The sequence below is a fragment of the Rutidosis leptorrhynchoides genome, chromosome 4 (genome assembly GCF_046630445.1).
Source record: "Rutidosis leptorrhynchoides isolate AG116_Rl617_1_P2 chromosome 4, CSIRO_AGI_Rlap_v1, whole genome shotgun sequence".
Lineage (NCBI taxonomy): Eukaryota > Viridiplantae > Streptophyta > Magnoliopsida > Asterales > Asteraceae > Rutidosis > Rutidosis leptorrhynchoides.
Window position 1 is genome coordinate 578,891,349 of NC_092336.1, and position 72,089 is coordinate 578,963,437.

The following is a 72,089-nucleotide window of genomic DNA, read 5'->3' on the forward strand; positions in this document are numbered from 1 at the left end:
CGTAGACGCAACGGAGATGATAAACACTAGATTGACCTCACGAGCATAACCATGAACCATACCCATCACCTCCATAGCTATAACCCATAATTTCCTTAGCTTCGACTCATTCAAAAAAACTATTTTGAAATCACTCGAACATCACTCCGTCGTAATATTTTATGTATACTAATAATATCTTGAAATAATACAGAGCAATATATATATATATATATATATATATATATATATATATATATATATATATATATATATATATATATATATATATATATATATATATATATATATATATATATATATGTAAATCGATTGAGAGAGTTTAGAGAAATATATTTTCAAGTTTCTATGAAATAATGAAACCTATTGAATTCTATTTATAATAGATTTTTGAATTATTAAAGTGAATTATTAAAGTATGAATTATTAAAGTGAATTATTAAAGTATGAATTATTAAAGTATGAATTATTAAAGTGAATTATTAAAGTATGAATTATTAAAGTGAATTATTAAAGTATGAATTATTAAAGTGAATTATTAAAGTTAAAGTAAAAGTAAAGTAAAGGTAAAGTTAAAGTATAGTAAAAGTATAAAAACTATGTATGTATAATACGCGTATAAATATATATAATATTAATTTAAATCATTATATATATTTAATAAAATAAAATATAAATATCATTATATTTATTATACTGGTTAAGTAATGAGTTGTCAAAAGTGATTCTAGATATTTATAAAAGTTATATATATTTTAATAATAAAGTTCTTTTTAAACTGAAAACGTTTTTGTACGTTTGAAAATAGATTAATAGAATATTATGGAAACCAATTCTCCACTAACTTTTGTCTAACTTTCGTAAATGACACTTTTTGTTTTTATTTATAAATAGCTTTACAAATTATTCCGAATATCGTTAAAAGGAATAGATTTTCTCAATCATAGTGGACCTCTCAACAGAGACTTGTAATCATAATTCAATGTTTCTGATAATTCAAGCATTTAATATATATTTTTTAATTTCGTCGATAATCATATTGAAACAAATACGTTCATGTAAAGCATTATACGTTTAAATACTTTTTTGACATTTTCAATTTATAATATATACACATATACATACATATTCATATATGTTCATTTAATGGTTCGTGAATCATTGGAATTTGGTCGAGGTTTAAATGAATGTATAAACATAGTTTAAAATCCTTGAGATTTAACTTAACAAACATTGCTTATCGTGTCAGAATAATATAAAGATAAAGTTTAAATTTAGTCGAAAATTTCTGGGTCGTCACAGTACCTACCCGTTAAAGAAATTTCGTCCCCGAAATTTGATAGAGGTCGTCATGACTAACAATGAGAATGTTATTATGACGATTATAAAGTTTTATCATGTCTAAGAAGTATGGATAAAATAATTCGATTACTCGAAGCGTATGAGGGAAGTTATCGTAAATGAAGGAAATAAGATTATAGTGATTCGTCATATCCTTTGACGTCATCACAATTGATCTCCGAATTTAAAGAAAATCTTTGTAATCTATGTTGGATTTGATGCTTCGGTGATTAAGGAGATTATGATTCTCTTCGAATTAATACGATAATCCATCTTGATTTCTCTGTCGGGTATTTCACTATAAATCCACCTCCTTCGTTTCCTTACAACTCACACCTTCTATTCTTTCTCCCTCAACTCATATTTTAAAGTATTTGTCAATATGCTTCATCCAGTACTGATTCTCGATATACTCCTCACTTTCATATCTGTCATTCTTCTTTTTCATCTGCCTCCGGAAGAATCTATTTACTTCTACTATACTCTTGGTTTTATAGTGTTTTTAGTTCTCCCGTGTCTTTATATTGCTATATGCATTGATATATACGGTTTGTGATTTCTGGGTTGTTGTTGGGTTTTATATCTTCCCTTATATTTCAAAGTCCTTGCTTCTTCTATAATCATTGTCATCCACAGTTAATGCTCTCTTCTATTTGCTATGATTTATACTCCCATTTCTTGTTCGGAGCTTTGTCCTTTCGTTTCTTCTTCTTGCGATTAAGCACCGCTTGTAATGGTCCAGAATTCGCAGATATAAATTTCAGAATGAACATTGTTAATGTTCTAGGAAGGAAATTGTAATGACACGATCTTGATTTGTTAATTTACCAAAATACCCTGAAAAGACCGAATCATCAAGAAAATATATTCTTGATATTTTTAGAGATTAAATAGAATACAAGAGTCGTGTAACATAGCACATGATGACGTTATGATCTGTGAATCATCATGTTCCATTTAGAAACTCAGCATGAACTACTGTAATATAATCACGTTGATCAAGTGTCATTATATTATACTAACTCATGCTTCAGCTCCCAACACTTCTTCAAGAATATTCCTATTTTAAACTCGAATGTTTCAGAATTTAGAAACTAAAATAGTTTCCTTTATGATATAATACAGATAGCGCGAAGAGGTAAATGATTTCAGATAAGAATAATTATAAAAATATCTTCAGAAGTATGGATGATATTTATAATGAAAGATACGATGATATCTTAGAATGTCTAATATCAGAGGATGATGAAGGATATTGTCCGCAGGGGTTTAGAGTTAGGAGCAAGGTATTCGTTAATGACTTCAGCAAGTAATGAATCATTTGGATCCTTTGAAGGCAGGTTCAGCCTTTATGATTTGTCCACAGCCTCCTTCATACTTTGCTCAATCCGTTTTCCAGTTCTAAAGCTTCTCTTTTTCTGAGCTTTGCCAATATACTATCCTTTATAATCCAACTTTTTACAGTTAAGATCGTTTACAGTTTTTGTTGCTTCATCAGCATTTTTCAAAATTTCGAGAACTGGTTCGCAGTTTAGGGTGTTTTTCAGAAATTTCTCATTCAAAGAATGTAAGTCTTGGAGGTAGACGTTGTGTGTATATGTAATTGTTGATGTAGACATGCTGCGAGGTTTCAAAATATTGATTGCTGATTCTCAATAATTGGTATGGCAATTCTTGTTATAAGGTACGAATAAATATATGATAGGGTTTCGATAATTATAATGATTTTTTTTTTTGGAAAGTCAAAGATCAGTGAAGTTGTTGGTAAGTTTATTGCTAATGTGGTGAATATAAACGATTCCCCGGTAACGTTGGCGAAAGGGCAACGTATCTATCGAGGTTATAATAAGACTAGTCCGACTGAAAAGTCGAAGTTGACTTGCTGGAGCTGTGACAAAACTGTCTACTTTGAAAAAGAATTGAAAAGTCATTTTAGCTAATAAATGCCAAAGGGTCTGACACGGATACGCGTTGAACTATAACTTTGGCTTCGAGAGCTTTTTTTTTTTGGTACATAAATGTGGGTAATATGTGGTTGGATCATCATCTCGATTGTTCATTGTTTGAAGTGTCTTCGAAAACTTCGAAGAGTTTGAACACAGTTTGTAATCGTTAATATACATATGATGTTCTAACACAGTTTTGAAGTCAAAGTATAGCTTTGAAAGACGTAGGAATCTAAGAGTGATGTCTTCTGTTAAATCATGACTTGGATTTTGATTTGTCAAAATCAGAATGCGTAATCAAATTTGGGTGAGAATGGTTGTTTTGATTACTATACAAGAATGTATATTGTTGTGAGATTTTGGGAGTATAGTTAATGATTTGCTTAATCAGATTCGAAAAATGTAACATATTAATTGTGAATTTATATATCTCTCGGGTATTACCTACCCGTTAAATTTTTTTTTTTCACAATTAATATTTTGTACAGCAGAATTTTATTACAGTCTTTATGAAAATATATATGTGCATATTTTCTTCAGATGTAACATAGATTTAATGAGTTAATATTAAATTAAACTCATTTGATTTACGGTTGAAACTAGAACTGAATAATCCCTAAAGACTTTAGAAATTACATAACTTCTACGGAGTATTTATTCAATAAAATTGAAATTATGAATTAATACTTCGTTATTTGTTGGTGTTTGTAACTCTTGCACCATATTCTCTAAAGCCACTACTCGAGCGCGAAGCGCGTTGACTTCTTCTGTTACACCGGGGTGATTGTCGGTTCGGACGAGCGGATAAATAAAATCTAGAATTTGATGTAGTATATAATCATGACGAGATACTCTGAAAATGAGAGAGCAAATGGTGTTTCAGACCAGTTCGCCGGTAAGTGCTTCAGGTTCATCGCCAAGAGGGCAATGTGGTGGATGGAAGGGATCACCTTCTTCTTGTCTCCAATTATTGAGGAGGCTACGAACCTATCCCCAATTCATCCAGAATAGATGATGGCTAATTGGTTGATCCATTCCGGTCACACTGCTTTCGGAGCTTGAGTGGGATTCCACATCGGAATTCGAGAGACTTGAACTAATGACGAATTCCATTTCGTTCGATTGAATAAAGGATTTTTCGATATGAAATGATTTTTCGGCTATCGGGTGGTATTCTAATTACATAGAATATCTATATATATAGCGCAAAAGATTTCGTAGATTACGGAGGAATTTACGGAATATGTCAGGCAAAATTTACAGTAACAGATACGTTAAGATATGAATTAGCAGATACGCTAAGATATGAATTTTGTCTATACACTATTCATGCAATCAATGCAATAAGATGTGTCTAGACTAAGAATGATAAACAAGTAATTTCTGACAAGAATGATGAGCAAAACTTTTGACATGCAGACACGGTCGAAGTCCAGACTCACTAATGCATCCTAACGACTATCAGTTAGACACACTAATGCAGACCTGGTTCGCTAAGACCACCGCTCTGATACCAACTGAAATGACCCGTTCATATACATTATAAACGATTCATAATAGTTGATTACATCGCGAGGTATTTGACCTCTATATGATACATTTTACAAACATTACATTCGTTTTTAAAAGACAAACTTTCTTTACAACGAAAGTTGACGGCATGCATACCATTTCATAATACATCCAACTATAATTGACTTAAAAATAATCTTGATGAACTCAATGACTCGAATGCAACGTCTTTCAAAATATGCCATGAATGACTCCAAGTAATATCCTTAAAATGAGCTAATGCACAGCGGAAGATTTCTTTAATACCTGAGAATAAACATGCTTTAAAGTGTCAACCAAAAGGTTGGTGAGTTCATAGGTTTATCATAACAATCATTTCAATATATTAATAGACCACAAGATTTCCGTTTATAAATATATGTACACTCGTAAGTGTATAAAACCGTTCTGCTTATGTTGAGGCCTCAGTAACCAACCTTAACAATAATATAATAAGTCATCTTCGCAAAGATGGATACGTACACTCCCAAGTGTATAAATAATCCTCGAAGTACTAAACATCCGCCCACTAGCTCTTATGTCTAGTGCAGCCTACAGGATGGGGGTGTTAAGCCCGATAGATCTATCTTTAGGATTCGCGCCTACCGTACATAGACAAGTAGTTTAATGTTACCAAGCTAAGGGTATATTTCTGGTTTTAAACCCACATAGAATTAGTTTTAGTACTTGTGCCTATTTCGTAAAACATTTATAAAACAGCGCATGTATTCTCAGCCCAAAAATATATATAAAAAGGGAGTAATGAAACTCACCATACTGTATTTCATAGTAAAAATACATATAACGTCATTTAACAAGTGCAAGGTTGGCCTCGGATTCACGAACGTATCAATATTGAGATTTAATATTGCAGGAAAGTACGTAGACGCAACGGAGATGATAAACACTAGATTGACCTCACGAGCATACCCATGAACCATACCCATCACCTCCATAGCTATAACCCATAATTTCCTTAGCTTCGACTCATTCAAAAAAACTATTTTGAAATCACTCGGACATCACTCCGTCGTAATATTTTATGTATACTAATAAGATCTTGAAATAATACAGAGCAATATATATATATATATATATATATATATATATATATATATATATATATATATATATATATATATATATATATATATATATATATATATATATGTAAATCGATTGAGAGAGTTTAGAGAAATATATTTTCAAGTTTCTATGAAATAATGAAACCTATTGAATTCTATTTATAATAGATTTTTGAATTATTAAAGTGAATTATTAAAGTATGAATTATTAAAGTGAATTATTAAAGTATGAATTATTAAAGTGAATTATTAAAGTATGAATTATTAAAGTGAATTATTAAAGTTAAAGTAAAGTAAAAGTAAAGTAAAGGTAAAGTTAAAGTATAGTAAAAGTATAAAAACTATGTATGTATAATACGCGTATAAATATATATAATATTAATTTAAATCATTATATATATTTAATGAAATAAAATATAAATATCATTATATTTATTATACTGGTTAAGTAATGAGTTGTCAAAAGTGATTCTAGATATTTATAAAAGTTATATATATTTTAATAATAAAGTTCTTTTTAAACTGAAAACGTTTTTGTACGTTTGAAAATAGATTAATAGAATATTATGGAAACCAATTCTCCACTAACTTTTGTCTAACTTTCGTAAATGACACTTTTTGTTTTTATTTATAAATAGCTTTACAAATTATTTCGAATATCGTTAAAAGGAATAGATTTTCTCAATCATAGTGGACCTCTCAACAGAGACTTGTAATCATAATTCAATGTTTCTGATAATTCAAGCATTTAATATATATTTTTTAATTTCGTCGATAATCATATTGAAACAAATACGTTCATGTAAAGCATTATACGTTTAAATACTTTTTTGACATTTTCAATTTATAATATATACACATATACATACATATTCATATATGTTCATTTAATGGTTCGTGAATCATTGGAATTTGGTCGAGGTTTAAATGAATGTATAAACATAGTTTAAAATCCTTGAGATTTAACTTAACAAACATTGCTTATCGTGTCAGAATAATATAAAGATAAAGTTTAAATTTAGTCGGAAATTTCTGGGTCGTCATAACAGGAGAGAATGAAGAAAGTCCCATATGCGTCTGCTATTGGGTCAATCATGTATGCAATGATATGCACTAGACCGGATGTGTCATGCGCTCTTAGCCTGACAAGTAGATACCAGAATAACCCAGGAAACAGTCATTGGATTGCTGTTAAAAGCATATTGAAATACCTTAGGAGGACTAAGGATATGTTTCTAATATATGGATCTGGTGAGGAGGAACTCGCTGTAAAAGGTTACGTGGACGCGAGTTTCCAAACTGATCAAGATGATTCTCGATCGCAATCCGGTTATGTCTTCACGTTAAATGGAGGTGCGGTCTCTTGGAAAAGTTCAAAACAGGACGTTGTTGCATTATCCACTACAGAGTCGGAGTACATTGCCGCCTCATTGGCAGCTCAGGAAGCTGCATGGATGAAGAAATTCATCGACGACTTAGGAGTAGTCCCTTCCATTCAGGACCCTCTTGAGATCTTTTGTGACAACGAGGGTGCGATTGCTCAAATCAAGGAACCTCGTGCTCACCAAAAGACCCGTCACATTGAGCGGAGATTCAACTACATAAGGGATGAAGTTGAAAAGGTAAAGATATGTATTCGCAAAGTTCACACAGATCTTAATATAGCGGATCCTCTCACGAAGCTCTTACATGGAGAAAAACATGCAGGACATGTTTGTGCATTAGGGCTTCGATATTCTAGTGATTGGTCATGATCTGTTTTAAGTATTGTAACGGAACGAAATTTGTTCAAACTCATCAATATAATTATGGTATTAATTTATTGAAATTGAGTCATGTTCCTATTTTGCATATTTTATCCATGAATAAAGTATTATTCTAAATTCCGTAGTCGATTACATTTGTGGGAACAAGTGTGAGGTTTAGACTATTATAAACTTGGATTGGTATACATTCAGGTTGAATGTGGAGCAAAGTTGCTACCAAGGTTCATAGATATTTGTGGGATACAAATATTAGAAGACCCGCTCTCAAGATTCACTGAATAGAGCCTTCGTGGTTGATCACATGAAATCTTGAGTAAAGGCGAATATCATTGTATCCTCTGACCTGAGATACATATTGGGTTCGGATATTTACCAAGTATTGTGCCTTGATTCTTTCCTTCGCTATTCTGAAATATGGTAGTTCACAAGGAAGAGCTCAGGCATAATGCAAGGTATATATTTAGGACGTATGTAGTCAAGATGGAATTTGTCCCTCTTATTCGTTGAGAGTCAGATGTCTAAGGCCTGATAAAGTTAAATCTAGAAGAGAGTGATCACTCTGTATCTCTTGGATTTAACATGACATCTAGGACGAAAGGAAATGATGAAAGATTCACCTAATCATATTCGAGATGGGAACTCAAAAGGGATGATGTTATTGAATGGCACAAAGTCATAACATGTTTGGGGTGATAGACGGTCGTTAGGTGGTATCCATCGCTTGCATTAATTTCTTATGTTTCTCGTGCAAGTGGGAGATTGAAGGTTTTTCGTATGCCCGAGAGACATATTTAATTAATGTGGCTAATGTGTTATGATCCAAGTCGGGTCATACCCAATAACAAGCTTACCGACACCTTATTCGTATTTGATCTTAGCGAATGGATCGTTGATTAAATACGCGACACTTGAACTTTAAGAAAAAAATGGTTTTCTTAAATATTACTTGATGTGTATATATATAAATTATGGAATAATTTATATAATATGGATTTAATTATTTATAGGTTAAATAATTAATAAATTTATGTTACATTTTATATAAATGGGTGTGACAATCACTCCAAATCCATATGGACGAACACGTCATTCATTGATTTCATTGCGAGGTATTTGACCTCTATATGATACATTTTGTAAACATTGAATTCTTTTGAAAAGGCACACCATAAATGAATATTTAAATCAAATGTTTTTGACATCTGATGATTTCTACATATAGACAATCACCATAAATAATAGTTTACAACAGTATTTCCGTTGACAATGCAGTCAAAATAAGATACATGGTGATGATTTGGTGAATGCAACGTCTCCTTGAAAAATATGTCATGTAAGACTCCATGCACATAGCTTGTTTAACATCTAAGCAAACAGCGGAAGACTTCTAGGAAACCTGAGAATAAACATGCTAACAAGTGTCAACACAAAGGTTGGTGAGTTCATAGTTTTAATGTTGCGCATAATCTGTATATAAAGGTGGATCACAAGATTTCAGTTGTTCAATCCAGAAACGTTTATCAAAATATTCTACGAAATTGAGCACCCTGGTAACTAAACTTAACATATATATAATTTGTACCCTTTGTATAATCATCTTAATAATACACGCAAACCAACGTGTACGCTTCTCAAATAGCATACGTCCGTTAAAAGGCTAGTGCTCTAGCTCGGACGGGGATATCAAGCCCTATGGATCCATATACCTCTATTCGCGCCCATCGGTTCTTATAACCGACAGTTACTAGTTACCAAAGCTAAGGGATTTTCGGTTCAAACTCGGTGTAGAATTTAGTATGTACTTGTATCCATTGCGTTTAAAATAAAGTGCATGTATTCTCAGCCCAAAAATATATATTGCAAAAGCAATTAAAAAGGGAGCAAATGAAACTCACCTTAGCAGCATATAAAGTCGTTCACCAAAATGTGATCGAAACACGGATTACCAAATAACAGTAGATCTCAACCTAGAAAACATATGTTGGTCAATAAATGTCTATCAAGCTAGGTCAGGTCATAGTGTATCACAATCCTAATGCTCGATATTGACATACAAAAGTTATCCAATGTTGTTTCAAAAAGTCAATTTTGACAATAGTTTAACAAAACGAGACGTACCTTATATAAGGATTCATTTACTCGGTTGGTAATATTCAAAAATCCAATTTATCAATCTCGTAAACAAGTTGTTTAAATCTTAATTGTAGATTCAAAAGCAATTTCAATTAACTTCAATCATAATTCAGTTGCTCATATCTTTTAATCCGTTCATCGAAATTATTCGATATCTAAATGAAAAGTTATTGATTTTTCGTCAGCTTTCCAAAAACATGTATATCATATATCTTTTACCAGTAATATATGTATTTAATTCGTGGTACATCATAAACTGTTTAACAAGGAAATTTAGCATACAAGCATGTATAAATATATATACTCGAGCACTAGACATGGATACACAATTATTATATAAAAGATAAAATATAAGTACTTACATATCAATATTGAGATTCAATATTGTAGAAAAGTACGTAGACGTAACGGAGTTGATAACACTAGGTTTGACTTGCAAATAATACCCATGAATATTACCCATAACCTCCTTGGCAATAACTGATAGTGTTCCAAATGAACATATATTTAGTAGCAATATCGTTCCAATATGTAAAGTTTTTAAATGTAATTTCCTTATTTTTAGTTGTAATAGTTAAATAAATAAGTGCGAAGACGAAAGACGCAAATCGATCGAAAATGAAGATTTAAAGACAAAAACGAAGATTTGAAAGACCAAAACGTCCAAAAAGCTCAAATGTACAAGATACAATTCAAAAGGTTCAATTTATTGATGAAGAACGTCTAAAAATGACAAGAGTACAAGTTACAAAACGCAAAGTACACGATATAAAATTGTACGAAAGGACGTTCGAAAATCCGGAACCAGGACATGAACCAACTCTCAACGCTCGACGCAACGGTGTAAAAATTACGAGTCAACTATGCACAAGAATAAAATATAATATTTAAATAAATCATAATAAGAATAATATTAAATAATAAAAAGTTGTTAATTGAGCATAGTTCAGGGGTCGTAAATGAAAATTCAATTTATAATTTGGCCTATAAAAGGAACGATCTATGTAACGATGAGGAGGAGGAAGAATTTTTTCCGATCTTTTTTTTATCAATCAAATATCTATATCAATTATCAATATCTATATTCTATATCTCTATCATAATGTTAACTTAATAAGATATAACAATAATCTTAATTTTAATTTTAAATTATGATAATAATAAGATTTATGATAGAGATCGTTTGAGTGTGTAAGTCGAAATTCTGTCCGTGTAACGCTACGCTATTTTTAATCATTGTAAGTTATGTTCAACCTTTTTACATTAATGTCTCGTAGCTAAGTCGTTATTATGCTTATTTAAAATGAAGTACTCATGATGTTGGGCTAATTACTAAAATTGGGTTATTGAACTTTGGACCATAATTAAGGTTTGGGCAAAAGACCGACACTTGTGGAAATTGGATTATTGACTATTAATAGATGGGGGTATTGTCTAATTGAGTGACAACTCATTGGAGTCTGTCGAACCTATCTTCAAATTAATTAACCTAATAATTAATAATGATTATGGTTGTCCTATTTAGTGACGTTCATATGGAATCTGTTATAATCATTTAATTAATCAATTGGGTTGGGTAATTGATTATTCATTCTGATCAAGTGGATGAATTAATATTCATAAACTAATTAAAACAGGGGTGGATTACATACATTGATAACTGGTGTAATTGTTGACAGAAGTGATAACTGCGTCACAGTTTAAATCCTTAATCAGTTGGAATATTTGACTTCGGGTATAAGGGTAATTTGACGAGGATACTCGCACTTTATATTTATGACCGATGGACTATTATGGACAAAAACCAGATAGACGTATCAAATAAACCAGGACAAAGGACAATTAACCCATGGTAATAAATTAAAATCAACACGTCAAACATCATGATTACGGAAGTTTAAATAAGCATAATTCTTTTATTATATTTCTCATCGTATCTTTATTTACTGTCATTTTATTACTCGCAATTTTATTTACTGTCATTTTATTTATTGTCATTATTTTACGCACTTTAATTATCGTCATTTATCTTTACGCTTAAAATATAGAATCGACAAACCGGTCATTAAACGGTAAAACCCCCCTTTTATAATAATATTACTACTTATATAATTATATATATTTTGTATAAATATAGTTGTTAAAAATATAGTAAGTATCACCAGCTCCCTGTGGAACGAACCGGACTTACTAAAAACTACACTACTCTACGATTAGGTACACTGCCTATAGTGTTGTAGCAAGGTTTAGGTATATCCCATCCGTAAATTAATAAAACTTGTGTCATATTTTGTAGTATTTCCTAGTAAAAATAATAGTATTTCGTACCCTCACGCTACATCATCAATAACCCATAATTTCCTTAGCTTTATCCGGCTCATAAAACTATTTTGAAAGTGACACGCTCATGACCTCGTCGTAGTATTTTATGTATAATACTAATAATAATACAAATACTTCTAATAATATTAATCTTAATAATAATATTAATCTTAATAATAATAATAATAATAATAATAATAATAATAATAATAATAATAATAATAATAATATAATTAATAAATATAATACGGAGTAATTTTTAAATTAAAACAGAGGCAGATTATATATTTTTTAATTAATTAATATAATATATTTAATTTATATAATTAATTATATATTATATTAAATTCACATGCATAGTTGACTTGTAATTTTCGTTCCGATAAGTCGTACGTCGTCACTCGACTTATGTCCCGGTTCCGGTTTTTCAAACGACCTATCGTATACTGAGAAAACTTGTACTTTACGTTTCGTGAATCGTACCTTTGTCAAAATATAGTCTTAAATCATCCATAAACTATACCACTGTAGCAAATAGTGATTTTCAAAAACACTGTAGCATTTTGGGTACTGTAGCAATTTGAAAATGTTACTATCGTTTACTAAATAACTTAAAATTATATATATGTATATATCTTTTTAATATACATAAATCAGTTTTTAAATACACATTGGAAGTTATTTATAAATAAATTTTAATAATAAATATTTCAACTTATCATATATATTCAAATAGATATTTAAACCAATAAATTTAATGTACGGTATCAAATAATTAATACATTGTTACCTTTTCAAGTTATAGTATATATGTATCTATTTACATATAATTGTTCGCGAATCATCGAAAACAACCGAAGGGTATTTAAATATATAAAAGTAGTTCAAAAATTTTGAGATTCAGTTTTACAGACTTTGCTTATCGTGTCGGAAATGTTAATCATACAAAGATTAAGTTTAAATTTGGTCAGAAATTTCCGGGTCATCACAGTACCTACCCGTTAAAGAAATTTCGTCCCGAAATTTTATTTGAGTGAGGTCGTCATGGCTAACAATAAAAATGTTTTAATGACGAATATGAGTTAATAATAGAGTTTTATCTATGTTTGAATAATATGGATAAAATAATCCAATTACTCGAAGCGTATGAGAGAAGTTATCGTAATCAAGTGAAATGGAGAATAGAGATGCGTCTTATCTCTTGATGTAGTAACGATTGATTTCCAGATTTTAAGGAATAGAAAATCTTCATAATTTAAATAAGATTTGATTTTTCAGAATTTGCGGAAATTAGGATTTTCTTTGATTAAATGCGTAATCTGCCTCTATTGCTGCGTTCGATATTTTGCTATAAATTGACCTCTTCTGTTTCATTTATTTTCAACACTCCTATAATCTTCTTTATTATTTCATACATCCCAATAGATTGTGGAAATGCTTAATCCAGTTCTGATTCTTGATATTTTCCTGGCTATCGTATCCTTCATTCTTCTTTTTCATCTGCCACCAGAGGAAGTTATTTTCTTCTACTATTACCTTGGGGTTATAGTGTTTTTCATTCTCCCGTGTCTTTATATTGCTATACGCATTGATATACATGGTTTGTAATTTCAGGGTTGTTATCGGGCTTTATATTCTCCACTTTATTTCGGAGCTTCATGCTTTCGTTTTCTCTTCCCGACCTTAAGTCAAGCGGATAATGGTCCAGAATTCGTAGGTATGAAGTTTCAGATGAACATAACTAATGTTCTAAGAAAGAAATGGTAATAGCACAATCTGACTTGTCAAATTACCAGAATACCTCGAAAAAGACTGAATCATTAAGAAAATATTTTCTTGATATTTTTAGAGATTATATAGAATGAAAGAGTTATGTAACATGGTTCATGATGAGGGTATGATATGTGAACCTTTATCACGTTCCATTAGAAACTCAGCATGACTTACTGTAATATAATCACGTTGATCAAGTGTCATTATATTATATTAACTCATGCTTCAATTCCCAACATTACTTCAAAACATTTATATTTTAAACATGAAAGTTTCAGAATTTAGAAACTAAAATAGTTTCTTTTATGGGGTAACACAGATATCGTAAAGAGAAAATTGATTTTCGATAAGAATGATTATGAAATTATCTCCAGAAATATGGAGGATATTTATAATGAAAGATACGATGATATCTTAGAATTTCTAATATCAGAGGATGATGAAGAATATTGTCCGCAAGGGTTTAGATTCGGAAGCAAGGTATTCGTTAATGGCTTCAGCAGATACTAAATCATTTGGATTCTTTGAAGATAGGTTTCGTCCTTGTGATTTATCCACAGCCTCTTTCATACTTTGCTCAATCCGTTTTCCAGTTCCAAACTTTCTCTTTTTCTCAGCTTTACCACCATACTATTCTTTAACATCAAACTTTGGACTGTTAAGGTCGTTTACAGTTTTTACTGATTCATCAACATTTTTCCAAAATTCGGAGAACTAGTTTCGTAGTTTGGGGTGTTTTTCGGAAACTTCACATTCGAAGTATGTAAGTCCAGGAGGTAGACGTTATATGTACACATATAACTGTTGGCGTAGACGTGCTACAAGATTCCAAAATACTGATTGCTAATTCCCGATAGTTGGTATGGCAATTGCCGTTACAAGATGTGGATGAGTACATGATACGGTTTCAATGAGTATAAGGATTTTTTTTTGGAAGGTCAAAGATCAATGAAGTTGTTGGTAAATTTACTGCTAATGTGGTGGAACATGAAAGGTTCCCCAGTAACGAAAACGTATATGCCAAAATTACAAGTCTGAAAGGTCGTCATTGACTGGTTGAATGGTTGATAATACTGGATACTTTGAAAAGAAATTGCAAGGTTATTTTCGGTAAAAACAATTTTAAAGGATCTTGCATAGTTTTGAAGTCAAAGTATAGCTTTGAAAGATGTAGAGATCTAAGAATGATGTCACCGGTTCAGAGTTATGGCTTGAATTCTGATCCGTCGATATCAGAATATGTGATTAAATTTGTATGAAATGATTGTGTATCATTGTGAAGATAGTGAGTATAGTTAATGATTTTTGAATCAAAATTGAAGAATGTACAGTGTAACATATTAATTGTGAACTTAAATATTTCTCGAGTAGTACCTACCCGTTAAAGATTTCACAATTAATACTTTGTACAAAAGAATTTTTTTTTATTACCGTCTTTATGAAAATATGTGTATGTATATTTTTTTTTCAAATCTAATACAGATTTAATGAGTTAATATCATATTAAGCTCATTTAATTTTCGAATTGACTTAGAAATGATTAATCTCTAAAACATTAAAGATTACATAATCTTTGCGGAGTATTTCGCTAATGTAATCGATACTCTATTATTTATTCTTATTTCTCGGTGAAGGATGTTGATGCTTGTGGAATCTTTGTGAACCTTACAAGGCACAGATGATGTTTTCTGGAAAGTTTCGAGTACATCGAAAATGAAAATGTAAAATCAATTATGTAACTGAATAATACACTTGGTTTATTATGAAATGGAATTCATTAAGTTGAAACAGAGATTGTAGTTAACAATGGTTAAGTTGTTAAGGAAGGATGTACATCATTGCATATTAGTAATATGAACTAACCGAGTAGTACCTACCAGTTAAGATTCACACGTAATAGCTTAGTACGAAAAGATTTATTTTGATTTCAAAATTCATATATATTAAATATACATAAAATTCCTTCAGGGGAAATAAGTTAATACTTCATCGGTTATTGTTGCTGGTATTTCTTGGTAACTACGATGCGTATGACGTTGATGTTCAAAGTACATATTGTGATGTTGAGGCTTGCGGTGCGGATGTTGTTGGTGGTGGTAATGGTACTGTTGGTGTTGTTGTCGGTGGTACTGTTGATGCCGGAGATTCTGCTGGTGCTTCTAACCTTTGCACCATATTCTCCAAAGCCACTACCCGAGCGCGAAGCTCGTTAACTTCTTCTACTATACCGGGATGATTGGCGGTTCGGACGAGCGGATGAATAAGATCTAGAATTTGAGAGAGTATATGATCATGACGAGATATTCTGGAGATGAGAGAGAAAATGGTATTACGAACAGGTTCGCCGGTAAGTGCTTCAAGTTCTTCGCCAAGAGGGCAATGTGGTGGATGGAAGGGATCGCCTTCTTCTTGTCTCCAATAATTAAGTAGGCTACGAACCCATCCCCAATTCATCCAGAATAGATGATGGCTAATTGGTTGATCCATTCCGGTTACACTGTCTTCGGAATTCAGGTGAATATCCATATCGGAATAGCTGTCAAAGTTTAAGGAATTTGAACTAGATACGTGATCCATCTTGTATAATTAGGGAGATGATTTTTTTTTTATATGAATTAGATTATAGAATGTAGTTTGGTATTCTTCAATACATAATTTACATATGTATATATAATACCAAATTCCATAAATCACGGAGAAATTTTCAGAAGATGTCAGGAAAAGTTTACAGTAACAGATACGCTAAGATATGAATTTTGTCTATACGCTATTCATGCAATCAATGCAGTAAAACATGTCTAGACTAGGAATGATAAGCAGGTAATTTCTGATAAAAAATGATAAGCAAAACTTTTCGACATCTGATGATTTCTACATATAGACAATCACCATAAATAATAGTTTACAACAGTATTTCCGTTGACAATGCAGTCAAAATAAGATACATGGTGATGATTTGGTGAATGCAACGTCTCCTTGAAAAATATGTCATGTAAGACTCCATGCACATAGCTTGTTTAACATCTAAGCAAACAGCGGAAGACTTCTAGGAAACCTGAGAATAAACATGCTAACAAGTGTCAATACAAAGGTTGGTGAGTTCATAGTTTTAATGTTGCACATAATCTGTATATAAAGGTGGATCACAAGATTTCAGTTGTTCAATCCAGAAACATTTATCAAAATATTCTACGAAATTGAGCACCCTGGTAACTAAACTTAACGTATATATAATTTGTACCCTTTGTATAATCATCTTAATAATACACGCAAACCAACGTGTACGCTTCTGAAATAGCATACGTCCGTTAAAAGGCTAGTGCTCTAGCTCGGACGGGGATATCAAGCCCTATGGATCCATATACCTCTATTCGCGCCCATCGGTTCTTATAATCGACAGTTACTAGTTACCAAAGCTAAGGGATTTTCGGTTCAAACTCGGTGTATAATTTAGTATGTACTTGTATCCATTGCGTTTAAAATAAAGTGCATGTATTCTCAGCCCAAAAATATATATTGCAAAAGCAATTAAAAAGGGAGCAAATGAAACTCACCTTAGCAGCATATAAAGTTGTTCACCAAAATGTGATCGAAACACGGATTACCAAATAACCGTAGATCTCAACCTAGAGAACATATGTTGGTCAATAAATGTCTATCAAGCTAGGTCAGATCATAGTGTATCACAATCCTAATGCTCGATATTGACATACAAAAGTTATCCAATGTTGTTTCAAAAAGTCAATTTTGACAATAGTTTAACAAAACGAGACGTACCTTATATAAGGATTCATTTACTCGGTTGGTAATATTCAAAAATCCAATTTATCAATCTCGTAAACAAGTTGTTTAAATCTTAATTGTAGATTCAAAAGCAATTTCAATTAACTTCAATCATAATTCAGTTGCTCATATCTTTTAATCCGTTCATCGAAATTATTCGATATCTAAATGAAAAGTTATTGATTTTTCGTCAGCTTTCCAAAAACATGTATATCATATATCTTTTACCAGTAATATAAGTATTTAATTCGTGGTACATCATAAACTGTTTAACAAGGAAATTTAGCATACAAGCATTTATAAATATATATACTCGAGCACTAGACATGGATACACAATTATTATATAAAAGATAAAATATAAGTACTTACATATCAATATTGAGATTCAATATTATAGAAAAGTACGTAGACGTAACGGAGATGATAACACTAGGTTTGACTTGCAAATAATACCCATGAATATTACTCATAACCTCCTTGGCAATAACCCATAATTTCCTTAGCTTTATCCGGCTCATAAAACTATTTTGAAAGTGACACGCTCATGACCTCGTCGTAGTATTTTATGTATAATACTAATAATAATACAAATACTACTAATAATATTAATCTTAATAATAATATTAATCTTAATAATAATAATAATAATAATAATAATAATAATAATAATAATAATAATAATAATAATAATAATAATAATAATAATAATAATAATAATAATAATAATAATAATAATAATAATAATAATATAATTAATAAATATAATACGGAGTAATTTTTAAATTAAAACAGAGGCAGATATCTTGAGCTTTATATGTGTGGCCTGTCCAGGACTGCCATGCGATCGCATGGCCTCCAAGACCATTTCCCATGCGATCGCATGGGATGGATTTCCAGCTCATGATCTTTTAACTTCTAGTTTGTCGACATATTTTTTAATTATTAATATAATATATTTAATTTATATAATTAATTATATATTATATTAAATTCACATGCATAGTTGACTTGTAATTTTCGTTCCGATAAGTCGTACGTCGTCACTCGACTTATGTCCCGATTCCGGTTTTTCAAACGACCTATCGTATACTGAGAAAACTTGTACTTTACGTTTCATGAATCGTACCTTTGTCAAAATATAGTCTTAAATCATCCATAAACTATACCACTGTAGCAAAGTTACTGTAGCAATTCACTGTAGCAAATAGTGATTTTCAAAAACACTGTAGCATTTTGGGTACTGTAGCAATTTGAAAATGTTACAATCGTTTACTAAATAACTTAAAATTATATATATGTATATATCTTTTTAATATACATAAATCAGTTTTTAAATACACATTGGAAGTTATTTATAAATAAATTTTAATAATAAATATTTCAACTTATCATATATATTCAAATAGATATTTAAACCAATAAATTTAATGTACGGTATCAAATAATTAATACATTGTTACCTTTTCAAGTTATAGTATATATGTATCTATTTACATATAATTGTTCGCGAATCGTCGAAAACAACCGAAGGGTATTTAAATATATAAAAGTAGTTCAAAAATTTTGAGATTCAGTTTTACAGACTTTGCTTATCGTGTCGGAAATGTTAATCATACAAAGATTAAGTTTAAATTTGGTCAGAAATTTCCGGGTCATCACAATGGGTTTTATATAATATAATGTACATAAATATTAATATGGAAGTTTTATAAAACAAATTTTATAAAATTTAACTTTTATAAAATTAATTTTATAAACTAATGAGAGTGGCATGGGAGTTGAAGCTCACATGCACTAGATTCCTTTCTTGGTCAAAAACATTCTCATTCTCCATATGCATAAGTACCAAGACATCTTGGAGACTTAACATACATTGAAAACACATCAAAATAACTTGAAAAAAACTGCACAATCCCTCTTCCATTTGTAGAGACCCATCCTAATCCATCCGGACGAAGTCCATATCGATTATAAACGATTCACAACAGTTGATTACATCGCGAGGTACTTGACCTCTATATGATACATTTTACAAACATTGCATTCGTTTTTGAAAAGATAAACTTTCATTACATCGGAAATTGACGGCATGCATACCATTTCATAATATATCTAACCATAATTTACTTTATAATAATCTTGATGAACTCAATGACTCGAATGCAACGTCTTTTGAAATATGCCATGAATGACTCCAAGTAATGTCCTTAAAATGAGCAAATGCACAGCGGAAGATTTATTGCATACCTGAGAATAAGCATGCTTTCAAGTGTCAACCAAAAGGTTGGTGAATTCATTAGTTTAACATAAATAATCATTTCATAATTTTAATAGACCACAAGATTTCATACTTCCACTTCTCATAATCATACGTCCCATGCATAGAGACAAAAATATCATTCATATGGATTGAACACCTGGTAATCGACATTAACAATATGCATATAAGAATATCCCCATCATTCCGGGATCCTCCTTCGGACATGATATAAATTTCGAAGTACTAAAGCATCCGGTACTTTGGATGGGGCTTGTTGGGCCCGATAGATCTATCTTTAGGATTCGCGTCAATTAGGGTGTCTGTTCCCTAATTCTTAGATTACCAGACTTAATAAAAAGGGGCATATTCAATTTCGATAATTCAACCATATAATGTAGTTTCGATTACTTGTGTCTATTTCGTAAAACATTTATAAAAAATGCGCATGTATTCTCAGCTCAAAAATATAAAGGGTAAAAAGGCAAATGAAACTCACCTAATGTATTTTGTAGTAAAAATACATAGAACAACATTGAACAAGTATAGGGTTGGCCTCGGATTCACGAACCTAAATCATTTGTATATTCATTAATACATATAATCGTATTCGAATAAAGTTGTATTTATAAGTTGTTAATTATATCATTTTTATATTAATTATATATATATGTCTCATATTTTCTTTTTGTGTATAAAAATATTAAGTTTGATTATGTTATATGTATTACATATAGTTTCATATAGCTGATAGTTATTTTAATAATAATAATGATACTTAGTACTAATAAAAATAATGATAATCATAGTACTAATTATGATATTACTAATAATTATGACAATACTAACATTAGAAACAATAGTGATACTATATATATAGTGATAAAGGTGATACGTTAATAAGGTTAATAGAAGAAATAATGATTTTTACATTATATTGTACTATATTAACAAAGATATCATTGATTCTAATAATCTTAATAATGCAATTAATATCTTTATATTCATAGTCATAATAATCAAAATCTTTGTGTTTAATTTCTAAACTAATGGCTAAAGTTCCTATGGTATTAATTCGTAATTCTAATCATAATAATAATAATAGTAATACTTATATTACTAATAACCTGATAATATTATTAATAATGATAATAATAGTAATATTATGTGATAATACTAGTAAGGATAATGATATTATTATTAGTAAATAATAACAACAATAATAATAATTTTAATTGTAATTATAATCGTGATAATAATAATAACAAATATCTAATACTTATTTTGTAACAATAATGATCATTATAATTACAATCTTAAATGTTATTACAAGTAGTAACAATAATAATAATCATAATAATAATAATAATAATAATAATAATAATAATAATAATAATAATAATAATAATAATAATAATAATAATAATAATAATAATAATAATAATAATAATAATAATAATAATAATAATAATAATGAAAAATAAAGAAAGAAAGACTACCTTATAAAAAATTCGGCCTAAAAACAATATAGTGGCCCTGGGAGGGCTCGAACTCGTGACCCTTCGCAACCCAAACACTCATTTAACCGTTGCTCCATTACTATCTTTCTTATTATTATCAGTTTTTAATTTTATTTGACCCTCATTACTTTTATTTCCTTTTCTTCCTTCTTCTTCCTACTAATCGAACGACCAGGGGATACAACCATACACAATTCGATTTTTAAATACTCCAAACTAATCTTAAACTAATAAATATCAAAGTTTGTATTAATCTAAAATGAAAATCATAAAAAAAAAAATACATCAAAAACACTGCAGCAGTGTTACGGTATAAAAAGAAAAAAAAATTTGATTTTCGACTTGGAGTACGTATTAGCCAAAGTTTATAAAACAAATTGAGTTCCAAATCACTCCTACAAACTTTATCAATCGTCAATTTAAAAAAAAACTGCAAATCAAGTTCAAATTTTTGGATGAACAAATAAGTTGACTTTTAAATTTTAAACTTTGACTCGCCAATTACAACTCGATAAGAAGAATTGGAACCTGAGATTTTGAAGAAAGTTTGAGTGACTGATTCCTAACACAATTGCATTTCTACTTTTTTAATTGAATTCATTTTCGTGATATGGTGTATTGAGTTCTAGACAGGGGACGGTTCCTGGGTTTTTAAAAAAAAAATTGTTTTCCAGCTTAATTTTGTAAGGAACGAATTATATGGTGATTAATATATGATGTAGTAGGTGTTATTGATTCAATGCTGTCTGATAGCAATGGTGATCGATATAAACCATTCAATCAAGCCGACAAGAACAAAAAAAATAAAATAAAGATATTAAAAAGTTTGATAACAATTTATAACAGCATTTGGCTATATCTGAGATGAGATTCGATTTTTAAGAGGTAGGAAACAAAATCCAGAATAGTGAGATTGTGATAGGAAATTTGTTATATCATAAAACACGTTATAAATATAGATATATTAATAATAAAGCTATTAATAATAAGAATAATAATAATAAATGATAATAATACTGATAATATTAATTATTAATAACAATATTTATAGTAATATTAATAATATCAGAGATAATAATAATACTATTAAAAATCAAAATATTATTAATAAAACAATATTAGAATTAATAATGATATTAATAAAATACAAATACTAATAATTAACAATAATAACTATTAATAATAATAATGTCTAATTAATACTAAAAACTAACATTATAATTTTTATACTAGTTATAAAAATAATTAGATTAATGACCCTAAATAATCGAGTGTAACAATTTTCAGTATTACAATTTTAATAATATTATTATTACTAATAATAATAATGAATGAAGTAAAATATAATAATTATAATTAAACTTGTAATTTTAGGTAATGTATTAACTTTTCATTTTATTACATACATAATACTTATTCTATAATATATTTAAATATTTGAATATTTATATATCTATTTTATATATATATTACAACATACATATTATACTATTTATATATGGAATTTATACATATTTATGTTTAATAACATCTTAATTATTTTGGTATATTACTTTACATATTTAATTCAAATGATTAAATGGTATTATATTAATTTAATTTAATATATACACTTATAATTATATTTACATACATATTTCTATTTACTTATTTAATTGCACACAATGGTTCGTGAATCGTCGGGCACAGTCAAAGGGTGATTGATTACATGAATATAGATTTCAAAACTTTCAAGACTCAACATTACATATTTTGCTTATCGTATCGGAATCATATAAAGGTTAAAGTTTAAATTTGGTCGGAAATTCCCGAGTCACTACAGTACCTACCCGTTAAAGAAATTTCGTCCCGAAATTTGAGTGAGGTTGTCATGGCTAACAATAAAAATGTTTTCATGGCAAATATTAGTTGATAAATAGAGTTTTATCATCATTGAGTAATATGGATAAAACAATTCGATTCGAAGAGTACGAATGAAGATATCACAAAAGAGTGAAATGAGAAACGAAGATTTGTTTTTAACTTTTGACGTAGACAGGTTTGAATTTAGAAAAAAATAAGGTGCGTCTTAACTTTCGACATTGCCTTGGTTGAATTCCGGACTTCAAGGGATTTAAAGAAAATCTTGAAGATCTATAAGATCTGATTCTTCAGGATTTATAGAAATTAAGATCTCTTTAATTAAATACGGTGATCTGCCCCAATTACTACGTCTGATATTTTCTTTATAAATTTACCTTTTCCGTTCCATTTATTTTCACCACTTCTATACTCAATTCCCAAATTCAAAGGATTTATGAAAATGCTTAACCCTGTTCTGATCCTTGTTCTTATTCTAACTATCGCAATGATCGTTCTTCTTTTCCAACTCCCACCTGAAGAATCTGTTTATTTCTATTATGCTCTAGGGATTATTGTATTTATAATCCTCCCGTATCTTTACATTGCTATACGTACTGATATTCACGGTTTGTAATTTCGGTGTTGTCATTGGGCTTTATATTTTCTCTTATATTTTGGATTTCTTTACCTTTTATTATTCTCCCGACCTCTAGTAAAGCGAGTAATGGTCCAGAATTCGTAAGTATGGAATTTCGGATAAACATCATGTTCTAAATAAGAAAGAAGGTATTAGCACGATTTGATTTGTCAAATTACCAGAATATCCGGGAAAGATAGAACTATCAAGAAAATATGTTCTTGATATGTTTATATATATCAGATAAAATGTAAGAGTCGTGTAACATGGCACATGATGACGTTATAATATGTGAATCATCATGTCCCATTTAGAAACTCAGCATGACTTAATGTAATATAATCACGTTGATCAAGTGTCATTATATTATACTAACTCATGCATCAGTTCCCAACATTACTTCAATGTCATTCATATTTTAAGCTCGAAATTTTATAGAATATAGAAACTAACAGTTTCTATATGATGTAATACTGATAGCACGAAGAGATTAATAATTTCAGATAAGAATAGTTATAAAAATATCTCCAGAAATATGGAGGATATTTATATTGAAAGATTCGATAATATTTTAGATTATCTAAGATCAGAGGATGATAGAAACTATTGTCTGCAAGGGTTTAGAGTAAGGAGCAAGATATTCACTAAAGACTTTAGCAGACATTGAATCATTTGGATTCTTTGAAGTCAAACTTATTCTTTGTGATTTGTCCATGGCTTTCTTCATAGTTTCGCATAATCTTCTTTTCGGTACTAAATTTTTTTATTGAATGTTTCCAATATAATGATACACAGGAAGCACGAAGAGGTATATAATTTCGGACGAGAATATTTATGAAAATATCCTCAGAAATATCGAAGATATTGATTATGAAATTTTGGAATTTCTAAATTCGATGGTTGATGGAGAAAGATTTTCCGCAAGATTTTAACATGAGTACAGAGTAAGATATTATTTCATCGGATCCAGAATTACCTGGATTCTTTGAATATATGGTATGGTCTTTGTATTTGTCCTTGGTCTCATTCATGGTTAACTCTTATCCGTTTTCCAGTTCCAACGTTTCTGAGCTGTTCCAACATATTATTCTTTATCATCAAACTTCCGACGACTAAGGTCGTTTACGGTTGCCTTCAGTTTCTGCTGCTTCATTCAGCTCTTTCAACATTCAGAGTATCGATTCGTAAATTGGGTGCCTTTTCAAAATTTCAGATTTGAAGATCGTAATTCTAGGAGATATTTGTTATATGTATACATATAACTATTGATGTAGAAATACTGTGAGTTTTCAAAGTACTGATTGCCGATTCCTCTACATTTACTGCTACCATATCTAAATCATTAGTTATCGATCCGAGGTGATTTCAAGAGAATTGTGTTTTTAGATGATTAAACGCTGACGGTAATATGGTGGAATATAAAAGGTTCCCCGGTAACAATAAAAGAACATACATATAAGTTAAGGTGATAATGAGGTTGTTTCGAACGAAAAGTCAAAGTTGATTTGCTGAAGCTGTGACAAAATTTGCTACTTTGAAAAGGGATTGCAAAATTATTTTTGCTAATAAATGCCAAAGGATTTGACGCGGCTACGTGTTAAACTCTTACTCAGTTGCCGAGAGTTTCTCAGGTGCATAACTATCTGCACAAATCTTTCCTTCCGTAGATGAAGTGCGGTTGATTCATCCTATCGATTGAGGTGTTTTCAAGAATCATGAAAGGTTTGAATGCAGATTAGAATTTTCAAGATACAAATGAGGTTTAAGATGAAATCAAGTGGCAACTTGAAGAATTATTTAGTTTCGTATGTTATAATTAATATTTTAATTCATTTTAAGTGTCCAATGTTGATAGCCCACAGTTAGCAGTGTACAAATAATAATTCATATATAAGTTACTATATAATATTCGAATTAATTAATACGTATCGTGACCTGTATACGTCTCAGACTCGATCACAACTCAAAGTATATATATTATTTGAGAATCAACCTCAACCCTGTATAGAGAACTCGATCATTACTGCATATAGAGTGTCTATGGTGATTCTAAATAATATATATAGATGCGTCGATATGATATGTCAAAACCTTGTATACGTTCCCGATATTTAAAGTTCGTAAAATAAATACAGAAATTAAATGACGATAAATAAAGTGCATAAAGTAAATAACAGAAGTTAAATGACAATAAATAAAATTGCGAGAATATAAATTGCGATAAATAAAATGTAATACGGAATTAACAGTTAGCTAGGATTTTGTTAGCGTGGTTTCTTAATAAAATTTAATATTGTTAATTAGTCTGTTTCTAATCAATTTTTATTGTGTCCATTATTTCTTCATTATGCCACTTGTTGGATTCTGATAGGTCAAAATCCAAATATGAAATTTAATTTGAATGAAAATAGTTATTCTTTGGTGAACGGATACGTATCTCGGTGGTTTTAAATAGGATAGTGAATAACTATTGAATCAGATTCGAAGAATATACAGTGTAACTTATTAATGTGAAATTTAAATATTCCTCGGGTATTACCTACCCGTTAAAATATTTTCACCATTAACAGTTTGTACAAAAGAATTTTTAATTACAATCTTTTTGAAAACATATATACATATATATTTTCTTCAGATGTAATCATGGATTTAATGAGTCAATATGATATTAAACTCATTTGATTTATCGTTAGAACAAGAATATATAATCTCTAACATATTAGAGATTACATAATCACCATGTCGAATAAAGATAAATGATGTAGAACGATTCGTATAACAATAATTATATTCGAGGTACAAAATGAGATGTCGAGGCATGGATTGTTGTTGGTACTGGTGTTGTTACTGATGGTTCTGTTGATGCCGGTGATGTTGTTGAAGCTGGTAAGTTTTGCACCATGTTCTCCAAATTGATTACTCGTGCGCGAAGCTCGTTGACTTCTTCGATTACCCCGGGATGATTGTCGGTCGGAACGAGCGAATGAATAAGGTTTAGAATCTGAGTTATGATATAGCCGTGGCGAGATATTTGGGAAATGAGGGTGAAATGGTGTTACGAACAGGTTCGCCGGTAAGTGCTTCAGGTTCTTCGCCAAAAGGTGAATTCTGTTAGTGGATGGGATCGCCTTCTGCGTGTCTCCATTGATTAAGTCGACTATGAATCCATCAGATGAATTGGGGATAGATGATTGGTTGATTCATTCTGGTGTCGTTGCTTCTGGAGCTTAGATGACTATTCATTCTGAATAACTGTCGGGATAACTATCGGAATAGCTGTCGGAATCCGAGAGACTCAAACTGGTTGAGGGATGCATCTCGTACGATCAGATGAAAGATTTTCGATAAGAAATAGATTATAGGATGTAGATTAGTACCCTGCAATACATAATTTACATATGCATATATAATACTAAAATCCCATAAGTTACGAAGGAATCTACGGAATCTGTCAGGCAAAGGTAACAATAACAGATACGCTAAGATATGAATTAGCAGATACGCTAAGATATGAATTTTGTCTATACACTATTTATGCAGTCAATGCAATAAGATGTGTCTAGACTAAGAATAATGAGCAGGTAATTTACTAAGGATGATAAGCAAATGAATTTCGACTAGAAATGATAAGCAAAACTTATGACATGCAGACACGGTCGAAGTCCAGACTCACTAATGCTTCTTAACGACTTATCAGTTAGACACACTAATGCAGACCTGGTTCGCTAAGACCTCTGCTCTGATACCAACTTTAGAGACCCGTCCAAATCCATCCGGACGAAGTCCATATCGATTATAAACGATTCACAACAGTTGATTACATCGCGAGGTACTTGACCTCTATATGATACATTTTACAAACATTGCATTCATTTTTGAAAAGACAAACTTTCATTACATCGGAAATTGACAGCATGCATACCATTTCATAATATATCTAACTATAATTTACTTTATAATAATCTTGATGAACTCAATGACTCGAATGCAACGTCTTTTGAAATATGCCATGAATGACTCCAAGTAATGTCCTTAAAATGAGCAAATGCACAGCGGAAGATTTATTGCATACCTGAGAATAAACATGCTTTCAAGTGTCAACCAAAAGGTTGGTGAGTTCATTAGTTTAACATAAATAATCATTTCATAATTTTAATAGACCACAAGATTTCATACTTCCACTTCTCATAATCATACGTCCCATGCATAGAGACAAAAATATCATTCATATGGATTGAATACCTGGTAATCGACATTAACAATATGCATATAAGAATATCCCCATCATTCCGGGATCCTCCTTCGGACATGATATAAATTTCGAAGTACTAAAGCATCCGGTACTTTGGATGGGGCTTGTTGGGCCCGATAGATCTATCTTTAGGATTCGCGTCAATTAGGGTGTCTGTTCCCTAATTCTTAGATTACCAGACTTAATAAAAAGGGGCATATTCGATTTCGATAATTCAACCATATAATGTAGTTTCGATTACTTGTGTCTATTTCGTAAAATATTTATAAAAATGCGCATGTATTCTCAGCCCAAAAATATAAAGGGTAAAAAGGCAAATGAAACTCACCTAATGTATTTTGTAGTAAAAATACATAGAACGACATTGAACAAGTATAGGGTTAGCCTCGGATTCACGAACCTAAATCATTTGTATATTCATTAATACATATAATCGTATTCGAATAAAGTTGTATTTATAAGTTGTTAATTATATCATTTTTATATTAATTATATATATATATATATATATGTCTCATATTTTCTTTTTGTGTATAAAAATATTAAGTTTGATTATGTTATATGTATTACATATAGTTTCATATAGCTGATAGTTATTTTAATAATAATAATGATACTTAGTACTAATAAAAATAATGATAATCATAGTACTAATTATGATATTACTAATAATTATGACAATACTAACATTAGAAACAATAGTGATACTATATAAATAGTGATAAAGGTGATACGTTAATAAGGTTAATAGAAGAAATAATGATTTTTACATTATATTGTACTATATTAACAAAGATATCATTGATTCTAATAATCTTAATAATGCAATTAATATCTTCATGTTCATAGTCATAATAATCAAAATCTTTGTGTTTAATTTCTAAACTAATGGCTAAAGTTCCTATGGTATTAATTCGTAATTCTAATCATAATAATAATAATAGTAATACTTATATTACTAATAACCTGATAATATTATTAATAATGATAATAATAGTAATATTATGTGATAATACTAGTAAGGATAATGATATTATTATTAGTAAATAATAACAATAATAATAATAATTTTAATTGTAATTATAATCGTGATAATAATAATAACAAATATCTAATACTTATTTTATAACAATAATGATCATTATAATTACAATCTTAAATGTTGTTACAAGTAGTAACAATAATAATAATCATAATAATAATAATAATAATAATAATAATAATAATAATAATAATAATAATAATAATAATAATAATAATAATAATAATAATAATAATAATAATAATAATAATAATAATAATAATGAAAAATAAAGAAAGAAAGACTACCTTATAAAAAATTCGGCCTAAAAACAATATAGTAGCCCTGGGAGGGCTCGAACTCGTGACCCTTCGCAACCCGAACACTCATTTAACCATTGCTCCATTACTGTCTTTCTTATTATAATCAGTTTTTAATTTTATTTAACCCTCATTACTTTTATTTCCTTTTCTTCCTTCTTCTTCCTACTAATCGAACGACCAGGGGATACAACCATACACAATTCGATTTTTAAATACTCCAAACTAATCTTAAACTAATAAATATCAAAGTTTGTATTAATCTAAAACGAAAATCATAAAAAAAAAATACATCAAAAACACTGCAGCAGTGTTACGGTATAAAAAGAAAAAAAATTTGATTTTCGACTTGGAGTACGTATTAGCCAAAGTTTATAAAACAAATTGAGTTCCAAATCACTCCTACAAACTTTATCAATCGTCAATTTAAAAAGAAACTGCAAATCAAGTTCGAATTTTTGGATGAACAAATAAGTTGACTTTTAAATTTTAAACTTTGACTCGCCAATTACAACTCGATAAGAAGAATTGGAACCTGAGATTTTGAAGAAAGTTTGAGTGACTGATTCCTAACACAATTGCATTTCTACTTTTTTTAATTGAATTCATTTTCGTGATATGGTGTATTGAGTTCTAGACAGGGGACGGTTCCTGGGTTTTTAAAAAAAAAATTTGTTTTCCAGCTTAATTTTGTAAGGAACGAATTATATGGTGATTAATATATGATGTAGTAGGTGTTGTTGATTCAATGCTGTCTGATAGCAATGGTGATCGATATAAACCATTCAATCAAGCTGACAAGAACAAAAAAAATAAAATAAAGATATTAAAAAGTTTGATAACAATTTATAACAGCATTTGGCTATATCTGAGATGAGATTCGATTTTTAAGAGGTAGGAAACAAAATCCAGAATAGTGAGATTGTGATAGGAAATTTGTTATATCACAAAACACGTTATAAATATAGATATATTAATAATAAAGCTATTAATAATAAGAATAATAATAATAATAAATGATAATAATACTGATAATATTAATTATTAATAACAATATTTATAGTAATATTAATAATATCAGAGATAATAATAATACTATTAAAAAATCAAAATATTATTAATAAAACAATATTAGAATTAATAACGGTATTAATAAAATACAAATACTAATAATTAACAATAATAACTATTAATAATAATAATGTCTAATTAATACTAAAAACTAACATTATAATTTTTATACTAGTTATAAAAATAATTAGATTAATGACCCTAAATAATCGAGTGTAACAATTTTCAGTATTACAATTTTAATAATATTATTATTACTAATAATAATAATGAATGAAGTAAAATATAATAATTATAATTAAACTTGTAATTTTAGGTAATGTATTAACTTTTCATTTTATTACATACATAATACTTATTCTATAATATATTTAAATATTTGAATATTTATATATATATTTTATATATATATTACAACATACATATTATACTATTTATATATAGAATTTATACATATTTATGTTTAATAACATCTTAATTATTTTTGGTATATTACTTTACATATTTAATTCAAATGATTAAATGGTATTATATTAATTTAATTTAATATATACACTTATAATTATATTTACATACATATTTCTATTTACTTATTTAATTGCACACAATGGTTCGTGAATCGTCGGGCACAGTCAAAGGGTGATTGATTACATGAATATAGATTTCAAAACTTTCAAGACTCAACATTACATATTTTGCTTATCGTATCGGAATCATATAAAGGTTAAAGTTTAAATTTGGTCGAAAATTCCCGAGTCACTACACCATTGCTGTCTAGGCCGTGGCCTTTAGGAGCTCAAAAGGGATTCATTTCATTTTTTTTTCAAGCAATCTTCAAGTGTAAATAAAATCCTAACTAAAGGCAATGGTGTTGGTGGTTAGCTTGGGGTATAACAACTTGAGGTTTCATTGTTTTGGAGCTCCATTCATCATCATCATCTTCATCACTTACTACCTAGCTTGGAGAAGGTATAATCTCTTTTCATACTTGTAGTTTGTAAGCATATTTCATAACTTGATCCTAATTGGGTTTAACTTTAATTGGTTAAAGAAATACAAGTTTTAAATGGTAATACTTACATGCTTCCGCTTTAATTTGTTTCTTAAAATATTTTAAAGTATTATGAAACTTGTTAAATCCCAACAACTTTAACATAAATAAAAAAACTATAATAATATTTTTTTAATAAGTATTTTTGATATAATTTAAAGAGCATGTTACATAAAATGTAAGAGCTTGATGGTTAAGAGATAATTTTTGCTTTGAATAGTTCAACACTCTATGCTGAACCATTCAAAATCATATGTTATTCAAAGGTCATAAACAAACGTGTTGAATGATGAATGGTTCATCATTCAGCGTTGAACCATTCAATTAAGAGGTAAACAAATGCACCCTTAATTAACTTAAACTAATTAGGGTAAGTAAGGTTTGTTCTATAGGAGATTGTGGTTAAAAGAAACCAGTTTTCAATAGTTGTTTTAATTTAGAGAAAATTGCCCGGATAGTCCCTGTGGTTTGTAGCACCCAGCGTGGATAGACAAAGTTGGTGATTTGAGTGTGGATAGTCATATATGTGATACATTGAGCAAGGATAGCCCAGTTCACTAACACTGTTAACCTTTTCCGTTAAAACTAACTCATGTGCAAAATATGTGAGGGTATTTTTGTCATTTTACGTACATTCTATCCCATTTCATATTCTTCATCATTCTTCATATCTTTCATTCTTTTTTTTTAGAAATCAACCATGAATAGCCGAGTTCAAAATCAAGTTGACCTTCTATAGTTGATAAACCAAGTTGATAAAAAAAGAAACCAAATTATATTTCACGTTCCTTTACGTTGACCTTTCTATATTTCACTTCCGATGGTCGAGTTCAAAATCCACAAACATTAAACGGCCAATTCAAAACCCCAAATACTCAGCACATTTGAAACTTACAAATATTTATTTATTTCAAAACCCACAATTGTTGGTAATTCAGAACATAGAAATTGTCTGCATTTTTAGGCACACAATATTAGCATAATGCAGAAGCAGCAGAAAACAATAATGTAATAAAAACTTGATAATACCTTAATTAAAAGCTTCGTAGTATAAGCTCTCAGGACCCTTTGAAAGACCTATTTAGATAAAAAGCCTAATTATCAGATGATCCCTATGAAATTCTATATGCCAAAAAAACTTATCTATGAGCTTATAAAATTTGATTTAGCAATTAATAAAAATGAGATCACATAAGAAATGCTAGAAAAATGGTCAAATTCACATTGATTAAGAAGGATAATATTATATCTTAGAACAAAAAAGGTCAAACCGGTTAATTTACAGAACTGAATACACATATGGTAATCGACATGCCAAGAACGAGGAAATTTTTTTCCATATCTCTACATTTGTTCGTAATCGACGTTTGACCCAAGCATATCTCCTCTCTATTTTATCTAGCTTTGCCACCACTATCGTTGTTCTTAACGTCGGAATTCGCCTCCGCCGCTGTTCAGATCCGATGATGATGATGATGATGATGATGATGGACAATTTTGTGTTGCCCGGTCAGATCTGTTCAAATCGACACCGTCGCTTCGTCAAACATCTTCATAACCTGAAACATCAAATCGTTTTTGAATTTTAACAATGAAGATCCGTTTAACTTTTGTTGACCCGAGATGAAGTACCAGATCTGAGACGATTTTGATAATTTGATGATCAACGAAGGCTAGTATTATGATCAGAAGGTAAGATCCGTGTTCATTTTGGTGTTTAATCTTTAAATCAAAAAACTCCCAATTATTTGATGATGAAGGTTCTTGTGATTTTAGATTTAGATTTTGAAGTTATATGAGAAAGGGGATGATATCGCTCCAATTATATATATATTTAGTCACGATATCGGTTTCTAATATTATGGTTTCGAGAAGATTTTAAGACTTTTGTGCGTGTTTAAGTGAAAATAACTATTAGAGTTCAGGAAGTGGTTATGGTATTATTAAGTTTGATTTTAGCAAGAATTTAGCTCAAAATGATGTTGAAGTCTAAAGTCCAACAAGAAAGAAAAGAAAAGTGTGGTTTCCATCTAATTAATTTTTAGGCCGGTTGTTAGTCGTTAATTAATCACGGGCTGATTGCAAGCTAAAACTAAAAGTTAGATGGCAAATATTAAACTGATGGGCTGAATTTCGATTGAATATGAAAAGAGGCGATGGATATTTTCTTGGTGAGCACGGATATTTGCAATTATATAAGAATATGGAACCATATTATTTTTACGGGGTACGATTAGATAGATTAGATTAGGTTTTTTAATTTTTATTATTTTCTTTGTTTTGGCCTCCTGGTAGGCGACAACAATAAGGCAGCCACTATTTTTATTCATCGTTTAATTATTTTAATCTTCATGAGGTTATATTGAATTTAATTTTAGTGGAGGCTGAGAACAACTTTGAAGACTTATTTTGTGAGTAAAGCTATCTCTTCTGAATTTTGTTTTGCATCAAACAATCAATAATATTTATTTGAAGTTTACGTTTATACAATGATTTATTCAAAGTTCTTGATTTATTTGATTGTTGATTCACTCCTATTCTTGAGTAGCTAAATCTCTTGTATTTGCTTAGATTATTGAACCTATGTGAAAGATTGCTTGATCTTTTGTATTTATTAATAATTACTCTTGATTGTGATTCTTAATTACTCCCATTAATTGATCCCATTAATTATTAGTTTGTTGGTTGATGTAACGAGAGTTACTAGATCAATTAATTTATATAGGTTATTGAGAAATAAATAGATAGGTTGAATTGCACCGGGACACCGGTGTAATTAGATTAGTAATTAATCCCATCAATTGAGTAGGTAATTGTGAAGCCTAAAGAGGGACACCGATTTACCCTTCAACTGAATCATAATCTTGAGTAGTTAATATTGATTGATTGTGTTCTTCAGAAGCGTATGGGAGACCAACGTGAAAAACCGACACTTTCATGATAGAATTAGTATCTAAGTTAGGGACACCAGCTTATCTTACTAATTGATTAATGAACTTGGTTAACGAGAGTTATACTTAGGGATTTAATTACATTGTTCTTAATAAAAGCAATCAGGAACCTAGGGAATTGAATCTAAGTGAATACCCCTTATCTATTTGTACTCGTTTTTAATTTCTTTGTTTTAATTAATTTTAAATCAAAACCCCTTTTTACAACTAAAATCTTTAGAATAATTAATAGTTTCAAATCCTAAACTTTGCTCCTTGTGGACGAATTCGTAAGTATATTACAATAAGATTAGGTGTGTTTTACGCCTATCAAATTTTTGGCGCCGCTGCTGGGGAGCGGTATTTCTTAGGATTTTACAAGCTTTTAGTTATTCGATCCTTTCGTGGGAACTTGTTTCCGCGAAAGTTACTTTTCTGTTATTTTTTATTTTCAGTTTTACGCTTTGTTTTTTTGGTGGTGTGAGCACAGGTTAGGTACTAATAACTCTGGAACCGTCTAGAGTTTATCATACACGCAGCAAAGCTAAAGTTGAGCAAGAAATCGCCGAAGGTTTCTTAGAGTTACCATTTTATATTCCGGACTTTGAATATATTAAGAAGGAGGAAGATATAATAAGTGATCCAGCTTTAGGTCAATCCATGGAAGCTTTAAAGAAAGCCACAAGGGCTGGTAATGGACATGGCATTAGACAACCGGCAGTCAACATAGATTTTGAGGTCAAGGGGCAGATTCTTAACATGATAACTCATCAATGTCAGATCAGGGGTACACCGAAAGAGGATGCATTCGAGCACCTTCAAAATTTTAAGAGTATTTGTAATTTGTTCAAGGTTGCTCAGGTTGAAGATACTGTTATTTATTTGAGGGTTTTTCCTTGGTCTTTGAAAGATGACACCAAGGACTGGTTAGAATCATTGCCTGAAGGTGATATTGATAGTTGGACTACGATGAAAGATAAGTTTCTGCTGCGTTTCTTTCCAGCTTCTAAGGCTGCTCAATTGCAAAGTGACATTAATCACTTCACTCATAAGCCACATGAGACACTTTATGATGCATGGACATGGTTTGGTAAGATGTTACGTAATTGTCGTCAACACGGGTTGAACAACTTCAATAAGGTCCAGATCTTCTATAAAGGTGTTAATGTGCCGACGAGGAAAGAAATAGATATTGCTGCAGGTGGTTCTTTGATGAAAAAGACTCCGGATGAATCTTACAACATCATCTCCGAAACAGCTACGCATTCTTATGATTGGCATCAAGAGATGGATGTTTCTCGCTCTTCTCATGTCGCTAGTACCGAAACTAGAGATGAGCTCGCATCGGTTAGAGCACAACTAGCAACTGTTAAAAGACAAATGAAATCGATGACTAAAGAGATGCATGCTATGAAAGTTGGTTGTGAGTTATGTCAAGGGCCACATCTCACAAAGGATTGTAATCAGGCATCTATGGAAGAGCAGGTGAACTACTTGGGTAATCAATACAATAATCAGTACCAAGGAGGTAGTTCGGGTTATCAAAGGAACGGACCACCGGGGTTCGTTAATCGAAATCAAAATAAGTCATATGTGGATAAGGGTCCTTCATTAGAGGAGTTGTTGCAGGGTTTTGTAATAAAGACGGATGAAAGCATCACGGCGTTGAGGCAAGATAGTGAATCAACAAAACAGCAAGTGAGAAGTCAACAGGCCTCGATTCAGAATTTAGAACGGGATGTGGGGCATATAGCTCAGTCGCTCACGGAGGGACCATCGGGTGCTCTCCCTTCGAATACGCAAGCCAATCCGAATGTCAATGGGCCACCCCGAACAATCTTGACTAATAATAACCGAAGTGATATGAAAAATAAAGTGCCTCAGGTTCCTACCTATTCGCATGTTAATGCTTTTTCTGGTGATGAGGGTTATGATTTCGATGAGGTTATTCCTACTTATACTCATAATGGTGTAGACAGTTGGATTCGAGTTAGTGATATAACTCTCGCGTATGGTAATTACTTGATGAGTTTGATGACGGGGAGTTCTTCTAGTTTGGGTAATCAAGAGTCGAAAGTGAAGAGTGTTGAGACTACCGAGTCTCCTGAGTTTAATGTTGATGAGATTAAAGTGGAAGAAGAGGTGAAACCTTCACATAAGTTGAAAGTGTACAAGCCGCCCATTCCATATCCAAGAGCTATTCAGTCCGAGCAACCAAAGGACACTTTTTGTAAGTCTATTAATTCTAATGAAAATATTTATGTGCATGTACCTTTAGTTGATGTTCTTGCAGGTATGCCCAATTATGGAAAATTTTTGAAAGATTTAATGGCAAAGAAGGGTGAGCATGAGCAGGCATCCTCCGCGTTTCTTGAAGCGGAATGTGCTGCTATTTTGGAAAAGAGTGATATGCCACCAAAGTTAGGTGATCCCGGGCCATTCATAGTGCCCTGTAGGATTGATGACTCTGAAATTTTTAGGTGTTTAACTGATTCAGGTGAGAGTATCAATCTTATGCCATTATCTGTTTATTCACGTTTGGGTTTAGATGAACTTAAGTCGACTAATACTGGAGTTAGATTGATTAACCAGTCAATTAGTAAACCCATAGGGATTGCTGAAAATTTGGTGATTAAAATAGGTGAATTAGAGTTCCCAGCAGACTTTGTGGTTGTTGATATGCCGAAGGATAAAGTTGTACCCATTGTTTTAGGTAGACCATTTTTAGCAACTGCAGGTGCATTAACTGAATGGAGGACTTGTAACTTGATTTTGAGAGATAGTGGTAAAACTTTAAGTTTTCAGACAAAGTTTAGTGTTAAACCAACACCTACACCCATTGATTCTGTGAATGTGCTAACTAGTGAAACTGATAATGTTAAAACTAAGACTAGTAGAAAGCCTAAGTGTAGGGGTGGAGTTATTAAAGAAAAACCCGTGGTTAAACTGCCCGATGATAGTGTTGTTGATAGGTCTATGCGAAGGTTATTCGGGCGGGTTAAGAAAGCGATGAATGAGAAAGATGAGCAGTTAAGACTCCGGTTAGTTTCTAATTTATCTAAAAAAGAAAAGGTAAAGTTGAGGGAACTGACTAGGGAGTCAAGTGCCGCGGATGATTGGTTGTTAAGTATATTTGGTGATGGTAGTGTTGAAAATGGTGGTTCCCATGTTGTGAAGAAGGAGGGAACCCACCATCCGGGCATCAGTTGAGAGGAAGGTGGAGTCTAGTGCAAGACTCGTTAATAAACTTGCACAATGTAAAATTTGTATATTGAGTGAGTTTTAAAACTTAAAAAACCCTAAAAATTTGAAAAAACCCAAAAATCCAAAAATATTTTTCTTTTTGTATTTTGTTCTTTTTTAATCATTGCAGGTACTACATAATGTGATGACAATCGAGGAATGGCCGTCAGTGCAGAGCCATCTGTCACTTCGTTTCGCGATTATATTGCTCTACATCCGGTTATGTTTTTCTCATTAACTCTATTGTCCTCTCGAATTTATATTTGATTTATCTGATTTCATGTAAATGGGGGCATTACATGATCTTAAGTGTGGGGAGAGATATAAATTCTCGAAGATGTAATACACTTGGCTTGAGTCGTATTTTTGATTAAATTGTTGAAAAATTTAGGAAACTTTAAAATTTTTGACTCGTTAAAAAGCCAAGTGTAGTTTTTTTTTATTAAGCAAATGTTATCACTTTTGTAAGCCAAATTGTGCAGGTACCTCATTGATTCTGGTGTTTTGTATTTTATTTTGCGTGAGTGTGTGTAATAAAGAAGCAAAGTCTTCCAGGATTTTCAAAAAAAACCAAAATTGTAGGATGATTCAAGTGCATCCATAAAGGAAGTCAAGTCTTTCGAATGCCCGTCTTACTTAGTGTAGGAGACTTCCTAATCTACATCTTTCGAATGCCTGTCTTTCGAATGCACGATGTTTTACGACGATGTATCGTACTGTGGGAAGAGGAGCCTTGAGCTTCAACCGTGCTGTCGTTTTATGTAAGAGCAATGGCTTCGTGCTAGCGTTTGCTTAGACAACATACGCCATGGCCAAAAGCCATGGTAACCTTTAAAATACGGGAATGTAGTATATGCTTCCTACATTTTCTTAAAATTAGCATAAAAGCTAAGATGCGTGGGAAGTGGGGTCCAAGGACCTTAACTAAAACTTTAAACAAGTGTTTAAACACTTCCGGGAGAATCGAGTCCTCCCATGTTGTTCTTAGGAAGTAAAGTCTTCCGAACTTGTAAGTAAAGTCTTACAAGTAAAGTTTGTTTCAAAAGACCATTGCTTGAAAGTAAAGTCTTTCAGGTTTCTTGTAATAGACCCCCCGAAAAATTTACACCCAAGGTAGGTCGCTTAAGTGCAACTACCCGTGCGGCTATCCCATAATCGGAAAGGCTTGTATGCACACCGGCTTTTGAGCCAAATTATGGAATTGATGGACCTCTTATTTAGCCACGTGGGGCACTAATTCCACGAACCTCCGTCAATGCTTTTACCCTACTATGAGAGAAACCATAGAGTTGTGATAGAAAGCTTGATGAGTGTCGGTCATCCTATTCCCGGATTGACCATAAAGATAGGGGTAACCAGTCCCCTACGCTTTGGCGCACCCACCTTAACCCAATTTTAGAATTGACAATTATATTTGGAATTGACGAATCACTGGTGTTTTGGGGGCATGGAGGTGAAAGAGGGATAGCCATAGCGGGTTGATTAGAGGAGCATACTTTTTGAAGGCGTACACTTTATACACGATAGACTCCTTGGCGAACGGTAATTTTATGATTTTCATGGTGATTGGAGCTTATGATATATATCTTGCTGACACTTTGAGTGATTTTGTTGAGTTGATGGCTATCCTGAGAATCCTACATAATTGGTCAAAGTCAAGGAGGTCAAAAGTTTGAGTTTGTAACATTTTATACTTGATGATTGATGTTTGATGACCTTTTCGAAGATGAAGTTGACTTTGACCGGGGAATGGTTGTTTTGGGTAGACTTATGCTTGAATCATGGTTGAATGTTGATGGTATTTGATTGAAGACTTGAGCCTTGCACTAATTTTGTTGAAGATCACACGTTTTGGGTTTAAGTGCTTATGAGGATAATAACGGTATGTCTTGATCTTTTTATTGAAGACGCTTCGGGTACATTTAATCTTGTATTGGATTTATTATTTTGAAGATAAGCTTACTTGAGGACAAGCAAGATTCAAGTGTGGGGAAATTTGATATCGCTCCAATTATATATATATTTAGTCACGATATCGGTTTCTAATATTATGGTTTTGAGAAGATTTGAAGACTTTTGTGCATGTTTAAGTGAAAATAACTATTAGAGTTCAAGAAGTCGTTATGGTATTATTAAGTTTGATTTTAGCAAGAATTTAGCTCAAAATGATGTTGAAGTCTAAAGTCCAACAAGAAAGAAAAGAAAAGTGTGGTTTCCATCTAATTAATTTTTGGGCCGGTTGTTAGTCGTTAATTAATCATGGGCTGATTGCAAGCTAAAACTAAAAGTTAGATGGCAAATATTAAACTGATGGGCTGAATTTCGATTGAATATGAAAAGAGGCGGTGGATATTTTCTTGGTGAGCACGGATATTTGCAATTATATAAGAATATGGAACCATATTATTTTTACGGGGTACGATTAGATAGATTAGATTAGGTTTTTTAATTTTTATTATTTTCTTTGTTTTGGCCTCCTGGTAGGCGACAACAATAAGGCAGCCACTATTTTTATTCATCGTTTAATTATTTTAATCTTCATGAGGTTATATTGAATTTAATTTTAGTGGAGGCTGAGAACAACTTTGAAGACTTATTTTGTGAGTAAAGCTGTCTCTTCTGAATTTTGTTTTGCATCAAACAATCAATAATATTTATTTGAAGTTTACGTTTATACAATGATTTATTCAAAGTTCTTGATTTATTTGATTGTTGATTCACTCGTATTCATGAGTAGCTAAATCTCTTGTATTTGCTTAGATTATTGAACCTATGTGAAAGATTGCTTGATCTTTTGTATTTATTAATAATTACTCTTGCTTGTGATTCTTAATTACTCCCATTAATTGATCCCATTAATTATTAGTTTGTTGGTTGATGTAACGAGAGTTACTAGATCAATTAATTTATCTAGGTTATTGAGAAATAAATAGATAGGTTGAATTGCACCGGGACACCGGTGTAATTAGATTAGTAATTAATCCCATCAATTGAGTAGGTAATTGTGAAGCCTAAAGAGCGACACCGATTTACCCTTCAACTGAATCATAATCTTGAGTAGTTAATATTGATTGATTGTGTTCTTCAGAAGTGTATGGGAGACCAACGTGAAAAACCGACACTTTCATGATAGAATTAGTATCTAAGTTAGGGACACCAGCTTATCTTACTAATTGATTAATGAACTTGGTTAACGAGAGTTATACTTAGGGATTTAATTACATTGTTCTTAATAAAAGCAATCCGGAACCTAGGGAATTGAATCTAAGTGAATACCCCTTATCTATTTGAACTCGTTTTTAATTTCTTTGTTTTAATTAATTTTAAATCAGAACTCCTTTTTACAACTAAAATCTTTAGAATAATTAATAGTTTCAAATCCTAAACTTTGCTCCTTGTGGACGAATTCGTAAGTATATTACAATAAGATTAGGTGTGTTTTACGCATATCAGGGGATGAGGGAAATTGGTTGCAGGTTCCAAGATACAAGTAAAATAGAAAGGAAAATATGTAAAGGGGAAGAGGGGACTAAATGACAAAAATACCCTCACATGTTTTGCACATGAGTAAGTTTTAACGGAAAAGGTTAACAGTGTTAGTGAACTGGGTTATCCTTGCTCAAAATATCAAATATATGACTATCCACGCTCAAATCACCAACTTTGTCTATCCACGCTGGGTGCTACAAATCACAGGGACTATCCGCGCAATTTTCTCTTTAATTTAAGTCAAACTGAATTAACTAAAGAGACTAAAACTTAATGAGTTTTAAGCAAGAAAGCGAAACAAATAATTAAAAGAGAGTTGTTTGTGATAAATAGTTAACAAGCTTTATTCCTTCCAAGTCCCAATTGAGTATCATTCATTCAGAAAATATGTGTGTTTATCAAGTTATTATCTAAATCAAATAGACATGAATTCTTAAATTCGTTAAAATAATTATCTTTGGGTACGTAATCTAAACACGTTGTCCTTTTCCTTAATCTAAATTAACACTAAGTAGATTGAGCACAATATATTAAATCACAACAAAGTCTTGCAATCATGAAAATTAACAATAATTGTCTTGCCACAAATTGAACTCACTCTGCCCACATATTGAGTTCAATCCGCAACAGATTGAACTAAATCCACCTATAGAATGAGTTTAATCTGTCACATGTATACAGATTGAGTTCAATATGTGGACAGACTGAAACATAATTTATGTCTCGTGAAAAAAAATTATGAAATAAAAAAATTTCAATCTATCCACTGACTGAAGTTCAGTCTGTAGGCAGACTGAAGTTCAGTTTGTGGGCAGACTGAAGAACATGTGCATATGCTAGGTGCAGATGCATTCGGTCTGTGAAATTCTATGAGTTCTCTCTCACCCTTACTTTCTTATATATATATATATATATATATATATATATATATATATATATATATATATATATATATATATATATATATATATATATATATATATATATAGAGAGAGAGAGAGACATACAACAACATTAACATAACCAATCTCACATGTGTGAGGTATGGGGGGTGAGGCGTACACAGGGGCGGAACTTAGTTATATCCGGAGGGGGTGCCCGCCCCCTCCGGATTTGGAAAAAAAAAAAATTACACTAAATTTTTTTTTTTTTACTAACAAATAAGGTTTTTTTTAGTGTTTACCCTCCTGGCATTGAAACTTTTATTAAATTTTTACATTCGCCCCACCTGTGTCCGGGTTCAAGTTCCGCCACTGGGCGTACACAATATTTCTTCCATCTTAGAATAACGAGAAATCATTTCTCCACCCCGAGCTGAGTGAAACACTCACAAGAGTAGAGAAAATCCTTCCTCTTTCTGTTCGACGGATAGAGAGATTGATTCCAAGAGGACCTCCGGCCCAAAAGTAAAGTAGGAGAAAATAAAATAAAACAAATAAAAATAAGAATAAAAATAAATAAAGTAAATAATTTAAATAAAAAGAAATAAATAAATATAATAAAATAAAATAAAATAAATACATAAAAAGTAATAAAAAGAGACGCCATGAAAATGGTAAAATCAAATTTTCATGGTTTTAAATAAGTCTGGAGTTTAATTTAGCATTCAAGCGGCAGTCAAATCGTCAATAAATCGCCGCTTGTTGTTCACTCATTTAATAGGGCCGTATAAAAAATATATGATATGGTAGATTTTTGAGCCCGTGTGTTGTATAGTTGTTAAATAAAATTATTAAAGTTATTTGATTCTCTAATTGATAAAAGATGGAGCTTGGTGTACCTATATTCCTTTACATTAGTGAGAAATATGAATTATCATGCTTTGCTATTATCAAATATCATTACACATGTTGCAATAGGTGAATGTTTTAACAAATACAATGTGAGAACACATTCAACACAATAATATATTATCAAAAAGGTCAACACCATAAGTTTTTTTGCATGATCAATCACACCAGCCTTTAGCAAATTCTCATACTTACCTGTCATTGCGTTGTATCCCATTTCCCATTCACTGCCTTTACCTTTTCTATAATTACTGCACCTTCAACTTCCACATTTTGCGCTATCAAAGGTGTGCAAGATCTGATAGTTAGAAATAAACTATCAAAGTAAGTACATTACAGTTTAATGGCATACCTTTTGAATGAATTCAGCACGTAGCAGTTCATCTTCATCATCAATCTTATCGTTAATGGCACAAACAAAAGTCGAATGATGGGTAAAGTTGTAATATGCGTATTTTTATCGAATTAAAATAAAAAAAAAATTTATGGGATATTAAGTGCTCCGTAAATCATCAACTTTTTATAATAATGTGATTAAGTTAAATAATTATTGAAAAAATGAAGATCTAAATCATCATTAAACTTAACATATCAAAATAAATACATGATAAATTATATGTCGGTTACTCATGAAATTTGATTGCCAAATTAAACAATACAAAATTAGGTGGTTTAATAGTATACTAGATTTAAGAGCCCGTGCGTTGCACGGGGACTCATCCGCAAACATTATTGGCTTTTAAACTTATATATATGAAATAATGATATTATAGGAAAAGTGTCAAAAGTACTGTTGTGATTGAATCAGTAAAATGTGTTTTTGTAAACAACACACATTAGTAAAACTTTGATAAATAATTGTTCATACATAGATTGATTACACAACATAAAGTTACGAATTGATGTAAACATGATTTGTTGCACGACAAATCTAAAAAATAGTATTCGAAAACATTAGTATTGGTACCGATAACCTGTATGACAAAATTACAATAATGAAACCCTTCAATGTAAATTGTATTTTTATTGAAATCAAATGTATTGAAAATATTAGTAATGTAAACGCTATGAATGATTTAGTATAAAATCACAAACTTTAACCAAATAATAAATATTTCTTACCTAAAGTTTCCAATTTTTTTGTGTATATCTGGACATCAACAAACTATTTGTTGAATCAGGGAGAAACTAAATGTTACTTAAGTTTCAAGGATATGCGACTATACATACAAAAACTGAAAGAATGTCCTACTAAAAAATGTATACTTCCCTTTGCTAGACAACGATTTGACCAAACTTGTAAACTACAGTTGTATTAATTTCAACCAACTTACAAATGAATTGATCCATTCAGGTTATGCTTTTATCACTAAGAATTCAAATCGGTAATCTATAAGATAGCATAGAAAGGTTGAACGGTTAAGATGTCATCCAATGTTTAATACCACATAAATCAAGTTATTTAGAAAACTTCCTTATTATTAAAATAGCATGTGATACTTTATTATGTGATCATAATTGACACTCTAAGTGTTCAATACTACATAATTGTTATTTTACAGAAAACTATATAAGGTCAAACTGACTGCTTTCGAAGCAACACCAGACAACTATCCTCTTCTGAAACATAAGTCCACCATAATATTTTCACACCTCTAAGTACCTGATATCTTGTTACTGGAGTAAAAAAAAGGCATAAAGAGAACCTACATTAGCACTTGAATAACTAAACTTGTGCATTATTAGAAAAACAAATACAGTCTCAAACACATTTATGTAAATTTACATATGATCACCTATACCCATTTTGACCCGTTAAATTATCAACCCATTTCCCACATCCAGGTATAGCTGTGGGATAAACACATTAATGAATCTAGTAGGCAATTATTAATTAGAGTATATGCTAAAATCGTTTTATGGAGAAAAGAGCACCTATTAATTTTGAAAACTTATAATGGTAGATGAAAGGTAGACAGAATGATTATATGTTAACAAATAGAATATAATCTATGATATAAGATTGGCCACCAACGAATAGATGTAATGCTAACAGATACAATATAATTATAAAAGATACGATATATGATATAATCATCGTATGAATAACGAATAGATGTTTACCTTGAGTCTTGATGAATTAGAACAACAGCCTCTGCAAATCATCTTTGAGAATACGATCAGTTGATGTAGTCTGTGAAAAGAAAATCTGGCGACCAACTCTTTTATTCAGCCGAAGTTGTAGTATGTTTAAAATATGGAAGGAGGTCAGAAACACAGCAAAAATATGAACTTTAAAAATGAAATGAAACCATTTAATAATTTCAAGGAATAGCTAATTACCTTATCTGGAAGGAGGTCAGAAAGGTTTAATTAAAATGAAACCATCTTATAAGTTCAAGGTACACTCTTTAAACCATTTGGTGGTGATCAAGGGTTAGTGCAAGCGCTAATGTCCCAGATTCAACGTCTTCGCCACGATATTGAGCCAAACTACAATTATAACAGACAACTGTGAATATATAACTACAATTATCCAAATAGTGTTCAAGCAGGGAATAATTTGATATTAGAGGTCAAAAGAGAAAAAGGTAACTTTACATTTAATAAGTCACCACTAAGGACACAAGTTCCAGAAACCGATACCATGACTTGAACCCGTAAAATGTAACAGCAAAGCAGCGCGATTCCAAAAAATCCATCCAACACAGGATTTGAGAACAATGGAAAAACATTCAATATAAAAACAAACCACAATTAAAGATCAATTTTAGAGTAGAATGAAGGTGAGCATATATACCACATACATTTGACAAGTATGACTCAAGACCCGCCCATTTTGCCATTCTACATTTGGTTATACAATATACAAAAAAAAAAATACAGCATACTATTACAGTTGGTTGTCCAAATTTCATGTACCCAAATGTCTTCTTTAGAGCCCACCATTACAAATATGTCATACTTAAAGACCCAACTACATATAAATGATAAGAAAAATATTAAGTGCACCGAATGATCCCGATTCCCAAGCTCCATCATCATAAATTAAATCATAAGAATTCAAATCACAAAGTAATTGACATTTAAGTGCATCATATGACTATGTATAATAGTACAAAATATAGTAATAACTCAAACATTGTGATTATGTAAGGTGACCTGTTTCAATTCAAAATCATATTTACCCATCCTCTAAACCTCGAGATAGAATCAATTAATAGGTAGCAAAGATAAGATCACAAGTTGACAAACTATTGACCTCAGTGTATCATTGAAAAAACATCCAACATACTAAACATGGTTTATACATTACCATGACACTCCCATTTGGTTCAGAATTTCACCTTGACCTAAATCAGATTACAAGCAATTCCAACCCACACCAGATCACTTTTAACTCTTGTAGTTTGACCACTGATAATCATGTAAAATAGGTGATAACAAATCACTTAATACAAACACCAGAAGCAAATTATAAACATATATCGAATAGTTAGCTGACAACTCTCACAAGCAAACCCTAATTAGACCCAAAAAAAATCAAAGCAACATCGTCAACAATTTCGCACACAATTAGCTCACAAGTGCAGAAAAATAACATCCAACCTGTAAGTCTCATCAACTCCATAAGATAGGCGGAACAAAATCTGCAAGACATAAAATGGAAATTGTTTCACACCTACGGTATCAAAAAATTACTCATTAATTGAAAACACCATACCAGGACATAAAGTTCACTTGAAGAATCTAATGATGTTTAGAGATTTGTTTAACCAGCACTTTATTGAAGTCACCAAATCACTTTATTGAAGTCACCAAATCGTGCAAATTTAACATGTAATGATCCTGGTCTTTTAAAATAGCCTCATATTTGGTTTTGAAAATATTCTTATCGTAATGCCAATCCATTCTCCCTGAAATTATAAAATCGTGTGTTTAGAGATTCAGATGTATTAGTTATTCATCATCATTAGATATATTACCAAAAAAAAAAAAAAAAAAAAAAAAAAAAAAAAAAAAAAAAAAAAACCCTGAGACACTTAAAAAATATTTAACAAAAGACATAGTAGATTGATGAATACCTCCTCGTCTGCTACTATCAGATCCAAAAACGGCAGTCCAGAATCAAAACCTCTCATTGTGAGAATCTCCCATTTCAGAAGCTTAAACTGGATGCTAATGTTAACCTTCCTTGGTGTTATGTATCTAACAATTAACATATTTCCAATCATTATTCACGATGAACACATGACTCGAAAAAAACAACGCTTATTATAATGCAATGATATTCTTATTTCAATCATAGTTTATGCTCCTAAATATTCATACACAAACAACCCATTCAGAAATATTAGATTCAAAATATCTATAACCATTATAGTCAGACTATCTTAAACATTCAAGTTTACGATTCAAGTTTAGAAATTGACCCAACTCATATAAACAGCAGTAGCCCAGCATCAGTAATGACCCAAATTAGAAATAATGCTGGAATTATGACCCAGTACACAACAGTAGTACAAGCTTGACCCGTTTCCCACATATAATGATAGAATTTACCCATATCCATAAAATAAAAACTATTATAACCGGAAATATAACAACATAAATATACATAAACACCTAATACACTAAGTTACATGTAACACCTATTATGTCCTCTTCACGGATTTTCAATGCATCTGGAGGGTCTGCCCCAAAAAAAGCCAACACGGGAATTTACCATATATTTCATGATATACAACAAAATTAACCATGAAAAACTAATAAGAAATGGAAACAATAAAACTATGAAGGTTACCTCAAAGATGAAACGATAGTTGCCAACATTAATAGGTCCAACAAACACACTTTCCAGAAACGTGAAGCCAAAAAAAAAAAACATCCATGTTGCCTAATCGTTTATTATAAAAATCGAAATAAAAATATGAAGACTAAAATTCTAAACATATATATATAACTTTATGCATAACAGCGTCTTCTTGCAATTTAATTCGAATAAAAAATACATACCTAAAAACAGTTGAAGCTCGTAAATTAACATTTATATAAAACAGTCGAAGCTCGTAAATTCCAGTTCGTGAAGACCCAATTATACAATCCACTGTCGACATCCATATATTTCTTAAATTCCGTTTCTTTGATTCACCTTACTACAATCATCCCTTATTAAATATTAACCCTAAATCTTTGGGTTTGTTACTTGAAGAAGTTCTTGAAAAGAAAAAAAAGAGGTTAGTGAACTCACATGGTGCATATAATAATCCATATCAGGCAGATACAAAAAATATCAAACTTATAACATGATTGAAATGGAAAATGAATCACAAAATAGACAAACAAAATACAGAGGGCTTAAAGAAATTTCATAATTTCTATATAGGCAAACAACATATAAAACCTAATTTGTAAAACATCTATATTTTCAGAAGAATACACGCAGGTAAAGATTCATACGGGAGCACATATATTTTGTTGATTTTCTATTTCAAATGACGATTATGATGATAATTAGCAAACATAAGGAAAACGTTTGTATGCGAAATCTGATGATCCCATCGCTGCTGATGATAATTAACGTCATTGCGAAGTTAATTATTTTGACAAATACGTCAGTTTCTGGTGAATCCATCGCTGCTGTATTTAACAGATTAAAAAAACCCTAAAATCCTTATCGATTTCGTTTTGTTTACCTGATTGAAGAATTCGTAACCCTAATCTAATTGCAGAGGATGAACGTCGGTATAGAAAGAGAAAGAGATAGATTTGAAATTCAATTGAAGGAGGAGAAACAAAATGGGTTTAACCCGAGATCGTAATTTTGAAACTTCCGGAGGACACGCGTCAGATCTACATAATTACCGAATTTTTTAATTACAAATTAGGAGAAAATTAGAATTAGTGAGGAGATAATATATATATATATATATATATATATATATATATATATATATATATATATATATATATATATATATATATATATATATATTAGATAGATAGACAGACAGACAGACTAGATAGATACTAGATATACTAGATACTAGATACTAGACTAGACTAGATATTGTAATTGTAATTATGAGTTCTGAATAATCGTTAATGCGAACATAGTGGTACGATTAGAACACATTTTTAAATTTGTTTTCTATATAACTTATTGGTGGTTTTTATATGGCGGATTTATTATAACTTAAGATTGATAAAAATTTTATGTTTGAATCGAGATGTTATCCCATCCCATATTTAAAATGTATACTCAATATATTTAAACTAGGATACGATATGGTTTTGAAATAAGGATATATTATAATTACTAGATTTATCGAGCCCGTGCGTTGCACGGGAACTCTTTCGAACGCTTTATATAGTACATAGCCAGCGTATATTTAATATAAATATTATATAATAATTGTCTTATATTGTTCTGTATGTTGAAGTTTTCTCGTTAAAACCATACACATGATTAAAAATTATAACATAAATGTAAAAAAGTTTTATCATATCAAAACTTCAATTTCATCATTGTCTACAGCATGAAAAAGATAAAAACGACGCTCTGTGTTGTAATAATTGACTAAATATTTGGTGCCAGGCTTCAACTTATTTTTTTCCCCGAAAAAGTGTGAACTGTTTTTTGGGTATAAAAAATTAAATAACTGGGCCTAAAATTTGTTTAAGAAAATTGGGCTAATATTCAATATTTATTAATTTGTTTATTGGGCTCACAAAACACCTTGATCCAACATACATTTAATCTAATACCCGCACGAATGGATTCTGTACTTTTTAAGAAAGTAAAAAACAATATTAGACTCTTTCCATCTACTTTTTTCATCTTTCTCATTGAAGGCGATATATCAAAATATAATTATTCTGCTACCAGTCTATTAGCGCTACGATCTTGTGTAAGTAATTTTATGTTTTTTTACATAGTTTATATGCTCCTAAACATTTATTTGCGAACTGAAAAACCCTAATTATGATGTAATGCTGAGAATTTTGTATTTTAGGGTTTCGTAAATCATCGATTTGGAAGAAATGATTTAACTTATTGTTAAATAAATTAACTATAGTTATGTTCATGGAAAATGAGGTTACTTGTATTGTGAAAAAAATTTTGTTTGGTAACAAAATAGAATCTAACAATGATATGGTTAGTATTGTTCACTAATATTGTTTTGAATAATTGATATGAATGATAATTAGAATTATTTGTTTGCATGTGTCTGTGGGAGAAAAATAATAATGGTTTTATATGTTTAAGTATTGTTGTTCTGTGGATTGTTATTCATAAACAATTAACTGAATTATGTTTTACTTTTTCTTGTAATCAAAAAAATTCTAAAACTATTTATGTTATAAAGTGATAATTTATAGATATAATAATGATTACAGATTTTTTGGGTTTTCATTATACTTATTCTAGTAATATGTATATAATTGTATACTTTTATTTGTATCATGATAAAAAATAAAAAAAAATAAAAAAAGTTGTTTCAGATTACTTGACAGAAATGGCAGCAAAAACTGGAGGTAGTAGTTTTGTTAACCATGGGAGTAACAAATCATTGCTAAATATGGTATGTATGTTCTGTTTTCTTTCACACAATGCATTTATCAGTTTTGATTTACTACTTGTGTAAATGTGAATACTATGATGAAATTTAAACATTATATGTAAATATATAGTATTGGTTTGACAACTAATACCAACAAAGTTTGTTACAAATAATTTTTCATCAACCGGTGAAATTGAGGTCAAGGTTAAGGCAAGATCTGGACGTAGAACATTCAAAGTAGGAGTACTTTGGGATGGTGAAAGTATTCGTTTCACAAAGGGCTTGGAACATTTCCATGAAATGTTTAATCTTAGAGATAAAGACTATATTCGGTTTAATGAAATTGATTACCGTAAGTTTGAACTGTACCATTATGTATTTGAGGATGATTTCTGCGAGGAATGTTCAATTGTGCAGCCACCCAGTTCTTTTATAAGTATACTCTATTCTGGAAAGGCTACTAAAATGGTATTGAGATAGTCATAATTTAAACATAAACGTTACACAAACCCAAAGTAGTAAAAATGTGTATTGTTGTACTCTAATTAAATTTCTCATGTATTTCAGGTGTTCCCTCATCTTTGGGTGAAATCTCATTATCCAAGCTGGAAATCGAAGGTGGAGATTTGCATAAACGCTGGTAGAAGATATAAACGTGTGGTGGGTATGCAATGCGTCGGTGATAACTTGTTCTTAACAAATGGTTTTCCAGAGTTATTAGATGATCTGAAAGTGAAACTGTTCGATGTACTTTGCTTCACAGTGATGGATGATGATAATTTGTATTTTACTTATTTTGGTGATGCTAAAGAGATGTCAGGAAACGTTGTTGTAAAGAAGAAGCGTGATCGTGCTTCGACGTCAAAACCAATTGAAGTTATTGATGTTGATGATAGTTCTGATAGTAAGAGCAGTGAATATGAATATGATACAATGGAAGATTCTAATGGTGACAATGAAGATGATTTAATGGAAGATACTGATGAAGATTCTGACAGTGATAAAGACGAATATTCAATGGAAGATTCTGACTCAATTGTCGATGTTACGGTGAAGATGATTATAACTGGGGCGCACGTGCTTGTAAGTGCATTTTGTACTTTATTTCAAATGATGTACTACATTTATGTTTTTATTTTTTATAGATTTAAGTAACGGCTTTAATACTTGTCATATAATTAATTATCTGATTAATACTTTGAAACTTTTAATATTATAGCGTCTACTAGAAGAGTTGTTAGCAGTGAGGAAATTGAAAGCTGGAAAGGAATATACCGTGACAACTCATGACGGACATGACTTCAAGTGGGTTTTACCAACAAACAACGACAGTAAGAAACGAAACTTATATGTTTCAGGTGGGTGGTCAACCTTTATGCGTGTGAATGGATTAAAAGTGAATGATGAAGCTTACTTGACATACAAAGCAGCTGAAAGGAAGTTTGTGTTGTCTGCTATTAAACGTTCTGGGTTGTAGCTGATGAAATCAGTATTTCACAACAATATTGCGATATGTATTTTGATTAACTGAATGTATGGTACTGTATGTTTTTTGAGCTGGATGTATGGTACAGTATGTTTTTTGAGGTGGATGTGTATGTAATGGTGTAGTTTGAATTTAGCTTGATTAAAATTGTGGAAAGTAATGTTAAGCTTTTGGAATAACGTATGTTTTGAATGTGTATGGGGTTAAAAACATGTTTAGTTCATGACTATTTACTCATGTTTTAGAACATGTTAATGTATACTATTAGTTTTATTGTCAACAATATGTCATTGCAGTTTTTATGTATGTTTGTGTTACCTTGAAAACAAATTTACCTTTCACGGGGACCCTTTCGAACACTTTATATAGTACGTAGTCAGCGTACAGGAAATATAAATATTATAGGATAATTGTCATATATTGTTCTTTGTGTTGAATTATTATCGTAAAAACCATACACATGATTAACATTTATAACGGATATGTTAAAAAGTTTATTCATATCAAAACTTCAATTTCATCATTGTCTTCAGCACGAATAAGATAAAAACGACGCTCTATGTTGTAGTAATTGAATAAATATTTGGTGCCAGGCTTTAGCTTATTTTCTTTTCGAAAATGTGTAAATCCATAAGACACACATAGATTTGGTTTCCTCTTTGATTTCTCTTCTTTCAATATCCATTTTGTCACGACCTAGAAAATTTCGGCTAATTTTAAATCAAACTCTCGATACGATTTAATATTTTTGACGCGATAAGAAAAGTCTGCTAGGTTGAGTCTAAAAAATTTTGAACTGTTTTCATGAATTCATTTACCCTTCGACCACTTCCGATGATTCACGAACAATTAATTGTAAATGAATGTGTGTATGTGTGTGTGTGTGTGTGTAAAAAGTATAAAAAAATAAAAAAAATAGATGATTGTAATACTCATTTGATGTTCCGATTGATATTAAGCAAGTTAAATTCAAACTTATATTAGTTTAAAAATAAACGGTGATCCAAAAATGAGTGATATAAATTATAGATTTGTTAGAAATATATTTAGGATCTAATTATTTAATTTTAACAATAGGGCACCAAATATCAATTCGTAAAAACACGGAGTCAATGAGAGACATAGTAAATGGCGGCTCATATTTGTTTCACACGTTTTTATATTCTTAGATATTTACATGCTACTGTTTTGAGCGCACTCAACCTTTAAACTAATATAATATATATAATGGTTTGAGATGTCTATTAATCCATGTGATTCCAACAAGATATGTCAATCATAATCTTAATAATTGGATAATTGTTATCAATTTCTCACAAAACAAAATAAAAGAAAAACAAATACATCATCAATTATATCGTGCACTTTAAGCTCACCAATCAATCACACCTTAACAACAATTCTTATATAATATACATTCAATCTTACTCTCAAAAACCACAATTACCCACATCGCCACCCTTTTTCCCTCGATGACAAGCCCAACCACATCACCTTCAGTTTTCTGACACCTGCAACTATCAAAACACCATGCATATTGATGCTACTTTTGATTCCTATGCCACCACCTTCAACCATACACCATCGACTTGAACGATCACCAAAACACTCACTTGTTTCGTTGCTATCCAAGAACCCCACCATCGAGCACATATTACTACCATCGGTCATCATCTCTCTCTCCCTCTCTTCTATATTTTTTTTTCTTTCTTGAGCTCACCATAACCATTACCACCCTTCGACCCATTTTCTTATTCATTGTTGTTAGTATTAGAAATCATCAAACTATCATCACCTTCTATCCGCCATCATATTCACCATTGACCACCACCACCACATAGCCATCGAGTTTGTTCAATACTTCCTGTTTCGATTATCTATTACAACTGAGACCCAAACTGAATTCCATTCACTGCTTATTGTTGTTTATTGCTGATGTACTTACTCGACCTGCAACTGCTCGATCTTCTATATTTCTGTTTCTAATCAACATCCCAAAATCCAAACCCATTTGAATAACCACACAACCATCACCATTTAAAACCATCACATAATTCACCATTGTTGCTACATGTTTCTGTTTTAAAACAACCATCAACCGAGCGCCATCTCCATCGAGTTCTTACTTCCTGCGACGGTTACAACCATGTTTCTTTGATTCAGTCACTATTGCTGTTATACACCTTCTATTACAGCTCAAGAACCAACCAATCATAGCTGCAATTGCCTTGTTTCTGTCTCCCTTTAAATCAGGAACATATCACTACCTTAAACCCAAACCTGGTATGTGCTACTACTACTCGAACGAACTTCTTATTGTTGCCTATAGTTTATATTGTAAAACCACCACCAAACCACACACTACCATCGTAAACTTTCGGAAACCACCACAACCACATTACAAATACCCTTCTTTTATCATCACCACTCACAACCGACTATCTTCTGCTACTTGCTAATACTCGAAGGAAACCTGCTGCTATGATTCTTTATGTTTTCGGTTCAAAAGAACTCCAACACAAACCCATCATCTATTATTATATTTCTGTCTTCGGTCCCTCTCCATGATCATCATCAAACAACACCACAACCACCTTAATACATGAATCCACTTAAATATTTTTTATGATCCAATCACCTATATATTCTTTTTCGTTATTACTGCTATATCGCTGTTACTTCTTTTCCTTTCGAACTGATTATTGCTGGTGTTTGTCCGAGGATCACACAACACACACACTCATGTTTGATCTTGAAACCACAAACGAAATGTTTAAGGAAGATGGTGAATGGTGATTAGATGATGAAAGGAATACGTGATGCTAGGTGATGAAACAATAATGTATGGGTACAACTTGTTTTTTTTCCTGATTCAAACAAGTTACAGCTATCTAGTAGCCTTTTTCCTTGATTGGCCGACACCCTTTAACAAGTTACCCCCACTTGTCATTAAAATAATTCGACGGCTAAAGTCCTATCAAACCCTTTAAATCGTTCATATATTTATTTGTATGTTGGGCCGGGATCTATTGATCTGTTTTCGGTTGGGCTGACACAAGGACAAAGACAGTTTTACGGGTTAAATAATTAAATGTGCTGGATATTACAAAGAAGTAACTAGTGGAGAAATGGTTTGGAAGGGAGTTGGGTTAGCGAGAGGTTGGGGGTTCGAGCCTAGGTAGGAGTGTTATTTTTTTTAAAAAGCCATTCCTTTGAGGTAGTAATTTTACTCTATTTATTATTATTATTATTATTATTATTATTATTATTATTATTATTATTATTATTATTATTATTATTATTATTATTATTATTATTATTATTATTATTATCATTATTATTATTATTATTATTATTATTATTAACACAAGTATTATTAGATTATCATTTATTATTATTATTATGATTATAATTATAATTACAATTATTGTTATTTCTAATATTATTATCATCCTTAAAAATACGCTTTTTTATCATTTATAAAAGTATGATTATTTGTGATGTGGTCCAGCGGTTGGTGGTCTGCCTCCTTTAGAGGAGGTCAGGAGTTCGACCCCCGTTGGCTACATATTAAAAACACAATTTCATCCCTGCCATGAAGTATCCACCCATGGCACCTTTTCCATATCGTTTGGGGGGGGGGGGGTAAAGGGGAGGGGGATTTTACTTGGCCGTGCCCTTGGATCGGTTTCAAGGTTTCCTCCCGGGCAGCGATGGGGGCTGCGTTATTATAGCTGCATCGGCATAGTCGAAACGGGAGATGATCGCAACGGGTGGTTTAGTCCCCCTCGGATGATCCCAATCGCTGTTAAAAAAATCATTAAAATTAATATTAAGATTATTATTATTATTATTATTATTATTATTATTATTATTATTATTATTATTATTATTATTATTATTATTAGTATTATCAATTAGGTTATTATTAGTAGTATCATTAGGATTAAAACCATTATCATTAATATTAAAAAATTATTATTATAGTTATTATTATTATTAGTATTACTATCAAAACTATTAATATCAGTATCATTACTAAATCTAATTATTTTAGTATTATTATTATTATAAAAAGATACAAATTTTATTTATTATTATTAATATTATTTTACCAAATAAATAGCTATATAAGAATATATTTAATACATATCACATAACAACATTAATATTTTCATAATAAATACTAATTATTTATCTAATGTATATCAAATAAATATAGCTAATTTAGTTATTAATGAAACATACAAGTTACTAAAATAACAATTACTAATAATACATAAACTTGTTCGATTACGATTATATGTTTTAATATATATAATTGATATAGGTTCGTGAATCCGAGGCCAACCTTGCATTGTTCAGTTCCGTCGTGTGCATATTTTTACTACAAAATATCGTATCGTGAGTTTCATTTGCTCCCTTTTTATTTGCTTTTGCAATATATATTTTTGGGACTGAGAATACATGCGCTGTTTTTATAAATGTTTGACGAACTAGACACAAGTACTTAAAAATACATTCTATGGTTGGATTATTAGACCGAATATCACCCCTTTTAGCTTAGTAGCCTGAGAATTAGGGAAATAGACGAGAGGATTCTGTTACCTAATTGACGCGAATCCTAAAGGTAGATCTACGGGCACTAACACCCCCCATTCTGAAAAATGGAATGCTTTAGTACTTCGAGATATTAATACAGACGAAAGGATTCTGTTTTGGGGATATTCTATATGCATATTGTTAAGGTCGGTTACCAAGTGTTCACCATATGAATGATTTTATCCTTATGCAGACGAGAGGATTCTGTTTTGGGGATTATGTTTATAAAAATGAAAATCTTGTGGTCTATTAAAATTATGGAAATGATTGATTATGATAAACTAATGAACTCACCAACCTTTTGGTTGACACTTTTAAGCATGTTTATTCTCAGATATGAAAGAAATCATCCGCTGTGCATTTGCTCATTTTAAAGATATTACTGGAGTCATTTATGGCATATTTCAAAAGACGTTGCATTCAAAATCATTTGAGTTCAAAAGATTGTGACAGATGAATGACAGATTAGTCAAATATATTTGGGGAACATGATAATATCATTGATATGCACATTTGTAAACTTTCGTTAAGATGAAAGTTTGTCTTTTAAAAAGAATGCAATGTTTGAAAAATGTATCATATAGAGGTCAGAACCTCGCAATGTAATCAACTATTGTGAATCGTTTATAATTGATATGAACGGGTCCTTTCACATTTATACTTTTTGTTATCTAAATTTAAGCACGACATTGTTCTTCCGCTGCAAAGTCCGGGTAGGAACATCATTTCGTTTGGCAGACGCTACAAAAAAATGGATAAAAAGTTATATAAATTTAAACAACAAACAAATTTGAGTTATATGTTAGTATGTATCAATAATACTTTATAATCGCATATGAGATAAAAACTTGATGCCTGAATAAGTTTATCTTTTAGAGTTATCAATGTTTCAAAAATGTAACCTTACCAACACATTTCCTCGTGGTATAATAATTTCGAAAAATCATCAATTCACTACTTTTTGGAATACATATGGACGTTCCATTTAACTTTGCAGAGCATTTAATTTGCATGTTTTCTCACAACCTTCAGCATTATATATCATTAGTTCGATATTGCGATGATCAACTGCATAAAAAAATGAGGCAATCTCCATAAAGTAAATTGAGATCCTTCCTTAATTCTGGTCATCCCTGCCTTATTACAAACTGTTCTTCAGTAACTGACATGCCTATTTTTTTTATACGATCCATTATAGTGAATGACAACGTCACCATTAGGGATCAAACTTGATTTATATGCAGACAAACATTTCTTCATGAGAGTCTGTTATTGAAAGAATGTTAAGGTATTTGTAAGTAATGCATGAAAAACATTACAGTAAGCTAATTGTTAAGAATAAAAAATATATGTTTAAAAAGATAAATGTATTAATGTAGATATAACATACCAATTCATTATGATGTTGATCCCCAAAAAACGCCATAAACGAAGGAAATCTCCGATAAGGAGCCATTTTGAAACATTGTTCGTTTAATCTCAATAACTTTTTTCCAATGATCGGTTACGTTAAAATAGTTCTTTGGAATCATATTTACTGAGTAAATAACCAACTCATAATTGCCTTTGTCAATACCACTAAAGCATAAGATATCATTTTTTCGAATTTTAAGATCATTAATAATCTTATTGAATCCCATACTTAGCAGTAAAGTATGATCAGAATATTTTAAACTCACTTCTACATTATATTCGTTTAGTGTGTGGATCCAAACATTATGTTTAGGTAGTGACTCATCGTAGTATAGTTTAAACCAATTTAATTGCAAAGGCTGAAAAAAGAATATAACATATTTACTGTATGATTTATTAAATAAGTATATAAAGCAAAAGTATAAAGAAATAGAACATAATAAATATTGAAATACCACATCTTGATGCCTTTTACTGGAAAATATATGGATGAACGAAGGTGGAGGTTGCTTCTTGTAAATTAAAGCCATTAAATCTGTTGTACATGGAAATGAAGAAACTATTTATATTTGAAATCAGAAATTGTACAGTACAATGTTGAAACTAATGCAAAATTATACTTTATATACATTATAAACCGTAATAGTAATTAAAGTATGTTTCGAAACGATTATGTAAGAAACTAAATATCCAATTTGATCTAAAGTTGCATAAAGAAAAAGAATTGAGAATGACCGATCTAATGAAAAATACAAATTAAAATAAAATTAAAATAGTTTTACAGAAGGTTGGAACATACTTACAGATCAAAGTTATGGTAGCAGATTGTTTTGTTTGAATGATATCAGTTTTGGATTAAATGTTCTTCACTTATATAGATGGCTTGAGATTTTTTTTTTGTGCCGAAATTTTAGGATAGATTGATGTGGAATTTTTTTTTTGTTATATTTACTCATAAATTAACGAGTCAACATAAAAGTTTAAATTATTATCTAAATTGCCTAGTTAGATAAATGATGTGTATAAAATTTAAACTACAAACATTGACAAAGCAAAATATCGTGTAGTTTGAAATTTACTTAACAATGAAGTGGTCATCAATAATACATTGTACATTGAATAGGAAATATTCAAAAAAAATTATGGGTAATTATTGTAGAGTAATATTGTTTTCATATTTTATAAATAATAATTTGATAAGTATTTCTAAAACGTTTTTGAAGATATTGTATTTTGTAATGGCACTAAATAATAATGATACATAATTCTATTTTTGAGGTTATTAGTAATAGCTGTATATGATCTTATAAATGCAAAAATACTGTTCCATGGGTTGAAAACTACTTATAACGTTTAATCCGAGAAAATGGAAAAAAAGGTCGTGCACACTGAAAAAGAGTAGATTGCTATTAAATTAATAACTAAAATAATTATAAAATAAGATAAATGAATTAAACAAACATAAGTTGCTGAAAAAACATATAACTATAGATGTTGTAATACTTCTTTGAACACGACATTAGTAGTTGTGTTGGAAAGTTGGTTGTCTTTGTTCAAAATGAGAACCTTTAAACCTTTCTTAGAAGTAACTCTAGATAAAGCTACATACAGTTGCCCGTGACTGAAAATAGGTTTTGGAAGAAATAATCCAACATGTGCTAATGATTGTCCCTGACTTTTGTTAATAGTCATTGCAAAGCAAACAGAGATAGGGTATTGTCTTCTCTGGAATCTGAATGGAATTCGTTTATCTGAAGGAACCATTAGCATTCGCTGAATAGCTGTAATTGTACCAACATGCGTTCCAGTAAAAAAATTTGCCTTTATAACTTTATCTTTAAGCTCAACGATTTGCAACCATGTACCATTGCACAAACCACCGGCCTGATCTATATTCCTAAGAAGCATAACTGTTACTCCTACCTTCAGTCGTAGATCATGCTTTGGTAAACCACCTATGTTAATACTATTAAGATACTCGGTTGTGTATAGCTCACTATTGAAATGTGAGTCTCGTTCAGATTGGCAAATGCTGTCGGAGCTTAAATATGATCTTTCTTCACCTTCGAGAAACTGCATCATACGATCATTAATGATGTTTACCACTTCGTGAGTTGGAGCAAGGATTGCACGTTATTCGTAGTAAGTGGGATTACCAAGGTTATCGAGAAAATCAGGATAAATAACATTAATAATAGAACCGATAGGATCGTTTATGTCTTTTACTAAAATGCCTTCGGGCATTTCTATCTATGAAATCCCGTCTTCACTTGGGTTGACATTACCATTACCGACGTCTAACAACCAATCTGCAAACTTACTAATATTGGACAAATTGTCTTGGTTATCTTCATCAGAATTATTTAAAGAAGAATTAGACAGTCTCATGTTAACTGTCAATTTTAAATCAGTAACATGATCTCATATGTATGAAGAATTCAGTGAAGCATTCACGATATCCTCTCTTTTACCACGAGTAATAACGGGTAACACTTGTCTAAAGTCCCCTCTGAAAACCACGAATTTTCCTCCGAATGGAGTTTCATTGCTATTAGGATTAAATGTACGACAAATGTCACGTAATGAGCGATCTAACGCTTCCACTGTGATGACCCGGGAATTTCCGACCAAATTTAAACTTAATCTTTATATATTCTGACACGATAAGCAAAGTCTGCAGTGTTGAGTCTTAAAAAGTTTTGGAATTTTATTCATGTAATTAATTACCCTTACAACTGCTCTCGACGAGTCACGAACAATTATGTGTAAATAAATATGTGAATAATATATATGTGTATATATTAACTTGAATGAATATTATATCATTTAATTATTTGAATTAAGTGTGTAAAGTAATATACAAAATAAAGAAGATGTTATTAAATAAATATATATATATATATATATATATATATATACATATATATATATATATACATATATATATATATATATATGAATCCTTTACAAAATCTATATTACATGTATGATCTATTATATCTATAATATATATACAAATATTAACTAGGTTATTGTATAATAATAAGTGTTACATAATTAATAATATGTAGTATTATTATGTTAAATTTAATTACAAGTTAAAATATAGTTATTATACTACTTTTATTATTATTAATGATTTTAGAATTATTAATATTATAAATTCAATATATATATATGAAATCTGAAAAGTATAGGTTGTTATATTATTATTTTTTTAATATCATTATTATTATAGATTATGATTATTTATTATTATCATGATCTTTATTAGTATTATTATTATTATAAATATCATTAATATTATTATAGTTATTATTAGAAAATAATACAATCTACTATTTTATGATTAATAATATTAGCATTCCTATTATTATTAAAAAGTATTATTAATAGTATTAATATATTTACATTTTATTAATTAACAAAATTACAAGGTGTTTGTATATATATATATATATATATATATATATATATATATATATATATATATATATATATAAATAGATTTATAATCAGATATATATATATACATATATATATATAAATACCTATACATATACAAATACTGACATATAAATATATAAAAACCTATACAAATATACAAAACCAGTTGTATACAAATATAATTACTGATATTAATTTTATTATTAACATACTTATTTAATTATTTATGCAAATTATATATTATATGAACTTAGAATCGGTTTCACATCCTTCTCAACATACAGATGCATTTTTGTTCTGTCTCTTAACTGGTACGATCTATATCCACTTTTCAAATACAAACAATCAGAAGATAACAAAATCAGTTAAAGAAAATCGTACACTTTTATTTTTTATTTATTTGTCTTTCTGTTCCTGGATTTGGAATTGTTGACTCAATTGATTTAAAACAGATGAATTACTCAGAGTTAGTAACACATTCAATCAACTACACGTCTTCAATATCAATTATCACCTACAGCTGATTTAATTAATTTAATTATAACACAGAAAAAGGAAACTGAAAACGTCGACCCTGTTTTGAATCCATTTTCTTAAAAGCCTCAATTCGACTTGTATTTCAAAAAGTAGTAATGCAATTCTGTTATAAATCATTCTGTAAAGTTTCAAATCTCAACTCTTTATATCGCGTTCGAATTTACAGGTCAAAGTTCATGTTCTAAAAAGTCAACATTTGTTCTTCATATAAATTCGAAGTTTCTGTTGCAATTTGAGTTAAATTGATAATTTTTATAGCTTCTAATGATGATTTGAAACATTTTTCATGAAGAAATCGTGGTCTCTAACAGCCTCTATAATCGAGTTTAATTTCGAGTTCATAAACGAGTTAAAGGGCCTGCTACAGCTTTTCTTTTTTATATATTTTCTCGATTTTAATTAATTTCAAACCCAGCCAGTTGGTTTCTATTTCAGTTTAGCCAGTTGGTTTCTGTTTCAGTTTAGCCAATTGATTTCTATTTCATAATTGGTTTTGGTCGATGGGATTAGAGAAGAAGAAGAAAGGGAAACAGGAAAGTATGGTTTATATATATACGGGTTAATATAAATATCAGAAAAACTGAATTAGTGCATTGGAATAGAGGGTGTTTGGGTTTACGTGAGGTCGCGGATTCGAGCCCGGCTTGGGTCATATCTTTTTATGAAGGCTTATGAGGTAGTTTTATTTTTATCTAGTATTTATTGTTATTATTATTATTATGAATTTGATTATTATTAATATGATTGTTATTACTATGATTATTATTATTGTTATTACTATTGTTGTAGTTATTATTAGTATTACAACACTTATTATTATTAATATTATCATACTCATAAGTATTAAAAGTATTATTATTATTGTTAACATTATTAATGTATTTATTATTATTATAAATTTTGTCAAATAAGTATTAGTTATCATTTATTATTTATCATAATTAAAATTACAAATATGATTATTATTAGTATGAAAATAATACGAATTATTATTATTTTCCTATATATTAATATTAGTATCTTTCTATAAATAATAGACCTATTAATATTAACATAAGTTATATTAATTATATTATCACAGGTATTATTATTATTATGTAATTACTAAAATCAGTAACATAGCTATCATTAACTGTAAAAATTAATATTTTACAATTATAATTATTAACATCATTATAATTATCATTAAGTATTATAATTACTATCATTTCTACCACTACTAATATTAATTTGGTTTTATTATAACTACTATTATTAATAAACAAATATATATGTAAAAAAAATATATTTAATACATATGACATAACGAAAAGTAATAACAAAATGAATATATGAAACATATATATTATTAAAAGTATATAACTATTAAATTTATATATATTGTACGGTTACAACTATGTATATTAATAAATATACAACTGATATAGGTTCGTGAATCCGAGGCCAACCCTGCATTATTCAGTTGTTAAATGTCGTCATATGTATTTTTACTACAAAATACAGTATGGTGAGTTTCATTTGCCCTTTTTACTCATTACATTTTGGGCTGAGATTACATGCAAATGCTTTATTATCTGTTTTTCAATATTTATATGAGTGAGTTTCATTTACTCCCTTTTTAAATGCTTTTGCAATATATATTTTTGAGACTGAGAATACATGCGCTATTTTATATCTGTTTTACGAAATAGACACAAGTACTTAAAACTACATTCTATGGTTGAATTATTAAACCGAATATGCCCCTTTTTAGTCTGGTAATCTAAGAATTAGGGAACAGACACCCTAATTGACGCGAAACCTAAAGATAGATCTATCGGGCCCAACAAGCCCCATCCAAAGTACCGGATGCTTTAGTACTTCGAAAATTATATCATGTCCGAAGGAGGATCCCGGAATGATGGGGATATTCTTATATGCATATTGTGAATGTCGGTTACCAGGTGTTCAATCCATATGAATGATATTTTTGTCTCTATGCATGGGACGTATGTTTATGAGAAATGGAAATATGAAATCTTGTGGTCTATTAAAATTATGAAATGATTATTTATGTTAAACTAATGAACTCACCAACCTTTTTGGTTGACACTTGAAAGCATGTTTATTCTCAGGTACGAAAGAAATCTTCCGCTGTGCATTTGCTCATATTAGAGATATTACTTGGAGTCATTCATGACATATTTCAAAAGACGTTGCATTCGAGTCGTCGAGTTCATCAAGATTATTATTAAGTCAATTATAGTTGGATATATTATGAAATGGTATGCATGTCGTCAACTTTCGATGTAATGAAAGATTGTCTTTTCAAAAACGAATGCAATGTTTGTAAGATGTATCATATAGAGGTCAAGTATCTCGCGATGTAATCAACTGTTGTGAATCATTTATAATCGATATCGACTTCGTCCGGATGGATTAGGACGGGTTATTAGAGTTGGTATCAGAGCGGTGGTCTTAGTGAACCGGGTCTTGCATTAGTGTGTCTAACTGATAGTCGTTAGGATGCATTAGTGAGTCTGGACTTCGACCGTGTCTGCATGTTAAAAGTTTTGCTTATCATTTCGTGTCAAAAATTATTTGCTTATCATTCTTAGAGAATCACTTGCTTATCATCCTTAGTCTAGACACATCTTATTGCATTGATTGCATGATTAGTGTATAGACAAAATTCATATCTTAGCATATCTGCTAAATTCATATCTTAGCGTATCTCATATTGTTACCTTTGCCTGACAACTTCCGTAAATCCCTCCGTAACTTATGGGATTTTAGTATTATATATGCATATGTAAATTATGTATTGCAGGGTACTAATCTACATCCTATAATCTATTTCTTATCGAGAATTCTTCATCTGATCGTACGAGATGAATCCCTCAACCAGTTCGAGTCCCTCAGATTCCGATAGTTATTCCGATAGTTATTCCGACAGCTATTCCGATATGGATTTCCACTTGAACGCCGAAAGCAGTATAACCAGAATGAATCAACCAATCAGCCATCCTCAATTCATCTGATGAGTTCGTAGTCGACTTAAACAATGGAGACGCGAAAAAGGCGACCCTTTCCATCCACCAAATTGCCCTCTTGGCGAAGAACCTGAAGCATCTACCGGCGAATCTATCCGAAACACCATTTTCAGCTTCATTTCCAGAGTAGTTCGACACGATTATATTCTATCCACAATTCTAAACCTTATTCATCCGCTCGTTCCGACCGACAATCATCCAGGAATAATAGAAGAAGTTAGTGAACTTCGCGCTCGAGTAATCAATTTGGAGACATCACCGGCACCAACAGTACCATCAATAATAGCACCAGTACCATCAACAATACATGCCTCAATATCACCATCTGTACTTCGAGTATGATCTTCGTTCGAAGTATCGTTCTACCTCATTTATCTTCGTTCGACATGGCGAATATGTAATCTCTAAAGTTTTAGAGATTATTTATTCTAGTTCCAACCGAAAACTAAATGAGTTTAATATTAAGTTAACTCATTAAATCCATGATTACATCTGAAGAAAATATATATGTATATATGTTTTCATAAAGATTGTAATTAAATTTTTTTTTGTACAAGCTGTTAATGGTGAAAATATTTTAAGGGGTAGGTAATACCCGAGGGATATTTAAGATTTCACATTAATAAGTTACATTGTACGTTCTTCGAATCTGATTCAACAGTCATTTACTATCCTACTTACATCCACAGGTATACGTATCCGTTCACCGCCTAATAACCATTTTCATTCAATTACATATTTGGATTTTGACCTATCAGAATCCAACAAGTGGCATAATGAAGAAAACATTTGACAAAATAAAATTTGTTAGAAACAGACAAATTAACTATGAGGAATTTTGTTAAGAATACACGCTAACTGTTCCTAGCTAATTGTTCCTAGCTAACTGATTACATTTTATTTATCGCAATTTAATTATCGCAATTTACATTCTCGCAATTTTATTTATCGTCATTTAATTTCTGTTATTTACTTTACGCACTTTATTTATCGTCATTTAATTTCTGTTATTTATTTTACGCTCTTTAAATATCGGGACACGTATACAAGGTTTTGACATATCATATCGACGCATATATATATATTATTTGGAATCACCATAAACACTCTATATGCAGTAATGATCGAGTTCTCTATACAGGGTTGAGGTTGATTCTACAATAATATATATACTTTGAGTTTTGATCGAGTCTGAGACATGTACATGGGTCACGATACGTATTAATTAATTCGAATATTATATATTAAACTTTGTATGAATTATTGGACTGTCAACTGTGGACTATCGACTGTGGACTAATAAGATTGGACAATTAAAATGAATTAAAATATTGATTATAATATATGAAACTAAACAATTCTTCAAGTTTGCCACTTGATTTCATCTTAAACCTCATTTTTATCTTGACGATTACAATCTGCGATTCAAACCTTTCATAATTCTTGAAAACACTTCAATCGAAAGGATGAACCAACCGCACTCCATCTACGGAAGAAGAAAGATTGATGCATATAGTTATGCACCTGAAAACTCTCGGAACCTGAGTAAACGTTTAACACTTATCTGTGCTAACTCCTTGACGTTGTTATTACCGAAAGTAACTTTACAATCTCTCTTCAAATTAGCAAATTTTGTCACAGCTTCAACAAATCAACTTCAACTTCCATTCGAATTAGCCTTATTATAACCTCGATATATAAGTTGCCTGTCGTCATCGTTACCGGAGAGCCGTTTATATTTCACCACATTAGCAGTAAAATTACCAGCAACTTCAATGAATTTGGACTTTCCAAAAAAAAAAATTATTATATTCATTGAAACCCCATCTTGTATTCATCTATACCCTGTAACAATAATTGCAATACCAATTACCGGGAATCAGCAATCAGTATTTCAAATCTCGTAGCATTTCTACATCAATAGTTATATGTATACATATAACAATTATCTCCTAGAATTACGATCTTCAATTCTGAAATTTTGAAAAGGCACCCAGTTTACGAATTGATACTATGAATGTTGAAAAAGCTGAATGAAGCAGCAGAAACTGTAGGCAACCGTAAATGACTTTAGTCGTCGGAAGTTTGATGATAAAGAATAATATGTTGGAAAAGCTCAGAAACGTTGGAACTGAAAAACGGATAGAGTTAACCATGAAGGAGACCAAGGACAAATACAAGGACCATACCCTATATTCAAAGAATCCAGATAATTCTGAATCCGTTGAAATCTTTAGAGAATATCTTGCTCCGAAGTCATGTTAAAATCTTGCGGAAAACCTTTCTCCATCAACCATCGAACTTAGAAATTCCAAAATATCCTCATCAATATCTTCGATATTTCTGAGGATATTTTCATAAATATTCTCGTCCGAAATTATATACCTCTTCGTGCTTCCTGTGTATCATTATATTGGAAACATTCAATAGAAAATTTAGTATTGAAAAGCAGATTATGCGAAACTATGAAGAAAGCCGTGAATAAGTTTGACTTCAAAGAATCCAAATGATTCAATGACTGCTAAAGTCTTTAGCGAATATCTTGTTCTTTACTCTAAAACCTTGCGGACAATAGTTTCTATCGTCCTCTGATCTTAGATATTCCGAGATATTATCGTATCTTTCATTATAAATATCCTCGATATTTCTGAATATATTTTCATAACTAATCTTATCTGAAATTATTAACCTCTTCGTGCTATCAGTATTACATCATATAGAAACTGTTAGTTTCTATATTCTGTAAACTTTCGAGTTTAAAATATGAATGTTATTGAAGTAATGTTGGGAACTGAAGCATGAGTTAGTATAATATAATGACACTTGATCAATGTGATTATATTACAGTAAGTCATGCTGAGTTTCTAATGGGACGTGATGATTCACAGATCCTAACGTCATCACGTGCCATGTTACATAACTCTTTCATTCTACTTAACTTCTGAACATATCAAGAAAATATATTCTTGATAGTTCTATTCTCAGTGATTCTGGAAATTTGACAAATCAAATCGTGCTAATACGTTCTTTCTTACTTAGAACATGATGTTCATTCGAAACTCCATACTTATGAATTCTGGATCGTTACTCGCTTTAATAGAGGTCGAGAAGATAATAAAAAGGCAAAGAGCTTCAAAAATATAAGAAAAAATATAAAGCTCAATAACAACACGGAGATTACAAACCAGGGATATTAATACGGATAGCAATATAAAGACATGGTATAATTAAGAATAGTATAACCCCAAGGTAATAGTAGAAGTAAACAGATTCTTCTGATGGAAGATTGAAAAGAAGGATGACTGAAATGATAATTAGAAAAATATCAAGGATCAGAACTGGATTAAGCATTATCACAATCTTTTGGATGTATGAACAAAGAAAGAAAATATAGGAATTGTGAGAATAATGGAACGGAAGAGTTAATTTATAATGGAAATATCAGTCAGAGTAATCGAGGCAGATCACCGTAATTAATTATAGAGATCTTAATTTTCTTATTCGCCGAAGAACCAAATCTTTTAGATTTTGAAGATTTTCTTTATATCCCTTGAATTCCGGAATTCAACCAAGAAAACATCAAAAGTTAAAATGAAACTTCATTTATTCATTTCACTCTTTTGTGATAGCTTCATTCGTGCTCTTAGAATAATCGAATTATTTTATCTGTATTATTCAATAGTGATAAAACTCTATTTATCAGCTCATATTCGTCAAGAAAACATATTTATTGTTAGCTATGACGACCTCACTCAAATTTCGGGACGAAATTTCTTTAACGGGTAGTTACTGTGATGACCCGGGAATTTCCGACCAAATTTAAACTTAATCTTTATATATTCTGACACGATAAGTGATGTGTGCGATCGAGACCTTTATTTATGAACGGATTTGAGTTATTTTGTTACACGAATTGATTTATTGTATATGTGGTATTTTATTGATTTCAGGTTGATTTCACACATATATATAGGCAACTAGTCCTATCCGTGTAGTTTAGTTTGTTGGTAAATCCGATTCGTTCCACAGGGAGATGGAGTGTTTAATGGTTTTTTAATAGTCTTTGATGTCAAACTTAATTAAAGAGGGTTTTGGATTAGGCAATTTATAGTATAACAGTAAAAGAAAATAACTTAACTAATTTACTAAATAAAATTACAAGATTACAATAATTAACTTAAAAAGGAACTAAATGAAATTATACTAATTATGATGCGACAATTATGTTACTAAATGGTAATTAGTAAAATAGTAAATTTTAATAAAACTATATATTTAGATTTTTGTTTTAAGCAATTATTATATAAACTTATTTAAATTAACTAAATGACATTTTTAATTAAACTAATACAAATTAAAAGAAAATTAATTAATTTACTAACTATAAACTAGATACAATTTATAAAACTATAATAAATAATAATTTTTAAGATTAAAACATGTATTTTAGTATTTTATACTAATTAAAACTAATTATATAATAAAAATAACTAATAACCTAATTATATAATATTAATTAATTAAAAACCCTAATTTTTGACCTACTGGTACTGTAGCCGCGTCCAGGTCTTACACGATTCGTGTGAGGCTACACGATTCGTGTACGGCTAAAATTATGTGACAATTAACTGTTCGAAAAAGAAATATTTTTATGGTTTCTTTTTATATTTTAAAAATAGTATTCGTAAATAAAAATGATAAAACTTTTATAAGAAGTATAAATGAGGTAAATGGGAGTGTTTACTTAATTGTGTCACCCCTAGGTCCATGGATTGTTTTAAGTTTTACGCCCTATTAAAATGTTCTAGTATCAAACTTTACATTTTTCTCTCGAATAAATATAAAGTTACAACTTAACTAAATAAAATCTAATTTTCATTGGATTCTTTTTAGAAAGCTACTATTCCCTAAGCATTTAAATTGAGACCTAGCCTAGTTTTGACCTTCGCCAATACCTAAATTATAACGGTTTCCCTTTTTATAATTTCACCTTCATATAATTTATTGATATCACCCAAACCACCGAAGTTTATTTCTAAATTGGTGTCAATAACTTATCCATAAATTCGTCTAGATCATTTTTAATGTTGAAGCTCAATTTATGTAAATAAAAACAACTTTCGTTATTTAAATTTAATAAATTAAGTGGCAAGGGTTAAATACCTAATTACATAAAAATGGTTCTTTTAACTAGGCTCAATATTAAAAATACTAAAGTTACATTTTAACTTTTACTAATGGTAACAATCCATTTCACTAGGGGCTCTACATTTAAGCAAACACTAGGGAAATTTAGCTATCCATTACACTAAGGTAGACATAAAAATATAGATATGCAAACATAATAACAATGCTAATTTTAACAGAGTAAACTTACTAAAATATCTTCACTTGCATTAACTTCAAACAGTAGAAAAATTACAATAATAACACCCCTTTCACGCGTACAATAACACCCTTAATCACGAACAATACCCCCTTAATAGTTGAAACTATTTTTACAGCGTAATAAAATTGACAATAATTTAACTATAATAAACTTGTGTTGTAAATGTGTTGTAATATATCTCTCCCTCTGTAACTCTCTGAACGTACTCCTTTTATAATTGAAGTTTGAAGTAGTTGGTGAAGTCTGCAACTTTGTTGAAATCCTGCTGTCTCTCCATTTGAGAAAAGAAGTGTTTTAAAAATCATAAAGTCAGCCGACCTTCTGGATAACCGAACAGTGCTTTTGGCCTAACATTACACGAATCGTGTATGGTCACACGATTCGTGTAAGACCAGTTATATTACACGATTCGTGTAACACCACACGATTCGTGTAAGAGTAAATGTCAGATTTCTTCATTTTTCTTCTTCAGTTGTTTTTTTGTTGATCTCGTGTTAACGTGTACTGATTCGGCAATTCTTATTTGAACTCTTTTCTTCATCTATCTTGTACTTTCATTCGAATAAACGTTTCTTGATATAAATCTGGTTAAAACTATCGTTTTATCGTTGAATCTTCAAATAGCAATCTCTTATCCACTTTTGTCGTTTTTCTCGTGAAATGCGCATTGAATTTCTTTGTAGAAGATAAAAACCTATGAAATATGAGTGATATTGCGTCGAATAATATGTATGTTTAGAGCAATATCAAAATACCCCACACTAGAACGTTGCTTGTCCTCAAGCAATTACATCTTTTAACAGAGTTAGAACATTATATATTACACAACACACTCTACACGAAATGAAACACACGCTATATGAAATTTATTACACAACACAGTATTTATTGAATCACACGCACACCACACGAAATGAAATTCTGACAACAGAAACAAACATGAAACTCGTGATTAGGGTTTAAAAATTTGGATCCTTAGGGAAAATTGGACCTTGTGAAAACGTTTTATGATTTTTATAAAATGTCATGCTAGTTTTTACACTAGACACGTTTTCCGGTTTTAACCTCAAATTCCGGTTGAGGGTAACTGAAAACCGAAGTCTCAGTCGGCGATTAGCAAGCTATTCGCCCCCATGATTGTAGTATCATGGAACTTGAAGCCAAATGTCCAAAAATAGTTTTACACAAATATAATTCATAAAATAGCATAAGTTTTAGAACAAAATTATATCGTGTCCAAATATCATCGGTGAACCATGAGTTTGCACACCTCAATTTGTTATGGCATATGTATGTTGACCGCGGTCAAACATAGATGCAGTTGATCTTTACGGAGATCATCCATCTGGGGATTAGATTCATTAGTCTTAAAAGCTAATTTGCATTGTGCCCCCCATTGTACGGGACATATCCTTCTCATGGTTAGGATAAGTCTGACCACCAAAAACCCTGTTTGATGCTGAGGTTAGGTGGATTTCCAGCCGATTTTAGGG

General features: G+C 30.5%; 2 protein-coding genes and 1 long non-coding RNA gene across 12 annotated transcripts; 1 reads left to right on the forward strand and 2 right to left on the reverse strand.

Moving 5' to 3' along the window:
- Positions 1–35,263: 35,263 nt before the first annotated feature.
- On the forward strand, positions 35,264–38,084 carry LOC139842824 (uncharacterized). The gene is made up of 3 exons (XM_071832928.1): positions 35,264–35,693; positions 36,042–37,771; positions 37,977–38,084. Exons 1-3 carry the CDS (start codon positions 35,264–35,266, stop codon positions 38,082–38,084), a joined length of 2,268 nt encoding a protein of 755 aa, XP_071689029.1.
- A 6,464-nt stretch (positions 38,085–44,548) lies between these two features.
- On the reverse strand, positions 44,549–48,878 carry LOC139845475 (uncharacterized). Of its 10 annotated transcripts, none has more exons than XR_011758348.1 (10): positions 48,142–48,872; positions 47,930–47,978; positions 47,752–47,819; positions 47,211–47,334; positions 46,850–47,042; positions 46,735–46,775; positions 45,727–45,776; positions 45,469–45,618; positions 45,250–45,347; positions 44,549–44,802 (listed from the first exon to the last, which is right to left on the reverse strand). It is a non-coding gene; the product is annotated as an uncharacterized lncRNA (long non-coding RNA). The 10 variants fall into 10 exon arrangements; XR_011758347.1 differs by having other exon boundaries at positions 47,930–48,022; XR_011758346.1 differs by having other exon boundaries at positions 47,778–47,819; positions 47,930–48,872.
- Positions 48,879–59,676: 10,798 nt separating this feature from the next.
- LOC139842825 (uncharacterized) lies at positions 59,677–60,270 on the reverse strand. The gene has a single exon (XM_071832929.1). The coding sequence runs from the start codon at positions 60,268–60,270 to the stop codon at positions 59,677–59,679; it is 594 nt and encodes a 197-aa protein (XP_071689030.1).
- Between the last annotated feature and the right edge of the window lie 11,819 nt (positions 60,271–72,089).

Excerpts from the sequence above, each read along its gene's own strand:
- LOC139842824 (XM_071832928.1), top strand. The coding sequence starts at position 35,264 with ATGGAAGCTTTAAAGAAAGCCACAAGGGCTGGTAATGGACATGGCATT. Across the intron at positions 35,694-36,041 it reads TGATGCATGGACATGGTTTG|GGCCACATCTCACAAAGGAT; the intron begins GTAAGATGTTAC and ends AGTTATGTCAAG. Across the intron at positions 37,772-37,976 it reads TTGAAAATGGTGGTTCCCAT|GTACTACATAATGTGATGAC; the intron begins GTTGTGAAGAAG and ends TAATCATTGCAG.
- LOC139842825 (XM_071832929.1), bottom strand. The coding sequence starts at position 60,270 with ATGCAGTTTCTCGAAGGTGAAGAAAGATCATATTTAAGCTCCGACAGC.